The following is a 72,089-nucleotide window of genomic DNA, read 5'->3' on the forward strand; positions in this document are numbered from 1 at the left end:
TAAGTTGTTAATCGCAAATTCACTATTTGTCAGTTTAAACGATTCATTTAAACTTGTATACACAACTTAGCTTTTTCACCATAAGATGACGCTTGTTATTCGTTATACTCGAAGAAAAGAACTGAGCACAAATTCAAATAGAACAACATGCAAAAAAATTTCAAAATTACTATAAGTTAGGAAAAAAGTTATTTCACTAAATAATTAAGCTGTGTGAAGTCTTAAATTACAAAAGAAAGTATTTTTGTTCTGAGAATGACAGTTTATTCGTCAAGAAAGTGGAAACATCCCAGTACAGATGGACAGCTCTGGATGAAAAACCTACGAAGAAAGTTTAAAGTTGTATCAACACAGTAAACTAAAAAAACAGAAACATTAGTCATAATATTACTCATATTCTAAAGACATTTTAACTTTCAACTCTTAATGTTTGTTTAATTAGAATTTCTGATACTATCCTCGTTAAAATGATTACATTGCACTGGTTATAAAAGAGCTATTAACGCCGAAATACCACTTTTTTATGAAACTGCACACGCAATATTTTATAAAGGGTTCTCAGACGTATACACACTTTTACATATTTTCTTAATTTCGAAAGAGAATTCGAGTTTCTCAGCACATTTAACACTCAAGGTTTCTTCGAGCCTTCGTGGGTTAAATTGTGATATACATTGGGTAGCAAAATTTACACCATGATCACTTGAGAACTGACAGTTTGGAATAAATCAGATATTATCAAGTTAAAACAACCTGTTACCAAGTGAATCTTTATATAACTTAAGATTTGAAAGATTTTTGCATTTAGAAAGATAGTTTAAAGTTTTTAACACTTGAGGTTTCAATAACTTGGTGAACACTTCACTGTTTGAAATTAGTTTTCATCTGGTTATAGGATGGTTTTTGGTATCAAATTTCAACTTATATCTCTCGGAATCATGAGCAGGAGCAGCCTCTTCATTACTCTACACAAGCTAAAACATACGTGCACTTCTATGGTAGTTTTCCATTGAACACAAAGATCAAATTTTCATTCACCACGATTCGAGTTAAAGTGGATAGGATGCTCGACATTTTTATAGAATTGATTCAACTCAAAAATGAAACAAAGTCAACAAACTTATAATCATTTAGTAAGTATACTTCCCTGATGTCGATTCAAGATAAAACTTCGGAAGCTAATATTATCATTTTTGTTGGGTAAAATTAAGTTCCATACAATACACCACCAGTGGAAATGCATTATTCTCGAAGAAAGTGCACGTGCACTGAGAGCCACCTAAACTATATTTAGAAAAATTCAGATGAAACTCTGTATTATGCAAATGATGAATTAACATCAATAGTCATTTATATTCAGATATTAATGCGCTCTTAATGTATACATACACACACTGAGGACAATAAAAGGGTCGACTCTTTTCCATAAATCGTTCAACATCAGTGTAACACATTTTGCAATTACAGGGGTATCTGTGAATAACAAATGAGCCATTTTTATCGTTTCACTTTACCCTTATACTTTTTGGAGCCATTCTTCACTTTAACTTATTTCTCTGCTTTTGATTAGTTCTTGCATGTGTTTTTTTTTTCTTGGGAGCCTGTAAGTTGCACAGCGGTATGTCTGTGGATTTATAACGCTAGAAACCGAGTTTCGATACCCTTGTTGGGAAGATCACAGATAGCTATTTAGCTTTGTGCTTGATTACAAGCAAACAAATCTTCTTGGGAGAATTGGTTTGTTCTAACTCCAACTATCATTTGTTCTCTGAACCGATGTAATGGGAAAAATATACAGTCTCACGCTTTTAGTAACATATTTTGACCTTTGAACATTAATTAAACTGTTTAGCTGTGGAATTCGGATGGAACATAGAAACAAAGTTACCAAGTTAATTATAAATATAATTATCTCTAGTCTACCTCAACTGACACCAACTTCTATTAAAATGATAAGAGCTAGACGCATAAAACGGTCGGTAAATTGTCGGAGTGTAAATCAGAGGATACGCGGTTTGCATGTCGTTGGGACAGTGGGTTCATTATAACTGATGAGAAAATCACACTATTCGATTAGAGTTACTAGTAGGTGCTGTTTAACCAGGTTCTTTCAGTTCAGAATCAGATAATCGCTTAGATAGTTTCATGGATTATTTATTATTTATCATTGCATGGGGAAGGCTTACCTTTAGGCTAAACTTGATTTACTGTAAGTACTTGTAGATCTTGAAGGAATGATTTCCCGAATCTGACACCACTACGCAACCGTCTGACGTTACAGCTAACCCTTGTGGGCCGTACAAAGGATCTCCATAAGTATTGACGAAAGACAAAAACGACCCACAACTGTCAAAAATCTGTGAAAAAATGTAAAGTTAATAATTTGGTGTGACATATTGCTTCTGTTATTTGTAACTTTCCATTTCATTTTCAGATAAAAGCGTAATTTATTTAATAAAACACATATTTATCACCTCAAGTCATAATTATTTAAATCATAAGCTGGTAGAACCTCTTAATTATTAATAGTTTTCATAAATCGCAGGCACCCTTGTATTCGTGGGTCAAGGTCATCTTGTCAGTAAACTGGCGAAACAACTTGGCTGTCATTATTTTTCACAAATAGTTTTTACCAAATCTAAAATTGTTTAAAATATGAAAAACCTTTCAGGTGTTTTCTAAGTGCGATTCTTGAATATTTTGTGTCACATATTACAAATAGTGTTTGTTTTCTACCTCTAGAGCAGTGTTTCTTAACCTTTTCATCGTCTTACCCCCTGAGACTCTCCAGGGTATTACCGTGACCCCTATAATAATTTTTGTAATGGTGAACTTTGCGTAAAGGTAGAATAAAACAAAACTATATAAACATCCTAATTTATTGAAAATAAATGACCTTGAGAAATGCTACAAGTGCTAAACAAATGTAAAATCCATGGAATTACTGAACATCATACAAAACCTACATATTCACTCAGTGTGAGGGTTGATATAATATATATATATATATAATGAGAAAATATACTAAATACGATGGAAACTTTGATATTTAAGTTTTAAGTTTGATGTATTAATATTATATAGTTAAAAAATTTAGGTAATTCAAAACGTTGTAATATATGAAAATTTTTACTCAAAATTAGACAGGTGGTTGCACAACAAGCATCTCGACGTGGTTCAACTGCCGAACTTCAGCGTGTTTCTCATTGGTGAGCAGCTACAGGCACTTGCCACAAAACTGCAAACTGCTCCGTGATTTCCCCAATAATTCCCAAACTTTCCGTGAACCTCCGAGAAACTTCGAACGATCCCCCATGGGGTCACGACCCTCAGGTTAAGAACAACACGTTAAAAGCTTCCTGTTATTATAGTCCTTTCTTTGTTTTATCATTGTATTACAATATTTTTATGTCAGATAAGACTGCAAGCAAAAATATTTATAAACCATGAAAGCCAGACTTTGTTTATTCAGGACCTGTTTAATGTGCTTTAACACTCTCATCCCCAGTGTGGTATAAAGATATAATACAGTGAAATGTTTGTGAATAAACAAATGACAAAACGACTCTAACTTTTTAAATTAAGTCATCAATATCTAACATACCTGAATTCGATTATTTCCCCAATCAGCTACCAAGATGTTGTCTTGTCTGTCGACAGCAATACCTGTTGGGGCATTAAACTGTCCGTTTCCTTCTCCATTAGATCCAAACATACAGACAAATTCACCATCAGAGTCAAATATTTTGATACAGTGATTGTGAAAATCTGATACAATGATGTGGTTTTTACTGTTTATAGCTGCATAATGTGGTCCAGCAAACTTATTTGTACCACTCCCCCTAGTGCCAAATTTATTTAAAAGTTTTCCGTTTTCCTGAAATATCAATAAACAACTTGCTCTGTTGTCTACAGCAATGATGTGGCCATTTTTATCAATAGCTACTCCTTTTGGGCCTAAAAGTTTACCGACACCCATACGGCTTACATACTTCCCGTTAGGATCAAAAATACTTAGACATTTATTTTCATAATCTGCTATGATGTAATTGCCGTTAGTTGTGACTGCGACACCTGTTGGTCTTTGAATCTGGCCGGGACTCCGACCTCTGATCCCGAAACGCATCTTACAGTCACCTGCCGTGGTGAAAATTTGAACGCACTGGTTGTTACTATCTGCAATCACAATTAGGTTGTCTGGTGTACAACAAACGCCCTGAGGGTTTGTGAATTCTCCTTTGCCACGCCCTCTATTACCCACTCTCATTACCAAATCATCGTCAAAAAGATTATTTTTGCAATAGGATTCGCTGGATACATTAGTGGATGAACGTTTGGAGCTGCGCTGTCTGACACCAGTGGTTCTAGGTATCTTGGAACTCGTAGGCCGGTCACTAGATGATCCTTCTTCTTCGACAAATGCTTTCACCTCAAAAGGACTACCTTTAATGTGTTTTCCAAACAGTTTAATTGTAAATTTGTATGCTCCCTCCTTAGAAATAATGTATATAATGTCATAACTACCATTCTCCTGATCAAATATGTCCGGAATTAAGGTTACAGAAAGTTCTGAAGAGCTAATATCTGTCTCAAACACCATATTCCCGTCTTTTACAATCTCTCCAAACCTGTCTTTAGGTACAACATTGACAAGAGTTTGTTTGCCAACAATACATTGTTTTAATCCTTCTCCTGAAGCTGTAGTTTCATAAGCCACAGCATTGTTGGTCTGTATATTTCCCAGAGTGTTCAATGTTTTCTTAATGACTGCCAGGTCAGCACCGTTAAAGGCTATGTAATCATTCTCTTCCGGCATGTTCTGGACAGACATCTCCGAGAATTCAGAAATCTTCTCGGCCATCTGTTTGTTAACAAGAAAAATCTCGGTGTCACTACCATAATTTAAAGTATTTTCAATAAAATCACAGCTGTTTGTAAGGTCTTTTAAGCACAATTCCAAGTAGTCCTTCTGTTCCTGCAGAACTTGTTGTTTTCGTTTGTGGCACTCATCAAGCTCTTTCAACAAGAAGGCCTTTTTCAACCGGACAAGTTCCATGACAGAGTCTAAGGTAAAACAAATGTCTTTAGATATCTTAGAGTGTTTGTTAGAAAGGTCATACGACGAGGCAGTGATGGAGTCCAAAGCTTCTCTGAAATCTGGAATCTGAGAGTAAGCTTTTTCCACAAGGTTTTTTAAGGTTCCTTTCTGGTCTTCCACTACCTCTTGCATACGTGAAGTAGAATGTCCATCATGTTCAATGTCTGTACACGTCACGCAAATAGGTGTTTCGCATTCGTTGCAATAAAATTTCAGAGTTTGGCTCTGATGTTTCGGACACGTTATTGAAAAGTTATTCTTTGATTTTCCATCTTCCTTAAACAGGGCTGTTTCGCTCAGGGAAAGAACTTGATGTCCACTGGTAGACATTTCTTTCTGATGCAACCTGGTGCATGAATCACACAGAAACTGGTTACAAATAATGCACTTAAACGTTCCCGGAACTCTGCATTTACAGCCGTGACAAGCTGTGGGCTTGTCTAAGATTTCCATCATTTTCAAGATGAAAAAGTTATTCTGGAGTCCACGTATTCCTTGTTCTGGAAGTATGGACTGTTGTCGACAGACAGGACAAGTTAGTGTTAAGCTCTCTGCTGGAATATAATTTAAAAGACAGGCCTCGCAAAAGGTATGTAGGCAAGGGAGAACCTAAAAGTAATATTACCATTTATTAAAATACGGAGATAATAATTTGATCATTTGACAAACGAAACCTTAAAAACCGCCATTTATGGAACACAAAAAGTTATAATTATTTGAACAAAAAAACCTCCTTTAAATAAAATTTCAAACATACGTGAAGTATATTTGCCTTAAAAACACAGAAAGTAAATTAGAACAGTTAAGGATTTTTCTAAGCTAATGTGTTTTGTAAAAAACTTGGACAATTACATTTATTCGGTCTCTGTTTTTTACCATTTATAAATACGTTACTAAATATTTGACAATTACAATATATATTTACGAATGTTATTGGGTTAGTGATTAGTTTCTGATTTTTTTTTCAATTGAAACATCTTCATATTCGTTTCATACAGAAGAGCTACTATCTTAGAATAATGCTGACAGACTATAAACCACAGAGGAAACAATAACATTCGTTCACGACAATAAAACTATATGGATAAGATCAGGTCTTTAAAAATAAGGATATTAAAAGCAAAATATGTGGATAGACACTAAATAGCCCCCCAGTGGCTCAGCGGTATATCTGTGAACTTACAACGCTAAAATCCAAATTTCGATACCCGTGGTGGGCGGAGCACAGATAGCCCTTTATGTAGCTTTGTGCTTAATTCAAACCAATAACAACGACACTAAATATTTCAATGAAATTAATGGCATCTACGCGGATGTTTTTCTTTTCAATCGTTTAGTTTTTGTTATTACGCGTTAATTGGCCTTTTCTAACTCTATAGTTCGATAACTATCGAAACAGAGAGCCATGTTATTTGGTAGCGTAATTAATGGAACTATAAGAAAGCAATTCCAATATCAAATTTTACTACCACTAGAGGGCAATGATTACAACATTCGTATAGCCAGTGTGCTAACACTATTTAATGTGACCACCAGTCATGCCCAATATTGCTTTTACTTTGGCACTGTCCGTCTTTGAGTCTTATGGTATATTTCAAGATAACTGGTATGTCAAAACTTGAGACAGTTTCACAGTCATATATCTATAAGAACGAGAAGCGAAGATTGCGTTGGTGTTGTGTAGACAACATCTTATTATCATGAGCCCTTAAAGCATGTCTCAGCAGTTTGTGTAATTTTAGTTGGAGCTCACATGTGACATCTAAGACAACAAGAGGGAAATTTCACGAGGTACTTCAAACGAAGAACATATTTTTCTGTAGTATTTTTATCAGAGGGTTTGTTTGTTTATTTGGAACCAAGCACAAAGTTAAACAATTAGTTATCTGTGTTCTGCCCGCCATGAGTATCGAAACCCGGTTTCTGGAAGTGTGAGTCTGGAGACAAACCTGTGTGCCATTAGGGGCTACATGGCGTCACCAATGAATGCCCATTATGAACGAACGTAGTTGTTGGAGCATCAGTTTGGATGTGTGATAACATTTCTTAACTAATAGTAGATAAAAACTGATCAAAGGCTCAAGTGGCTAGGAAAATTTAATTCGAATTTTAATCACCACTTTTATCGGACTAGAATGTTCGACAAATATTCATACAAAAAGAGCGCTGTCTATGAAACAGTAGTATTTTGAAAAACAGTATTACCTTTTAAGTCCTATCTACATCTATGTTTGAAAAGATTCGTGTGAGAAAATTATACGATTCTCTTGTAATTAAACACTTACGAACTCACAACTATTCAGCATTAGGCATATAAAATCGTCTAACAAATACCAAACAAAGTCTTCGAAAGACCACCCAGTTCTGAGAGACTAAACATAGATTCAGTTTTATTCTTTGCCATAACGTTTCACAACAAGCAAGTATAACATGGGAATTCACTGGGACACGAGAGATAACACAATCTTCTACACTGAGGACTGAGAAATAATACAGTCTTCTACAGTGAGGACTGAGAGATAATACAATCTTCTACAGTGAGAACTGGTTTAATTAACTTACTCTAAAAAGCATTACTGACGATGGAAAAATTAGTTTCACTAAAAGTTTAACTGGTTCTTAAAGCTGATAAAGAATAGAGTACATTTTTGTTCTTTCAAACGTTTTCCAATGAATCTGAATTGTCATGAATCCTGTAAAAAGAGTTCTCTGCGAAACGTTAGTCAAAGAAAAAGGAACAGTATTGAACATGGTGACGAAATATTTGTTTCCTTGTTTTGAATTTCGCGCAAAGCTACACGAGGACTCTCAGCGCTAGCCGTCCATAATTTAGTAATATAAGACTAGAGGGATGGCAGCTAGTCATCAACACCCACCGCTAACTCTTGGACTACTCTTTTATCAACGACTAGTGCGATTGACTGTTAAATTATAATACCTCCAAAGCTGAAAGGGCGAGTATGTTTGGTGGGACATGGATTCGAATCCGCGCCTCTTAGATTTTGAGTCGAGTGCCCTAACTACTCGGCCATGCCATGTGGTAAAATCTCTTTGCAAACTATAACTGTTATTAAACTAATTTTAAGGTAGCTTTTCTTTAATTCATGCATCTTACCTTAAAACTTTAAAAATATAGAAACTGGAATAATATGATTAATTTATGTGGAATAACTTTGGATGTGTATGTTTGTTCAGTGCCTATAGAAACCTGAATTAAAATACTTGTCTACATAACATACCTGTATAAAAAGTTCAGTTCACATAAAAAATACACAACAGAATAGGATGATAGCCTTAGAATTAATACCTTCGGATTTGTGTACTTGTTAAGGCAAATTCCGCACTTCAAGAACTGAGAATCAATCTGACGCACCATTTTAAATGGTTCAATGTTCGCTCCAGAAGACATATTTGACCAGGCTTCGGTTTCTAAATGGGGTTCCTCGTACAAAGGACTGAAACTTTCGTGATACTAAATAATAAATAAAAATATGTATTATATATAATGATATACTTATTTGAATAAGTCAAAGATAATTCCATAAATTACAACGTTAAAAGAAATTAAGTTATACAAAAAATCACAAAAACAACTAATCTACTTATTTTGATGACTTCTGGAAAAGAATTGAAATAAATTTTATAAAATTATTGATTTACGATACATTTTCCTCTTGTCATTATGACTTTGGTGTAACTTGACCTATGACACATTTTTTGAGGTCGTCATACGATTTTAGACCAGTGTCCTGCAAAAGAAGCCGTCTCTAGAAGTATCTCCGATTAGGTTTGGTTTGGTTTGTTTTGAATTTCACGCAAAGCTACACGAGGGCTATCTCCTATAGCCGTCCCTAATTTAACAATGTAAGACTAGAGGGAATGCAGCTAGTCATCACCACCCACCGCCAACTCTTGGGCTACTCTTTTACCACCGAATAGTGGGATTGACCGTAACATTGTAACGCTCCCACGGCTGAAAGGGCAAAAATGTTTGGTGTGACGGGAATTCGAATCCGTGATCTTCGGATTAGGCGTCGTGTGCCTAATCTCCGATTAGTACAATTCTTTTTGTCTTATCTTTATCTCTCCAAATATCAGTTTCAAAGTTTGTGTATCTAAAAACTACAAGAGTCTGAAGTCACGTGCTAAAATACAGTTCAAATGATATGGACACAAATATATTTTTTTTCCACAGGAATTTAATCAGAATTCAATTTACATTATTTCCATAAATGCAATACAATATCATATTACATAATATTTGGGGAAACAAGATACATTCGATTTAAATCAAACACCATTGGAAGATATTCTAACACACATCTTTGCTCGCTGTACCATTTAAATGGGAACAATATATAATTTAAAACGCTCATTTTATTTAGTAAAACAGTTCATGGCCAGTGTACGACAAAGCTACATATATCATAACTACAAGTTACTTTATCACTCATTTGAAAGCACTGTCAATATTGCATTTATGTGATTAAAAACAGCAAAAATATTATATTAAATATTTAATAAAAATAAAATATCATAAGAAAATTATAAATATCATGAACAATTCAGAAGTCAATGAATCTCTTAAAATGGTCCTACTTCTTAACTTTACATAGTTAATAAATATATAGGTCATAAACTTGCTACTTTTCACTCCACGAAGACGATGTGATTACATAATAATGAAAACAGTTTTATTACAAAAGGGATAGCAACACACTGTCCTGTTGTTACTTCACAACAGACAATGAACTCTCGTGCCACTTGCCAGCTTCAGCCTTTCAGTTTAGTTGTGTTTAGTATTGGCACAGAATTATCAAAGCAAAAACTAGGTTATTTTTTTTGCATGATTTTTTCATTGTAATTTAGTATCATCTTAAACCACAAACATATGTAAGAATAATATAATAACTTCTAGCTCAGTTTATGTATTTATTTGTTTCAGTGAAAAGTTCATCCAGTAAACTATTTTAGCTCTGGTCACTGTGGGGAATCGAGCCGTAGATTTTAGCGTTGTAAGTCACTAATATTACCGGGGGACTATGTATTGGAAAATGTTTACATTGCATAATTTTCACAGTATAAAGAGCTGAAATTAATATATCTATTTATGTTTATACAAATACTGTTAGCATTTCAAAGAAGCCTTTACACCTACATTGGTGTTTAGCTTTCAAGGCACCAAAGTGCGTTGTGTTAAGCCTTACCATCACAGTGTTAATAAACATCCGATCTATGAGTACGTGAAATGAAAAAATAGAGATTAATGCGTATTTCACAACAGAGGAAGGGTAACTGTCAGGTGTAAAGATGCATGTCATCCATCGGTAATTTTATTAATTTTTGTTTAAAACAAATATTTGATTAGAGAAACATCCAAAGATTCTGATGTTTCTGATGTTATATTTATTTTCTTTGTTGTAATTGGTTCAAGACAAAATAAAAAGTTTATACGCTAAAAACTGGGGCTTGATACTCATGTTGAACATAAGGCCAGATAACCTTGTCGGTAACCTTGCTCTAAAACACATACACACAAGAACACCACCAACACAAGATTTCAAATGACAGACTCACTATTTAGGCTTAGTGCTCAGCGTTATCTTTTAAGCAAAGAAATGCATTGTGGAGTTTAGTATAAAACTGTAAAAAGCATAAAAAGAATGAGATGCTTTATTAACATAAATTGTACTTGCCTGTCAAATTTTAAACATAAAATTAATATAGCGTTATAAGAAAGACTTCCTTTGACGTAAGTATTCTTCTAACCACGAAAAACTTCCTTCTTTATGCAAGCTAGCCCTAATCTTATGGTGCTGTTAATATTATATATATGTATTTCGAGTGAGATAAGTTTTGATTTTTCACTTGAATTAACAGGCAAAAAAATAGAATTAAGAAATTGAAAATATATGCAATTTTATTTTTGGTTAATATTTATATATCGATTAGTGTTGTTTTTTTAAACTATTAGCATACGTTGCTAACTTCTGTCAAATGCATTCATAAATAATTTACGAAATTAGATCATAATAATATTTCCTTTCGGTGTTCTCCATTAAAAGTTAAGGCTCGAAGGTTCGAATCCCCGTCACACCAAACATGCTCACCTTTTCAGCCGTGGCGACGTTATAATGATACGGTTAATCCCACTATTCGTTGGTAAAGGAGTAGACCAAGATTTGGCGGTGGGTGGTGATGACTAGCTGCTTTCCTTCCCTCTAGTCTTACAATGCTAAATTAGAGACGACTGCTGCAGATAGCCCTTGTGTAGCTTTGCGTGAAATTCAAAAACAAACCTGAACAAATCCATTATAATTTCTCTTTTAAGTACTAAGTGTTTTTTGTGTGTTGGTTATTTTTCAATGGGCAGATATATAAATTGTGTACAAATGTTTTGACAAATACAAAAGTTTGTTTGTTTGTTTTGGAATTTCGCACAAAGCTACTCGAGGGCTATCTGTGCTAGCCGTCCCTAATTTAACAGTGTAAGACTAGAGGGAAGGCAGCTAGTCATCACCACCCACCGCCAACTCTTGGGCTACTCTTTTACCAACGAAAAGTGGGATTGACCGTCACGTTATAACGCCCCCACGGCTGGGAGGGCGAACATGTTTGGCGCGACTCGGGCGCGAACGCGCGACCCTCAAAGTACGAAGCGCACGCCTTAACGCGCTAGGCCATGCCAGGCCTAATACAAAAGTAAAAGTAAAAATAAATGTAAATGTACAAAAGTACATATTCATAGACTACTTTATATTATTGTCTTTGTTAACCTTATTTATGTTGAAAAGCGAAAACAGGCACTGTACTGCTTTGTGAAATAAAAGGTAACATTTTACCCCATTTGTCTTTTTTGTAAATATATATCTTTTACAACTACTCTCATATGAAATTACTCGAACTTAAATATTTTCTATTATTTTCATGCTTGCTCATTTAGAACAGTATTAGTGCTCCAGGTGATTCCAGCCATCGATTTAATACTTTCTCTTTGAAGTGAGGTGAGATGAATATTTTAATATATACATATTTGTAAGTACTTCTATACCGGTTTTTCCCTCTGTCGATTATACTTGTCATTATTTTCCTTTACGCTATTTTTAAACACGATAGAAGAAAATTATCAAAAATCGAACTTATGAAAGTATGAAACGAAACATTGTACGTAAAAATGTTTTTGTTAAGTATGTAGTAAGCCAACATAAAAAGAGTAAGAGAAAGAGAGAGCAAGAACAGATATTCCTTCCATGACTATGAATTGTGTTTCTATTATCAGTTACTAGATAGCACTTAATTTTTATTCTCTTGCAAATTTTGTAGTTCATACTGGATGGGGGTTTACATATTTTGATGAAAAGTTGGGAAGAAACGACCTTTACACTCCAAATATATATATATATATTTTGTGCCGTTTCCTCGGGGTTAATATAGACAGTGACACTCCAACAATAGAGCAAAAAAAAGGTCTGGCATAGCCCGGTGGTTAAGACGCTCGACTCATAATCCGAAAGTCGCGAATTCGAATTACGTCACACCAAACATGCTCGCCCTCTCAGCTGTGAGGGGTGTTATAACGTGACGTCCAATCCCACTATTCATTGGTAAAAGAGTATCCCAACAGTTGGTGGTGGGTGGCGACGACTAGCTGCTTCCCCTCTAGACTTACACTGTTAAATTAGGGACAGCTAGTGCAGATAGCTCTTGTGTAGCTTTGCACGAAGTTCAAAAACAAACCTAATCTATCATTACAAATTCTTCTATTATTAAAAGAAGCAAACAAACAAAATATGATTGTGTGAGAATGAAACGGCTTATTACAAATTTCAGAACTTTTTTTTTTCATAAATTGACGTATTTAATGTATTAAGTAGGTCTTAATGAGAAATAGACTGAAATAATAAATACACTTTGAGCAGATCAAGCCAGTGGTTCGAACATAATGCGCAACAAGAAATGTTGTATAATTTCTAAATTTGTTTACTGTTTAGGTGGGTTTTTTCCGAAATTTTCGTGCAAAGCTACACAAATGACTATCTACACAAAGTAGTTTCAAATTTTGAACTGATGAACTTGAGCCAAGAAGCTCAACTAAATGAAATTGAACAAGCAATCAAAAATTCATAAAACAAAGCACCGGGAAATGATGGAATACAAACAATTCTTCTCAAAAAAGGCACTCCAAAATTATTTGACCACATACTAGCCATATTTAATTTATCTCTATACTCTGGTTGTGTAGGTAAAATTCTTGAAAGAATAATAAGCAATAGACTTTCCACATTTTTGGAGATTAATTTAAAATTACCAGAAGATCAAATCGGATTTAGAAAATATAGACAAACAACAGATAATTTAATTAGATAAACTAAAACAATAATAAACAGCTTTAATATACAAGAATGCACTGTCGCCTGCTTCCTCGATATCGAGAAAACATTCGACACTGTATGGCACAATGGTCTTCGGTTCTGTATGTATGAAATGGGACTACCGCGAGAAGTTATTTGCTGGTTATCTAGCTTTTTGGAAAACAGAAAATGTAGAATAAACATAGAGGGAACTTTCTCGCAGCTCTTCACTCCAGAAGCTGACGTCCCTCAAGGAGGGGTGGTTAGTCCTATTCTCTTCATCATGTATGTAAATGATATGCCACTCAAAAACCCAAACCATGGGTACGCATCACAGTTCGCTGATGATGTAGTAATTTGGAAAAGTGCCCCTACACCAGAAATAGCAGCCACTAACTTACAACCACAACTAAACATATTATGTGAATACTGCCAAAAATATAGAATTAAAATAAACACAGTGAAGACACAATTAGTAATATTTTCAAAATCAACGAAACATAAAAATGTTCAACCCCAGATCTACATGAACGGAGAGCTTCTCCAAACTGCTAAATCTGCAAAATTCTTAGGGTTAACATATGATTCTAAACTTACCTGGATAAAACATGTAAATAATATAAAAACTAAAATTTGGCGAAGAATAAACTATGCTAGGAGTCTAATTGGTAAAAACTACGGAACAACACCAGAAAACATCATTAAAATATACAAGACATATATTAGACCAGTAATAGACTATGCAGCTCCTGCATGGATCAATGTAAGTGAAAAACAAATGCAAACCAAACTCCAAACATTACAGAATACACTAATTACATCAGCATACAGAGTACCTAAAACCACTTCCTCAAAGTTCATGCATAATTACTCAAATACGCAATAAATACCAGATAGACTTATACATAGTACAATAAAATATTCTGATAAAAATTGGCGAAAAAATGAGTTGTTATGCGAACTAGACAGATATTGCATATATGATGAAAAAAGACCTAAACACCTCTCCCCGTTAAATTTGTACATCAGATCTTTAAGGTAAAATCAAATTTAAAATAATAATAATAAAATAGTGCTAGAATAAAACAGGCTATCTACGTTCTAGACTTATTTAAAAAAATAAAAATTAAGTAATATAGTGACAATAATTAACATGGGAAAATGATATGTACAGTATATACACATGTAGGTTATAGAGAGTGTGGGGATTTGTGCAGAAACCTCGAATGTAGTAGGTAGGGTGCAAAAAATTTTGCGCACAACTGGAATAGAGGCTCGCCAGCTACTTAAAAGCACCCATCGCCAACTTTAAGGCTAGCTACTTCTAATCGACATTACGTTCGACTCTCGTTATGACAGATACTTTGTGTTGTTGTTTTTAAAGGCAGAATTTTGTTTGTTTGTTTTTAAATTTCGCGCAAAGCTACACGAGGGCTATCTGCGCTAGCCATCCCTAATTTACCAGTGTAAAACAAAAGGGAAGGCATTTAGTCATCACTACCCACCGCCAGCTCTTGGGCTACTCTTTTACCAACGAATAGTAGGATTGACCGTAACATTATAACGCCCTTACGGCTGAAAAGGCGAGTATGTTTGATGTCACGGGGATTCGAACCTGCCATTTTCGGATTGCGAGTCGAGTGCCTTATTCAATTTTTTGCACGTAGGAAAACTGGAAGATCGCAAAACACTTTTTACCCAGTTTTATGCAGATTTAAATGTTTGTTTCAACAACAACATACTTCTCAGTGTAGCAACATAGGGCAACACTTACACTGACGTTTCTACTGTGTTTCAAATGATGTTCTTTTGACTTAAAAAATTGCACAATTTTTCGCAAATGAAAATTACAAAAATTGATTGTTGTAAAATATACCGACAAATGGCATCTTACTGAAAAACAATTCTCAGTTTATTACTAAGTAACGCATGGGCCCGACATGGCCAAGAGTGTTAAGACGTGCGACTCGTAATCTGAGGGTCGCGAGTTCGCATCCCCGTCGCGCCAAACATGCTCGCTTTTTCAGCCGTGGGGGTGTTATAATGTGACGGTCAATCCCACTATTTGTTGGTAAAAGAGTAACCCAGGAGTAGGTGGTGATGATTAGCTGCCTTCGCACTAGTCTTACACTGCTAAATTAGGAACGGGTAGCGCAGATAGCCTTCCAGTAGCTTCGTGCAAAATTCAAAAAACAAGTAATGGTGATGATTAGCTGCCTTCCCTCTAGTCTCACACTGCTAAATTAGGGACGGGTAGCGCAGATAGCCTTCCAGTAGCTTCGTGCAAAATTCAAAAAACAAGTAATGCACTTTGTATTTAAAAAATCCACTATTTTTGCACACACGTTTTCGTCTGGAGTGTCAATACGAACACCTAAGAAACAATATAAAGAAAGAAAGAGGTAACTGACCGGAAGATTCCTTTGTGAACCTGACGATGACCGAAGAAGGTCGAAACGTTGTTCGCTCCTCTACGTAAAACATTTTCTCAACCCAAACGAGCCGTTTTTACATATATATTTTTCTCTACAAGTGGGTTTTCTCGACATCACAAACTAAGAAACAAGACGTGGCGATGACCCGGTATACAGAGTGAAAGAACCTGAGGAACAATCTATTTCTAAGAGGAAACGAAAAAACAATGTTTTCTTCCTGACCCTTAATGGCGAGCTACTGATCAGATGGATGACAGTCAGCTTTGTCCGAATATTGGAATTAATTATGATTTTCTTAATGCACCCATAGCTAAAATTTCGGACCGTGTCCCAGCAATATCGAGTCTAGAACTCTGACCCCTTTGAAATCCAAAAGGACACATGAATCTTATAACCATTACCGGTCCGGCTCTCTGTTATATAGAAACATAATTATCGGGTTTAAGTAAGTTTTATTAATATTTATTATCATGTTCTGAGAGATCTTTTGAAATCATTTTAAAGATATTTTAAATAAGTTGACTACATCTGTTGGTGTAAATTATATTAAACTCAAAAATGACGGTGGACTATCTGTGCTGTGCCCACCATGAGGTATCGAAACCCGGAGCTTAGAGTTGTAAGCCTTCAGACTTAATGACAACCGTTACTACATTCTTTGGTTTGTTTTCAACATCACTGCAAGTCACGTTCACTTCTTCAATTATTCTTTTGAAAGTAAAAGCAAATAACAAATTTATTTGACGAAACAAAACATTTCTGTAAAATATTATCATGGTTCTTATAAAGATTTCGAGAACTAGGAACGAATTATTATCTTCTATGTACGTATTCGACACATAGTAAAGTCAGCATTGTAAGTTTTTTTTTTAATTTCGCGCGAAACAAAGACCCTAATTTAGCAGTGTAAGACAAGAGGCAAGGCAGCTAGTCATCACAAACCACTGATACCTTTGGGGCTACTCTTTTACCAACAAATAGTGGATTGACTGTCCATTATAACCACTTCACGGCCGAAAGGGCTAGCATTTCTGGTGTGACGGGAATTCGAACCCGTGCCACTCAGATTGCGAGTCGAGCTTTCTGGCCATGCTGGTCCCAAAGTCAACATAGCAACTGACTTTTTCTAACCATCTAGGTGTAAATTTTTTCACGTATTGCTAAAATATTTTAACATCTATTCACAATATTTCGTGTGCAATCTAAATGGTTTATCAGTGTATATTTATTTTATGCGATAACAAACAGGGGATATTCAAATGAAAACGTAACACGCGGTACTTTCAAAGTTTGCTAATAACATGTAATGTAAATAAAATTAAACAGATCAAATGGAAAAAACAGATATCTTAATACTCTCCAAATAGTTCTATGAATGCCCACCAGATAACACTTGTAAAGCAAATGACGTAACAATTTTTTCCCTATTTTCTTTGTAACTCATGCGAGAGCAACAACTTGGATGACTGTAATTACTGGAAGAGTAATCTAATTGCTCATGTCTTTTGTCATTAATTTTCAGAGACAGTTCAAGGTCTTCTAGCACGTGTGTTGTGTAAAAAAAAAAACAGTAACAACAGTTTCGTCACTTTTTTAAACAAGACGGTAAAAAGAACGCGTGGTCTACAACGTGGGTTTGAGTCGCACAGTTGAATGTCTGGTGTATGTGATAAAAAGACAAAACATCTCCTATACAGGACAGCTTAGAAGTTTAATGAATAGAAATAAGTTGTTTTCTGAAGCCTTTTATTTTTATTTGGAAATACAGAGAAGGATTGTTTAAAAAACTGGTTTCGCATTCTTACACCTACAAACAATTTTTTTACATTATACTTATTTTATGATTAATTTCTTTATTACAATTATCAAAATGTATTGTTTCATTAAGTGAGTCTCCCTATGGGACGTAGATAAGTTTTAGGGGGGAGTTACAACGCTCAAATCCTAGGTTTGATCCTAACTGCAAACACAACAGCCCCCCGCTAGTACAGCGGTGTGTCTACGGATTTACAACGCTAAAATCAGGGGTTCAATTCCCCTTGGTGGGCTCAGCAGATAACCCCAAGTGGCTTTGCTACAAGAAAACAACCAACCTATATCAAGTAATAACCTAACATCGAACTGCAATGCCCCCTACAATCTCATACCTGTTTACACTTTCGTTTCTAAGCCATGCGCCCGGCAACAGTCAGTTGCAAACTCTATTTGTTAACCCGAAGATGACCTAAGAAAGTAGAAATGTTGTTCTGTACTTTATTTTAATTAAAGTTTTAATACTCATACCAGTATTTTGTAGAACAGATTTTTACTTCAAGTAGGTTTCTCGTCATCAGGAATAGTTTCTTAACTGACTAACTGTTAATCTATAACCAAACTTAGATTAAATAAACATATTTTGTTAATATAAAGCCAAACATAGATTAAATAAAGATATTTTGTTAATATAAAGCCAAACATAGATTAAATAAACATATTTTGTTAATCTAGGGCCAAACTTAGATTAAATAAACATGATTTATTAACTTCTCCTTACACAACAAGTTACTACCAGATAATTAATTAGTTACATAGAACGGCCGAATAAACACTAATTAACGAATACGCATAGATAAGTAAGTTGTTGTTTAATAGGTACTGAAAGCTTAAACATACGAATATTTATAAGGTTTAGTAAGCTGCAATCAAACACACAACAAATTGTTTCGCAAGATATTATACATGTAAGTAAGGAATTGTTTGTTGTTTGTAAGAAATCTGTGAAACTATGGTGACCAAGCCACCAATAAATGCGTTCCTTGTAAGTACATACACGTACTAAAATTAAGGTGAGGGTAAACCCGAATTAAACAATCGTTGTTAAATATAGAGTAAAAACTAAAGTGTGTGTTTTTCATATAGCAAAGCCACATCGGGCTATCTGCTGAGCCCACCGAAGGGAATCGAACCGCTAATTTTAGCGATGTAAATCCGTAGACTTACCGCTGTACTGGCGGGGGACAAAACTAAAGTGACAACCAATTCTGTTTTTCGTTTAAGAGTGGTCATGTAGGCGGTGGGTGCTAGTGAATGGCTTCTCTCTCTCTGGTCAGTAGTTTCAAAGAATCGCCATGCTTTAACTAAGAAAGTTTTGTTTTGGCTATCTGATTGGTCCACGTAAGGTATATATGATATCGTGTAGGTGTATAAGAAAACTAAACTGACTAAAACACACATATAAGTAAGTTTGATATAATCCCTTGGTAGCATTGTTCTAGATCAAAGTCACACTTAGTTATCTGCTGTGTCCACCACGGAAAAATAAGACACGGGTTAATTGTTGCTGATTTGTAGAATTACTGGTATTCGACCGGTGTGCGGCATGTCCAAGTGGTTGAGGCACTCGACTTGTAATCTGAAGTTCACGGGTTCAAATCCCCGTCATACCAAACATGCTCGTCCTTTCAGCCGTGGGGGCGTTATAATGTTACGATCAATCCCACTATTCGTTGGTAAAAGAGTAGCCCAAAAATTGGTAGTGGGTGGTGATCACTAGCTGTCTTCCCTCTAGTCTTACACTGCTAAATTAGGGACAACTAGCGCAGATAGCCCTTGTGTAGCTTTACGGGAAATTCAAACCAAACCAATCTACCGGGGAAGGGTCTTGGGGATCAGTAGTAAGTTTTCGAGCTTACAGTACTGAAATCCGGGGCTCAGTTCCCCACGATGAACAAAACAATCAAGTGTACAGTTTTACATTTCAACACAAACAAACAGTTGAATATTTGCTACATTCATAAAACAATGAAAATTAAACTGACGAGAAAAATCAAATAAGTTGGTGGTGTGATTGAAAAGTTAAATTGACGAAAACAGACATATATATAATCTGGTTGTAATTAAGTTCGTAAAAAACCTCAAATGATGAGAAAACACACAGATAACTTGACAGAACGTAAACTGTAAACGTTATTAATTAAAAATTAATGTAAAGATACGTTCGAAATATACTTTAATCTTATGACAGTAAATAAATAATTCATTTCCAAATGAACTATCCCTCTGGTAGTTCAGTAGTACGTTTATAAACTTACAACAATAAAATTCAGGGTTCAGAGTGCACATGTCCTAACGTCTACCCTTTGCACTAAAACAAAGTAAACTTTGCTCCACAACGATATTCGGACAATAGGATCTCTTCTATTGACAACAATGCATTAATAACTGGTTCTTAAGTAAACCGTAACTGACAAAATAGTAAATTAATCAAAAGTTTCCAAGTAAACCGTAACTGTTGACAGGAGATATATAAAAAGTATCCCAAAAAAAATTTAACTAAAGGTACTAAACAGATAAAAAATTAAGAAGGTAAGTTTAATTTGATATTAAGTTAGCGTGTAGATTCTTACCTGGCGAAAATACATCGATAACATCATGATGACGAATGATAAGATAAAAAAAGTTCAGGAACAGCAAAACGTAGACGAAATTACAGTTTCTATTATTTACACTAAACCAGCAGAATATTGTAGGTTATCTTATGAGGTTACTATGAAACTACGTTATCTATGAACGGCATCAGCTGACTTTTAGCTTTCGTCGAATATTTCGGAGATTGTCGAAATTTGCTTAGTGTATTGCTTGCTCAAACGAAGCGTCAAATGGGTGGGGGAAATACCGTCTAGCAGCTTGACACTTTGTCGACATAGGTAATCACCACCCAAAGTGGGTAGACGGACTTGCACTTTCGTCTGATCTCACTTTTCTTGGTAAGACCGACTTATGGACTTTCCGATGAAAGAACTTCGGTGCTGTAGAGAAATCTTTAGGTGTTTGATGCCTGTCGTCCTTTTGAATGGTATATATTTAAAAAAAAAGTGGAACATCGTTATTGCTAAAGGGTTAAAGTTGAGTAAACCACGTGACTGGGCCTGGAATTATTGCCTCCCTGAGGCAAGGCATGTTCCACGCCTGTTTCTTTACGTGGGCTTCATCCAGAACTGGCGGTTTGTCATTAAAAGATAACGTATTGTGCCTAAGGCTATTTATTGAGCCAATGAAGTTTGCACATAAAATAATGTGACAGCTTTTTGTCATTAACTGCATGTTCTGTGACTATCAAAGCAAGCTGCCTGAGTTATGCAAACCCTAAAGCTTCAGTACTTACCACGTGTACTTACCCTTATAGAAAAATGTTTTAACTTGTTTTTTTTGTCAACAATTCCCAGGTCAAATGAGAAGGTATAATATATCTGAATATTGTTTTTTTCTTTCAGCATCGCACGAGAAATACCTCTAGTATAACCTATTCAATTCAACTCAAGTGTTATCAAATCATAAATAAGTTTGAAAGTAAATGAGTGGTTAAATTTTTCTTTAAGCGATAATCTATCAATTACTTACACATAAAGTCACCATGTCTAACAGTAACCAGTTTTAGAAGAAAAAAACGCTTTATATATATATATTTTTATAATTGATAGCAAAATGACGCCATTTTCAGAAATGACCAACTTTAGAAGCACGTACTTTTAGGGGATAAATGTTGTCTTAAAGCCATTATGTTTGACGGAGACGCAACCTTTTTTAAAAGAACTTATTTTGTTTTTGGATGAGCGTCAACATTATGTTGTGAGGTTCGAAAACAGCCAGTTTACAAAACACCTATTTTTATGTGTATATGTTAACGAGAAGCCATCATATTCATTAGCCATCAATTTGAGAAGAACCTATCATTTGAATAACACCTATTCATCAAGTTCAACAACAAAAGATTTTAAGAATACCTATTTTTATAGGTAGGTGTTACCATGAAAACACAGAGTTCAACAGTAACCAACTTTAGAAGAAGCTATTGTTGGGAATACAAGTTAACGTGAAGATACTGAGTCAAATTGGCCAATATTAGGTGCATCTATTCTTACGAATAGGTGTTATAAATATTTTGTATTCAACAATTTTGGAAGAATAGCTTCTTTTTTATTTTTTGATAGATGTCAACATGAAGACGTGAAGTTAACAGTAACCAGTATCTATTTTCAGGAATAGAAGTAATCACGTGGTACTTTTTTGCAGATTAATGACATATTATTGCACAGATCTTGTTATTCTATACCTTAACCTATTAATTTTAATTTGAAGGTGTTGTCAATAAGGGGAAGTGACCTATTGCCAGCTTCTTCCTTTTAAAATTAATTTTCTAGTTTTTATGATTCGTTTAGATTTCATAATATGTAAACTGTGTGTTGTTTTTGTTTGTTCCTCAATTGACTGGGTGTGGTCAACAACAGGTACAAGGTTCGAGGTTCGACACGCCATATGATGCTGAAGAGGCGTTGTACTTTCAGCTTTTTTTTTTTTTTTTGGGGGGATTATTGCTGTGACAGTCAACCCATTACTACGTGAGGAGCAAATGTGAAAGTTGCTGACTGGCCACCCTCTTTGTGGTCAGTAGTTTTAAATTAGGGACAGCTATGTCTTAACTGTGGGTGTCTAACCTAGCTGTTTAGTCATACGCTTCACAAAGTGCACACAAGGTTGAAAACGAAACTAAACGAACACATATTATTTATGATACAAAAATCAAATTGTCTGTCGACAGTTGAAAAGGAGAAGTCTTAAGCACAAACTATAGATAAAAGTACACACACACTGGACTTAGCGGTTATTATTTTGAAGGAATCAAACGAAACGTACGTTGTAACACAGGGTACAGCCCAAGGCAGTGGAGAGTTGTTTATGACTCCATACCGGTTATGTTTTCATAAATAGCCTTCTCAGGTAAGGTTTAAAAGGAGAAACTAGTTTTTTGTGTAAAGAAATAAGACTGCTTATTGGACCACTTTGATCTCAATCCGACTATGGAAAGAAGTCCTAAGGCAAGACAAAAAAATATTTATTATAATGAAAGAATTAGATCTGTCAGACTAAACTTTAAGTTATAGCATTACTACGTACCATTTCACGTGAACCATATCTGTATAAGCACATATTAAAACACAGGTTTTTAAAATGAAGTTCTTAGTAATGGCGAGAGCTTATTCTTGGTACTTCTAAAGAATTCTTTCTATAAACTTTAACCCTGAGACTTTTAATATAGCATGTGTGTCAGTTTTACGAAATATAAGGAGGAAAGTAATAAGACAGTCCACTGAAAATCTCACTTTTTCGTATCATATTACCAATAATCCTGGACCCGGCATGGCCAAGCGCGTTAAGGCATGCGACTCGTAATCTGAGGGTCGCGGATTCGCATCCGCGTCGCGCCAAACATGCTTGCCCTCCCAGCCGTGAGGGCGTTATAATATTACGGTCAATCCCACTATTCGTTGGTAAAAGAGTAGCCCAAGAGTTGACGGTGGGTGGTGATGACTAGCTACCTTCCCTCTAGTCTTACACTGCTAAATTAGGGACGGCTAGCACAGATAGCCCTCGAGTAGCTTTGTGCGAAATTCCATAAAACAAACAAACCAATAATTCTACATGTGGTAAAAGTCTCACTACAAAAGAAGACATAATTTTAGCTTTTAGCCTGGGAATGCTCCACAGCATCTCATTACAGGTCTGAGTGCTTTGCGCTCAACAGCAAACAAAATATTAGGTAATGGTCATGATAAGCCAAGTGCTACTTATGCAAAAAATAGCTCTACACTCGGATTAGGTTTAAGCTTGTAAAAAACAACAACAAATAGAAAACAAACAACAATAAAATCACCATTTTTTTTTCCATTTTAAGTTAGTGCGGAAAAACTTTTAATGGTCAACAACATAAAAAGTAAATCTTTTGCAGCAGATCCTGAGTTCAGAAAGAGTTACATTGCTGTAATACTAGTAGTCAGAGCTATTTAATTAGATTGAAAACTAATTGTTATTATAAGACCGAAATAATTAGCCCATTGAATGTTGGTCTAAAGTTTTGCGGTAATTGAAGTTTACACTCTAACTGATTCTGTAAGATATCTGATAGTTTCAACCTGAACGGCGCTAACCTACATATGATAAGAGTCGTAAGCTCTAATCTCACAACAAAGAAGACATAATTCTTGCTTTAAACCTGGGTTATGTTCCACAGCATCTCAGTGCAAGTCTGAGTGTTTTGCGCTCGACAACAAACAAAATATCAGGTTGATTCTACAACACATGGACTAAGCGAACAGGTCAAAAACCCTCCAGTTCAGATATAGTCATCCACAGTTTATTACCGTTGACCAAAGAGAGGGCAAACAAGCAATCATATTCGTCGCTCACGCGGCTTTTCGTACGCAAATAACGGATCTTACTGTTACTTTTATTACGTGCTCACACCTGAAGTGGTTAACGTGCTCAATGAACATGTCGCTACTTGAGCCATGGGTTTACCGATGCACAGCCAACTAGGCTAATAATTGAACCACAGTCTGTTAATTTCTGCAAGATTTAGTTTCTTTTGTGGTAAATTTGCACATCTTCTTGTCTTAAATCTTCTAAATACAGCAGCGCAATAAGTCTCAGATAATCTTTTTGCTCGGAAAGAACGCATACCGAAAAGGAAATTCGCAAAGCTGTTCGTAAAGACAGAGAGGGCCCAGCATAGCCAGATGATTAGGGGGCATGAATCGTAATCTGAGGGTTGCGGGTTCGAATTCCCGTCACACCAAACATGCCCACATTTCATCCGTGGAAACGTTGTAATGTGACAGTCAATCTCACTATTCGTTGGTAAAATAGTAGCCCAAGAACTGGGGATGGGTAGCGATGACTAGCTCTGCCTTTCCTCTAGTCTTACACTGCTAAATTAGGGACGGCTAGCTCAGATAGCCCTTGTGTAGCTTGCGCGAAATTAAAAAAACACAAACAAACAAAAAAAGACAGCGGGCAACGTTGTCGAATATTTTCTTCAGTCTCAGGTCGAAAGTTTCTTGTCGCACGTGTTCGTATAATGAGGACAATGAACAACACTGATAGAAACAAAGTAATAAATTACACCAACATTTTTGTTCCGGTTAATTTTGAGCTCTTCCAGATCTGATAAAAAAAATTCGTAGGTATACTTTACTATAAGTATTGACTATATAAACACGTTATAAGTTGCGTCACTTGGTTTACCTGCATTTGTTTGGGTCGGAAAATGGGTCAGTGGATGCTTACACGTGCAGTGTCAAACTTGTGACACATTTTTTTAATCATCGTAATTGTTAATAACCAATAAAACATTACTGTTAAGGTATGAGTTTACATGGCATATTTAAGGTTGTATATATCCGTGAAGCGGTGATACTGTTTTACTAATGTGAGCGTTACGACGTCAGTGTCTTTTTTTTAGCGAAAACGTCTATCTTCGCTCTGTCCGCCTCAAGAATCGAACCAGTTTCTATCGTTATCAGCATACTGTTGATCGCTGATCCGTCATAAGACGTGAATGTCAGCTGTATAATGTTGCACTCACACGAAAGCTTTTCTTTTCTTCTCTTTCTCTCTTGTTTCAGTTAAATACAATGGTTCCTCTTCTGACTCAGAGGCAAGCCGAATACTTATAATGCTCAAACTCATGAATCTGTATCCACAGGGAACAAGAAATTCGTAGTGTGGAGTTGTGCTTCACATCAAACAATTAAACACAATACTGAAATAAGTACAGAAATAACAAAATGACAAAGAAATGTACGTCATACATTCTTGTTACAACATTCCTGGTTTCAAAGTAGAAAAAAAAAAAACATTCTTTCTTTTTATGATAAGTCATTTCAACTCAGAATATTTCTGAAAGTTTTGGTAATGATGTACTTGGTGTAAAGGAATATATTGTTTTTAAAATTAAGAGAAACGTGCATGGATTACCATCATTAAAAGCTTTACTTCATATCAACCACAAACAATACGGTTATTGTCAATTCTTCATTAACCATGTTATTAGCAAATAACGGTTTTGAGATTTTTTAATAATATAAAAAAACAACACAAAACGGCCATATGAAATGTAGTATTGACGTCCAACTATTCGAGCTGTATGTACATGTGAAAAGGTTATATTCATGTGACATACTGAGTTTTCTTTTTCTAAGCCTCTTCAACATAAAATAGTAATGGGAAAACTGGTGTACTAAGTGATTGGGGGTGGCCACTTTTCGACGTGAACCAAAAATTGCGATATAATTTGTTTTTGCGCCTCCACCATCTCGATCGTAGCAACCTTAGTTAACTGTATTATGTGTCGTTTCAGGTAAAATCCGATAGGAAACGCTCTTATTTTTGTCAGCTTTTTCTTAAGATAGGTTCAGAGTTATGAAGTTGTGTGGTCGTAAAAAGCTAACCTAACTATTTGTCAGCACTTCGTAAGACATTTAGCCTAACAGACTTATTCGTAAATAATTTAAAACTCATTGCTCATTTACATAAGAAATATTTTTTAGTCTTTTCCATTTAACCCTGAGGCGGACAGATAAAACTAGATCTTCTATTAATTAGAATTTCTAACAAGCACAGCTGCACAAAATCACATGATTCTTAAAAGGTGGTGTCACGTAAGCAATGAACCTTCAGGGTAAATGGATCTCTCCACTATCAAAGTTCGTTTGTTTACAGCTTGAAGCTTACCCTTGCAAGGTGTCTTTAAACCTAATCCTTCTTATAATGCTGGAGGCTCGAAACTTACCGTATGTTTTAAAGCATCAAATGTATTTGTTCTGTTTGTGTGTTTGTTCGTTTGTAGCCAAACTTAAAGCTACACAAAGGGGAATCTGTGATCTTCCCACTAGGGGTATTAAATACTCCATCTCCAGAGTTCTTCGTCCGTCGACATTTCAAAGAGACACCAGGGGGCAATAAATATTTGTTTGTTTTAAGCGCAAAGCCACAAAATGGACTGTCTGTGCCCTGTACACTCAAGGCAATCGAATCCCGGATTTTATCTTTATAGATCCATGATTTTCTGGCTGACCCGCTGAGGATAATAATATACTAAGAAGTCTAAAGCAAACCAAGTTATCAAAAGCGGGTAAAATGTTTTTCCCTTAACAAATACAGAGTAACATGTAAATATCTAAATATTACAACAGATGCATGTGCTTTCCAGATAACAAGAAGTGTTGTCAAAAATTGAGTAACACTTTCAAATCCAATAAAGTTCACCTACGCCCTTGTGCAAATTAATTGAAACAAGACGGAAAATTTCGATTTTTTCAATTTTTTGCGTTTTATTTCTGAGAATCCAAAAAGTACTCACAAATTAATACATGATACGACCGCCTCAATTTTTCAGAAGATCATTAATCCGCTTTGGCATCGAGTCCACGAGTTGACTGCAATCTTTACTAATTTTTGGATCGCGGCACCACACCTCAACTATGGTCTCAATTAGCTTATCTTTCGTAGTACAGTCTTTTCCCTGAAGTCTTTCTTTACAAATCGCCCAAAGATTTTCAATAGGATTTAAGTCCGGAGAGTTCCCAGGCCAGTCCAGCACCTTTATTCGAGTTGTAGTCATAAAATTATTCACAAGTTTCGATGTGTGGCACGGAGCCAGATCTTGCTGAAAAATGCCAGATGCATCTGGAAATCTCTTTTTCAATTTTGGAACGGCTCTTCTCTGCAAAACTTCGATTACTGTGGTCCACGCATCATACCTTCTACGATATTTAAGCCTCCGAAGCCATAGTAGCTGAAAAAGTTCCAAAACATCTTCTTCAAGGATTGTTTTACAAACTGATTGATGTGAGATTCTCGAAGTTTCTCACCTGTAGATCTGCGAACAGGCAGACTTCTTTGACCCTGTACGAAGAAATGAGTCTCGTCAAGGAGTAACACCTTCCTCCATTGTTCTTGCGTCCATTTCTTGTATTTCAGACACCATTGATACCGTTTTTTCTTCATTGAGTTGGTAAGAATTTGTTTTTTGACTGGTCTCCTTGCCCTTCTAACGCAATTTCGAATGACGTAATATTCCTCATAATTTCATAATATATCCCAAAAATAGATCGACCGTACTGCAAAATACAGCTAATGACGTTGTCTGTGTGAAAAAAATGACTATTAAAGGAAATCAGCGGGTCCAGCGAGCCTACACCGGCCGCCATACTGAAAATATTGTAAAATGACCATTTGTTTCAATTAATTTGCACAAAGGTGTAAGTGATAGGAGAACAATAAATGTAATGTGTTACCAATACGTTTATATTCTGTTCCTTGCTTTCATGTGTTTTCTCATTTTACGCTACCCTTGTGTGAACGTAAGTGTGACAGTCCTAGTTTACAATTAATTAATTAAAATGCCGATAAAGATAAAAGAAGATACTACGAAAGAAAACTGTAAGGCTTTCGTAGCTTGGAATGGGATATGCAACAACAGAACGCTTTTGCAGACATTTGTTAAATGGGCACACTAGAAACCTCTGAGGCTCAGATATATCAATAATTAATTCTGAAATACTGCCCAAAGGGAAGACAGACAGTCATCAGGCTTTTGTTTTTAACCGAATAATGAGATTGACTCCCATTCTTATAACGCAGAACGTGTTCTGCGACGCAAACAATTGATCGATCTTCTGACATTACCGTGTAGCGATCATTCAGGCATTTTCTATGATAAGTTTTGTAAGTTCTGTCGACAACCTAGTTATTTTATTTTGAAAGTCAAAGGACCAGAGTATGAATCCGTAAAATGTGGACCGCACTTTAGGACGGGGATACGTTGTAAGAGTGACGGTCAAATTCCCTTTATTCGATCCGACGAGAATAGCCCAAGTGTTGGCGTTAGGTGTCATTGAAAAGCTTCTTTCCCTATAGTCTACCAGTTCAATATTAGGACCGCTTATGCGCACGTTAATCGTTTGTGTATTTTTGTGCAAAAATCCTAAAACAAACAATAAACACACAACAATTTTAAACGTTATCTCATAACTCCCGTAGCCGTTCAGTAGTGGAATACAGTGGAGCGCCGTTAAGGCGCGGTATTTGGGGGGTCAACCTGCCTAACCGCGGCTTAAGTGGTCCGCGGCTTAAACCTTTGTGACTGAAAAGCCGAAGTCGCCAACAGCTCCGCCGAGGAGCCTCATCCGGGGCATTGCGTGATCATTATATCGGATTATCGAATTAAAAATAATACTTTAATTATTGATCACTTTTTTCACGGATTTACCGCGGATTAACTTTAATGTATGGAGAGGTGTGATTCGGTAACTATGGCGGCCTCCATAAAGCTGACATAGAGAGCGGATAAGGTAGATTAACGGTCGATTTCTATTGTAATATATTTTATTTATTTCCCAAATTAAAGCAAATCCTTTTTAAATATCCCCTTGAAGTTATAAAGCCAGGATTAAATTCATAAGCCGCGTTTTTACACGTTCTTAAATTAGCGGTGAGCCGCGATAATCCTCGCTCACATCGCTCACAAGACTTGCTGCAGAGGCTTAAGCGATTTCGCGGTTTACTGGTCCGCGGCTTAATGGCGCTCCACTGTAATAACCATATTTAGCAACAAAGTACAGAACTGAAAATTTATTGTAACTTGTTCCTTTTTGTGAGCCCCATATGGGGTAATTAGGTCATTAATTTAAAACCAAAGATCATACGGTGACCATCCATCATATGGTACTACAATAAGAAGTAAAGTAGATAAACTCGGCTAGGTCATTTAATGAAAATTGTACATGGCCTAATATAAGCTTGTACTAGATAACAAATATAAACACTTACCACACTGTAGCAATTCGCCTGGTTACGTATTGAATTCCGAAACGGAACAAACTTTCAAAACTAGGAACAGAAGTGAAGATTTGCTGGCCACTTTTAAGTTTTATAAAACAATGACCGAAACGATGATTTTCAACACCTATACGTTTTGATAAATAAGAAAGTTTACTTTATAATAAAGAGAGATAACATAAAATCAGTAGTTTTGTGTACGTGATTAAGGTATTAATAAATAATATATATACGTATAACTGTTCAATCATAATTGAGTTTAATTTATACCATTTTTGTCTGTTAACATTCTACTACACTGTATAGCTGTGCTATTGTTTATGGAAGATATAAATGCCATCCCTACCGTCTTGTTTGCCTTGTTTTTGAAGGACTGATATTAACCATCACTACATTTACTTCTTGTTTAGAAATGTTTTTTTCTTTACTTGTTGATTTATGTGCTGTTAAGTGAAGCACGATCTGTTTCTGAAGTGTGTTACATGCATAGTTGAATTTAATGTAAGCTTACCCTGACTATAAAAAATGTTTTATAAGAGGTACAAATCCGATTAACTTTAAATATAATACACGACACAGTACAAAATCTGTGCATGAATAGTACAAACGTAACGTTCCGTGATATATTTAATGCACATAACTAGCAAAGAAGTGTTGTGATACATCTGGTGCATATAACTAGCACAGAAGAGTTGTGATATACCTAATGCACGTAACTAGCACAGAATAGTGCTAAATGGGTTTTGAGGCACAGCTGTTTCGAAGGTGATGTCAAATACATGACATATCATACACACATATAAAGCACAAATGTCCTATGTTTTAGTTTCTGGTGACACAGGTACGAGGAACTAAATGAACCAATTTTGATTTCATTTCATTCCAGTGAACCACATGTAATCAATCTTTAGAACGGGTCATCTTTAACTGACAGTTCAATTTTAACGCCTTAATGCCGAGAGTGAAGAGTCAACTAAGCTAGGACATTATTATGAAAATATGTAAAGTCGACGCCAAACGGAAGTGACGTTTGATACCGCACCTATCACTCGAACCTTTGGATTTTGACGAAATGTTTATGTGATACGGCTTGAAGTAGTGGAAGATGGCGGCGTATGTCTCATCTATATACATAGCATTACGTTTTAGGCCCGGCATTGCCAAGTACCTTTGCTATTAATACATATAAAATATTATTACAGCACATGTGATGTTTACAAAAATAAAATAAAAATAAACAACACTTTGCGTATTTTCAGATGAGTAAACTAAATAATTTAAGATTATTTTTTTATCCAATGAAAAATTTCGTGCTAAGACTGAAAATATCAAATACGTTGTTAAAAATATTTCAAATAGTCTGTTCTTGGATGACGTTTCCTGGGAGGATAATGGTAAGTCGATGGAGTTACAACATTAAAATCCAGGGTTCGATTTCCCGCTGTGGATAAAGCCCAATGTGGTTTCGCTCTAAAACAAACAAACAAACTCAGATATGAGCTAGTGGGCTTAATTCTAAAATTCAGGGTTTCATCCTTCTGGCGAACACTCTACAGAAATCCCACCGAGTGAAATTTCTTTACAACAAGGATAAAAATTGTTTGTTTGTTATACTCTGCACGTGCGACATACTTAGCCACTCACAAGCTTTATTGAGGAGTTCTTATTTACCACGTATTCATAAACTTTTTGTCTATTTCAGTTTTTTGATGGGGGCGGTAAAATGAAAATTCTAGAACACGGCCGTGCCCTAGCAACAATGAGGGCACTACGAACCCTACTCATTCTGGGTTAACTAAGGTATTTAACTGCAAAATAAACAAGCGTTGGCTATATCTGCCTCCACAAAACAGCTTATTTTTTGAAAGATCTGATAAACTCAGCTGTGACTTTCTTATAAATAAATCAAAAACAAATTTTATGTACAATAATTATCTATAAATGGACTATGCATTCAAGTATTACATTTATAAACTAGCTGCGACCTGCAAAACATTTTTGTGCTCTTCGTTTGAAGTTTCCTTATTCTATGATTTTCACGCACCATTTAAGCTACGCTTTCTTGCAAGCATTATGTGTTAGATTAATAAATCCTAATGTATTTGAAAAACATTTACGCGTTTAGACCAACAAATTCACGAATACTTAACTTTATTTAACGAAACTACAAGTAAATTAAACAACAAAGTAATGGTATTTGTAACAGTATACAGGGTATGAAACAGTTAATTACGAGTGTTCAGAGTATGACAGTTTTACGAATTGAAACAAATAAATTTACGAAAACAAAGAATGAAAGCCGAATTAAAAAAAAACGTAGTTAAAACGTGTTTAAAGTAGTCTGTGAAACGAACCGAAGCTAAATAGTTACAAAGTAAATTAAGTGTAAAGTTGTGATGAGTACAATCTTGGTTTTGAATTTCGCACAAAGCTACTGAGGGCTATCTGCGCTCGCTGTCCCTAATTTTGCAGTGTAAGACTAGAGGGCAGGCAGCTAGTTATCACCACCCACTGCCAGCCTAGGGCTACTCTTTTATCAACGAAGAGTGGGATTGACCGTCAAATTACAACGCCCCCACGGCTGAAAGAGCGAGCATGTTTGGTGCAACGGGGATTCAAACCCACGACTCTCAGATTATGAGTCGAAAGCCTTAACCCACCTGATCATGATGGGCCAGTACAATCTTAGCTGACTATGCAGAAACGATTTAATGCGTGCTTACAAAGTCATGTTTATGGTTTTTAACAAACCATGCATGTGTGTTTTAAACCTGAATAAGTCGAGAAAACCCGTAGAAATTGTATATATTGTAATGTTCATTTTTAAGGGAATTATACGCAGGTTAAGCCTTCTTTATGTGAAATGCTTTGCAAATAAAAAACGTAAATTGTTCAGTGCTTGTCGCATTGAAAAGTTTGACTGAACAGGAATTTAGGTAGTGATTATGAATTGAAAAGCCAATAAACAATCCGAGCCCATCAGACAAAACCGATTCTATCGACGAGATTTGTAACGTTTTATGAAAAAAAAGGTTGGAAAAAAACAACCCCAATAAATGCTGTATTAACTACACTTCATTTTTATTTATAATTATATATTAGTTTACAATTAATGGACGAAAGCTTGTAAAGTGGCTTTGTTGTAAAGATATAAAATATTGAATTATGTTAATAATGCATACATATAATGCAACACAGAGTACTTCTACATCGTTAAATCCAGTTGATGTTAACGTCAGGCGTAAATTCAATACTTTTACGCTGTAGCATTCAGCTGATTTTGTAACCAAGTTTACTTTTAACTGTTAATTGCGTTAACTTTGAAACCACTGCCAACTCTTGAGTTCACTTCTAATCTAGCTGAGGGATTCAGCCATCACTCTTATAACGCAACAATTGTCCAAAAGAACAAAATGAAGTTTTGCGGCAATAGAATTTTAACAGCAAAACTAGGGTTCACATTCCAGCAAGGTAATCACTAGGTCACACTCTGTCAAAATGTGTATAATTATGACCTTTTCAACCATTTTTTTTTTTTTTAGTTTATGGTTAAACAAGGTGTTTCAGTACAATAGTTTAACGTACATAAATATTAAAGTGAATAAACACCCTATGTAGGTCATTTGTTACAGCTTTAGCCTGATAAACAACAATGTTTATCAATGTTCAAATTAAACAGTGTTTATACACGAGTTACAAAATAAACAGAATGAAAGCAAAATTGGTAATAAAAAGGCGTCAAGACAAAACTGGAAGATGGCCAAGACATTGATTATTGGGCAGAGACAGATCATGTAGCTTGGAGGTAGAAAGAATGTGGGTCACAGCTCGAGAAGTTCCAGTTGGGCCTAATAAATTTAAGAATAAAATTTATTTTAGTTTCTGAAGAAAAATGTTTGGTTTGAATCTCTCGTAAGGCTTTTAAAGGGCTATCAGCACTAGCCTTCCATAATTTAGCAATGATAGGCAGCTAGTCAACACCACCCCTTACTATCTCTTGGGTTGCTGTTTTACAAACGATTTGTGGATTGACTGCATCATTTTAACGCACTGAAGTTTGAAAGAACGTGCATGTTCAGCAATTAAGATTTAAACCCCTGACCCGGAGATTTTTAATCGAGTGCCCCAGATACTGAAGCGCAACAACCTCGAAACAAATGCGGTGTGAGAGCATGAAAAGTTATATTAAAAGAAAGGACATGAGAATATTTTATAAAAACTTTGAGAGCGTGTTTATTTTAAACTTCAAATGTCATAACTTAAGGTTTTCATTAGAAAAGTGCTACATTTCATGTTTCTATCTGAACGATCTAATGTGAAGAAATTGTATAAACAACTAAAAACACACCAACAGTAACATTATTTCCATACACAGCGTATATTTGGGAATCTGGAGGCTGGAAAATAATGATTAGATCGTTTAGTGTGTTCTTAAGAGAACTGGAGAGGAAGGGACGAGATCAGTTACGTCTCAAATATTAAAGCGACAGTCATGGTTACTGGACAGGGCGCGGCTTTGTGGTTAGTGTGCCATACTGCGAATCTGAGGGTTCACAATTCATGTCCCGCAATTATAAAATAATTTTCTAGTCGTGAGTGCGTTATAAGAGAGATGTTAAAATATAACTCTTCGATTAGAGTATATTAACAGTTGACGGTGAGTCTTTTGACTCGCTGCCTTCCCTTAAAATTATTAATTGAAAATTAGGGACGCCTAGTGCAGCTAACCCCTTGTGTAGCTTTGTATTAATTACTGGAACGAACAAGTCATCGTCGCCTACAGTCGACTTCAAAACCATGTTAAAATAATACAGTACAGAGATGTCTAATTGGGCGAAATGACACCCTAGTGATCACGATCGAACTAATTACCGTGCACTCAATGACCCAAATTATAGCATTTATATTTTCACTTTTAAAAGATAGGGCCCGGCATGGCCAGGTGCATAAGGCACTCGACTCATAATCTGGGGATCGCGGGCTCGAATCCCAGTCACACCAAACATGCTCGCCCTTTCAGCCATGGGGGTATTATAATATGCGGTCAAACCCACTATTCGTTGGTAAAAGAGTAGCCCAAAGTTGGCGGTGGATGGTGATGCCTAGTTGTCTTCCTTCTAGTCTTAAACTGCAAAATTAGAAACGGCTAGAGTAGATAGTCTTCGTGTGGGTTTGCGGGAAATTCCAAACAAACCAAACCTTAAAAAATAGATATCTACATATAACAACTTTCTAAGATTCATAGTGTTAGTGCTGGCCTCAGTTATTATGTAATACTTATTGCATGACACCTCAAGGACTTGGAGATCATCTTTGACCACACATTTTGAAGTATTTTTGTACAAATTCTCCTTTGAACGTAAGCATGGATTTCCAAGACTACAATTAAACAAATCAAAAACATAGAAGTGCATTGGATTCAGGCGCTGAATTGTTTGTTTGTTTTTTGAATTTCGTGCAAAGTAACACGAGTGCTATCTGCTCTAATTTAGTAATGTACGACTAGAGGGAAGGCAGTTAGTTATTAATATCCATCGCCAACTCTTCGGTTACTCTTTCACCAACGAATTGTAGGATTTACCTTTACCTTATAATGCCCCACAGTTGAAAGGACGAGCAAGTTTGGTGTGATGAGGATTTGAACCCGCGACCCTCAGATTACAAATCGATCGCACTAAACACCTGGCCGGGCCCGGCATGGCCAGGTGGGTTAAGGCGTGCGACTCGTAATCTGAGGGTCGCGGGTTCGCATCCTCGTCTCGCCAAACATGCTTACCCTTTTAGCCGTGGGGACGTTGTAATTTGACGGTCAATCCCACTATTCGTTGGTAAAAGAGTAGCTCAAAAGTTGGTGGTGTATGGTGATGACTAGCTGCCTTCATTCTAGTCTTACACTGCTGAGTTAGGGACGACTAGAGCAGATAGCCCTCGAGTAGCTTTGCGCGAAATTCAAAATTCAAAAACAACAAAACAAAACACCTGGCCATGCCGGGCCTGCAGACGCTGAAAGCAAAATTACAATACTGCAGCAGGGAACGACGATAAACTGTCACCAGAGTGTAAAAAGGCTTTTTTTATTATTACTGTTCTACGTGCGGCTATTAGTGTGTAAATTCTACGTGGAGGAATTTGGCAAAAACTTAATTCTTTTTATATCGCACAAAGTATTTCATTTTATTATTATTTATGAGTTTAAATACAATGATTTGTTTTTACTGATAGAAATTACAAATTATTCTATAAATGTAATACTTCTGTAAGTGTAGTGTTTTCAACTGTGTTGTTACAAGTGGCAATAGACACGTCAAAAATAGACAACTGTATGGCACAAAATTTTAAGCCTCAAGCAGCAGATTATTTCCGAACACAGAAAATATATCTAGGTAAGGGTATGATTTTTGTTATGTACTTGGCTATGAGTGTGATACATGGATTTCAGTTTACGTAATTTTTAGGTCTAATTTAGTTCATAGCCGTGCATATAATATTTAACCTACACTGAGCGCACTCAATACACAAGTTAGCAAGGACAAACCGAAGCGCCATCGTTTGGCTTAGAAACTAGCCTAAAAGTGGAAGTAGTTGATCGTAATTGATGGAGCATAACGGCTTTATGTAACTACAACAAGAACAAATATGTAAAAAGATGTTTTAGAAAACTAAGTCCCATAATTCCTACCGCTTCCGGTACTATTGGAATTGGGCCCGGCATGGCCTAGCGCGTTAAGGCGTGCGCTTCGTAATCTGAGGGTCGCGGGTTCGCGCCCGAGTCTCGCCAAACATGCTCGCCCTCCTAGCCGTGGCGGCGTTATAATGTGACGGTCAATCCCACTATTCGTTGGTAAAAGAGTAGCCCAAGAGTTGGCGGTGGGTGGTGATGACTAGCTGCCTTCCCTCTAGTCTTACACTGCTAAATTAGGGACGGCTAGCACAGATAGCCCTCGAGTAGCTTTGTGCGAAATTCCAAAAACAACAATTATTGGAATTGCATCTGTGAAGTTGACAGAAAGAATCCGTTAAATGTAAAAAGTGGTGCTTCTTCTATCGAAGTGTGGTTGGAAATGTATTAGCCTTAGTTAATTTCAAACTTTTGTTTATGATCTTGTAACGGTAGCAGGAGATATACAAAGTTTCACCGAGATGGGATTTTGGATCACAGGTTTGTTTTCTCCGGTAGCCTTACACTTTTCACTTATGGGATGAAAAAGTTCTTCCAGAATGGGTTTGGATTATGGTTATCAAAGCTTTGCTGTACGAAGTTTTCTGTTTCTAAAGCTTCCCTTCTTTGCTGTGAGGGCTATTTAAAAAGTTACTTAACGCTATGAGAGATGAAAGATATCTGCATTACTATGTGTTACAGGAGGTAAGGGGTTATTATAAACATTGTTATGTTACACCAAAAGCATGTGGGGTCTGCAGAAACACCTTAATTACAATGTAGTATATTTCGATTTGAATTTAAAACATCTTTATACTTGAAGGGCCCGAGTTAAAAAGAAGTAATACATTAGGGATGTTACGACCTGTGATAGACAGTGTTTCTTGGGGTAGGATGTTAGTAGTTAGTTATCACCATTAGATTCCATCAAGGAACATAGAGCCGCAATCGCTTGCGGATTCTTCAACAGGTATTTAAGTGAGTAGGTTGTTAACCCACTGCACCGAGCCGTCCCTAATTTAGTAGTGTAAGACTAGAGGGAAGGCAGCTAGTCATCACCACCCACCGCCATCTCTTGGGCTACTCTTGTACCAACGAATAGTGGGATTGACCGTAACTTTATAACGCCCCCACGGCTGGGAGGGCGAGCATGTTTAGCGCGACGCGGGCGCGAACCCGCGACCCTCGGATTACGAGTCGCGCGCCTTACGCGCTCGGCCATGCCAGGCCTTAGGATGTTAGTAAAGGAGAGAAAAACACATTATGTAATTTCTGAAAGATCCCTAATCACACCCCATTCAATTCAGGGTAACGCCCAATTGTCTGGAAGAGAGATTTTTGTATTTTCTATGGAAAAATATAGAAACTCACATAACAGAGCAATTACTAACCATAGTTGCGAAATCACATCGAGCTCAGTCTGTTATGAAGATCTATAGGCAGCAATGTTCTGCTACGCTTGCTCCTGCTTCTGTGGAGCGTACTGAAGTTTTCCTTCTTGGCTACGCATTGTTTAGTAATCTCTGCACGAGTGTCTTTTTTTTTTTTTGTATAGAGTTGTTAGGTCAGGGATACAGCATGAACCAAATATATTTAGTTCTTAAACATCTCGCCCGTGGCGCTACGAGTCGCATCTGTAGGAGGGCGTCACTGCATTAGCATGTACATTCGTCATTTTAAAATATGATTAACCCTCTGTATTTTCGCAAGTCCGTTTAAAATTCAATATATATATAGCACCAATATATTTAAGAAATACGTAACTAATTCGTCGTAAAAATGTTGTTTTATGTGTATTTTAATTTTTGCATAGTTTATATCAGAGTATGGCCTTTATGTGATTACATTGTATTATACACACGTTGTTTCTTTCACATCCTTATATTTACTGTAATCTTTAAAAATGAAAGAACGATATGACCACAGCTTACAAATAACAAATTAATACCAATTTGTTATTTAGCAGTTTCTTATATTCGTTGGATGTCGAGCACGCGAGTTACACAGACGTTAGCGGTACCTATAGGAATAATTAGGAATTAAAACTCTTAAGAGTGAGTTTAGAATGGATGAAACAGAGGTGGATTGCTAGAATCAGAACAAGAAAATTAGAGACATTCTCTTGGATATGTAAAACAACTGTTTATCCTTCGGGCTTATTGGAAAAATAACAACCAACAACAACAAGAGGATTCAAGCTTTCCTTACCCTTACACTGGCACACTCAGGGCAACGTAAGAAAGAGGAAAATTATTTTCTACGTCGTTCTAGGATTTATGTTTCACCGTCTTCTGGGAGATTAGAAAGTTCAAACGTTTGTATTATGTTTCTGCTGAGACTATCCATGTTACCAGGTGGATGCTTTTTGTTTTCCTGTCTGTCGCAGCAGAAATAGACTCAAAACTTACCAGAAGAGCAACGCAGTGGTTTATGCGCTTGCGTTGACACGTATACGAGACGTTATGTTTACGACAAGGGTTAGCAGACAAAATCAATACGACAGATAGTTTTATGTTGGGTGGGGTTTAATCCCACGAGATGCTGGAACTTGTATGGGGATAAGTAGGTAATGAATATCCCATCTTCTATTAAATTACACGGTTACTTTAAAGGCTTCAGAAGCCATTTGATTATAACTATTAGATATATTTCCCTGTCTTATTTGTAGATGTTAGTTTATTACAATGATTATTGTCTCGAACCATCATCACTTGGTTTTCAAACACAAACTATACTATATCTCAGTTATTACCAATCATATTTGATTAAAATCAATAAATATAGTTCAAATTACACAGACAAAAACGTCATTATCTTGTAGTCGATATAAGTCAGTGTCGCTCATTTCAGCAAAATATTAGGGAGTGGGGGCAAAGTTGAATCCAAGTTTCTACAAAATACATGAACGTTTCGTAGTTCATACATCAACTGTACTGAGCCAGCAGGAGGATTTGAGGAACAATAAAAATATGGAAAACCCTGCACTTTGCATGAATAAATATTAGTAATTTCCCCATAAACACAGCCAAGTAAATAGGCGTTTTACTTTCTGCTCCCCAAACGTTAAGGTAGGGAGACTTCCCCAAAATCATTGTTTGGTCAATTTCAACAGGTATCTTCTAAACCACGGACATACGATACTACATCAATATACCGTCGGTTTATTTTGATCTAAGTAAAAACATCAACTTTAAACCCAACAGAGCACCACCTCACTATATTACCAGTTCAAAATATGTGAATACCATCTCAGTATGTTGTTAGTTGATACTGATCTAAACCAATATCTAAACCCTTTACATCAAAAGCAATTATATTTTAGTATAATACCAATTATTGTTGGTCTAAACCAACAGTTATATTTAACATCAGACGCAGTTGAATTTCAATATGTTGTCAGATTTTGGTGGTCTAAACCAATAGTTATATTTTATATCAACGCAGTTTTATTTGAATATGTTGTCAGGTATTGGTGGTCTAAACCAATGGTTTTATTTTACCTCATGCATCGTTTTGTATAGCACTTGTTTTTCGTTCAAACTGACAGTTAGCTATATGAAAACATGTATAGATTATCAACCATTTCAAATTAGATGCTCTTTTACAAGCCTATATTATCAGTATTTAATTAATGAGGAATACCAAGTATTATATTCTAAATCTCATTTAGCCAACGTACCAATAACTGTACAAACAGAAATTACAGCTATCTTTCAAATTAGACGTAATTTCACCAACTGTATTATCAGTGTTTAATGGGGAATACCAAATGTTACTGGTTCATTGATTTATTTGGCATACACTAAAGTTGCTGGTTTATTGGTTGAATATTCATGTACATTTCTTAATAAAACCAACATTGCTCTTCATGATGTTGATGAAGGTGATGCTTCATAACATCCCTATCGTGTGAATCCAATCAAGGCTGATAAAATGTGTAAAGAAATATGTTATACGCTGTAGAATGGAGTGGCATAACCCAGTGAAAGTGATTGGTGTTCTTTCTGTGTACTGGTTCCTAAATGTGATAGTTCAGTTTGATTCTGTACGGACTGTCGCAAAGTAAATGCTTTGAAAAAGACAGATTCATATCCCATTCCATGAATGGCGGACTGTATCTAAGAAATTGGAAAAAAAAACAGATATATCACAGAATGTGACCTACTGAGGAGATATTTGGCTGTTTCTCTAATTAGGCCTGGCATGGCCAAGCGCGTAAGGCGTGCGATTCGTAATCCGAGGGTCGCGGGTTCGCGCCCGCGTCGCGCTAAACATGCTCGCCCTCCCAGCCGTGGGGGCGTTATAATGTTACGGTCAATCCCCTATTCGTTGGTACAAGAGTAGCCCAAGAGTTGGCGGTGAGTGGTGATGATTAGCTGCCTTCCCTCTAGTCTTACACTGCTAAATTAGGGACGGCTAGCGCACAGGTAGCCCTCGAGTAGCTTTGTGCGAAATTCCGAAAACAAACAAACAAACAAACAAGTTTCTCTAATTAACAGGGCAAAAGAAATCTCTCCTTTTATTACTCCTGATGGATTATACCAGTACGTTGCAATGCCGTTTGAGATGCAAAATTATCAGTAATTACTGTAATTTATAGTAACATCTGGAAAAACACATGTATATTACGTGGTGTTTTTGAGAGGCTTTGGCAAAAAGTGACTTTTGTGAAGCCAAAGTTGTCTACTTAGGTCACGTATTAGACCAAGGTCAAGTTTTTCCAATTCAAGCTGTTGAATGAATTGCATTATGAATTATCTAACTTCCACAAACAAAAAATGTTTGGTGAGATGTGTTGGAATACCTGGTTATAGAAAATTTTTCACAAAATTTTCTGACATTACTGTACTATTAACCAACTTATAGAAGACAAATTAAAAGTTCAAGTGATGTGAAACATGTCAATCTGCTTTTGAAAGGTCAAATATTTATTGTTCACTTATCCTGTATTGATGGCGCCTGACTTTGAGGAGCCTTTCGCATTAGCTGTTGATGACAGGGTTTGTGGTGCTGGTACTATTCTATTACAATCAGACAACAAAGGTATTGAACATCCTGTTTGTTATTTTGCTAAAAAAAAGTTGTAAAATAATTATTCTACTTTGGAAAAGAAAGATTGGCTTTCATGTTAGCTTTTGAACATTTCAATGTGCATGTATCTGCGTCTCCACAACCTATTGTCATTTACACTAATCATAACCTGTTGACGTATTTGAACCAAATTAAGGGCAAAAACAGAAGATTGTTAAATTGGAGTTTAATACTACAAGAGTATGATTTGAATATAATCTATGTAAAAGGGGTTAGTAAAGTCTGCGCTAATGTAACTTTATGAAAATTAGATTATTTGTTTTGATTGTGTTATATATTGTCATGATTTTTGAAATTATATAATTCCTTGACAATGTACTGTATTTAATGTATTATTATTAATGTGGACATATATATATAATATCTTAGTTAAAAATTGTTTAACGCAAATTTTTAATTCTCTAAGGAGGAACGTGTAACGGATTTACTGTTCTACATTTGTTTTGATATCTACGTTTGTTTCAGTTTACTACATATAGCTTATACTATTAAATGTTTATTGTACAAGTCTCGCATATTCTCTAAATTTGTAGAAGATTCTAGAGTGTAAGGAGCAACAGTTCATGTTTTACGAAAGCACTAGTTTGTTGTTGAGTAAAGTTTTGATAATCTCGCCTAATGAGTGTAAAAGAAAGTTTTCGCAAGACTCGAGGACAGTACTAGAATATTGTTGGTCGGTTACTGTCAGTATATTATAAGCCTCAGAAGCTATAATTGTAATTAACACTTATTATTAGAAAACTATAGAATTTGACCCAGGAAAGTTTATAGATTTCGTTTACTGCAAACCGTTTGACTTCAGTGAATTAACTTTAATATCTTCGTCGGTAAAAGGTCAGCTTCTAAGCGGCGTAAGGCCAGCCAAGCTCGCTAGCTTGAGCGAAGTGTGACAATATCAACTCGAAATTAATTTGCTCGCTGTGTACCTGGACCGTCGATAAAATATTCAGTTCTAGATCAGACAGAAGACTCAGTATAGTTCGTAAGTTTATAAAACCTCTGTAAATTACTATTTGTGATGTCTGTTATTTATTATAAATTGTATAGTTTTTTTGTATAATAAAATATATTTGTATTAGGAAAGAAAATTATGTGTATCAATCTCGTTGGCAAATATTATAAATTTAACAAATATTAACATCCAATTAACTTTTAAATTCAAATTCAAATTTCCGGCTATTTGAAATCGTAATATGTAACATAATAAATCGGAGATTCGTCCGAGATGGCCAGAAAGTGGCACATCGGTATGACTGCGAACTTAAAACGCGAGAATCTGGGTTTTGGTATCCATGGTAAGCAGAGTACAGCAAGTTCATTGTGTTGCTTTTGCTTAACTATAAATAAACAAACAAAACTGTCTGAGATAAAGACTAATGTAAGACTAATAGGCCTATGATTACTGAAACAATTTTTACTATCTCCCTTGGAATTAGAAGTAACATGAGCTAGTTTTCAAATTTTCGGTACTTTTCCACTAGTCAAGAACTTACAAAAATTGTTGCAAGTGGCTGACCCAGTTTTTAACCTTCTTCAAACCTGTGTCACCAGTCTGGCTATATTTAACTTATATTAATGATATAGATGAAGAAATGGTCAATAAATTGCTTAAATTTGCTGATGATATTAAAGTGTTTGGTATTACTAGCTGTGAAAAGAAAGCTGCTGCTTCACAAAAGGATATAGATAATTTAGTGAATTATGCTCGGAGAAATATTATCAGGCCCAGTTATGAGTTTCAAAACCCATCCAAGCAGTGTGCTGTTGCTGTTGGTAAGGATTTTAGGTTTATTTTATAGAAATGTTGAATAAAATTCTAAAAAAGTTAAATTTTCTTTGTACAGGTTCATGGTTAGTCTACGTTTAAGATATTGTTTTCAGTCTTTAATTCCTTATCTTAGGAAAGACACTGAATTGTTGGAAAGGGTTCAGTTTGTTTGTTTTTTTTGAACTTCGCACAAAGTTACTCGAGGGCTAACTGCTAGCCGACCCTAATTTAGCAGTGTAAGACTAGAGGGAAGGCAGCTAATCATCACCACCCACCGTCAACTCTTGGGCTACTCTTTTACTAATAAATTGACCGTCACATTATAATGCCCCCACAGCTGAAGGGCGAGCATGTTTGGCGCGACGGGGATGCGAAACCGCGACCCTCAGATTACGAGTCGCACGCCTCAACACGCTTGGCCATGCCGGGCCATTAGGAAAGGGTTCAGAAGAGGGTTACTGGGATGGAAGGGTTGTTATATGAGGATGGGTTAAGATCTTGATAATTGTTTTCTCTTGAAAAGAGAATAGTCAGAGAGGATCTGATTGAAGTGTTCAAGATTACAAATGGAATTGATAATGTTGATGCACCAAAATTTTTCATAATTAACAGCGAAACTTATAGAACTATTAAATACAAATGTAGATATAGGCAAGGTAGAAGCCGTCCTCAGCTAAGACAATTTTGTTAAGATCTTGATAATTGTTTTCTCTTGAAAAGAGAATAGTCAGAGAGGATCTGATTGAAGTGTTTAAGATTACAAATGGAATTGATAATGTTGATGCACCAAAATTTTTCATAATTAACAGCGAAAATTATAGAACTATTAAATACAAATGTAGATATAGGCAAGGTAGAAGGCGTCCTCAGCTAAGACAATTTTGTTTTCAAATATGGTGGTTGGCATATGGAGTGGGTTTCTTTCAAATGTTATGGAGGAAATAAATTTGAATGAATTTAAAAGAAAGCTTTATATATATATGAATGATAATGCCTGGCTTTAACTGTTTTTATTATTCAATAATTTTAGTTTAGCTCAAAGGATGGGATAGCAGAGATGGACTACTTAGGTATCTTTTTGTTCCTAAACATTATGTTATGATTATAAAGATATTATTTGAATATTAATTTACGCTTTGTAAATTTGTTGTGTTGTTTTTCGTTTATATAGGCAATTTTTTTAAGTTCAGTCTCTATTACTAGATGGCAGCACAATAAAGTATAATAATATATAACTTCATTGTAGCCTCAGGTACAACAATCCACTTTAGAAAGGTTGTTGTTGTTTTTGAATCAAGCACAAAGCTACACATTGGGCTATCTGTGCTCTGCCCACCACGGGTATAGAAACCCGATTTTTAGCGTTGTAAGTCCGCAGACATACCGCTGAGTCGCTGGGGGGCCTTTTGAAAGGCATTAATAAGAATAGCGGTACATATTTCTACGAACCAATAAATAAGAACCCATAAGATTTTATAAACGCATGTCAACTATAGCCGATACTGATAAATCCTTTTGCTCTTATAACAGTATTATTAGCAATCGACTGTTATATGACTCAGTTGTGGTCTAATCGCTATTATTAATATTGTAATGGTGCTTACTATAATAAGTAAGTGAAAAGTAATTATCACTTACTCTCTCTAAATTATTTAAAGCAAAGTTACGATAAGAACAAATACTAGAATATTACGTATATATTTTATTTTTAACGCTAATTATTTATTATTATTACTTTAATTAAATTTGCTGTCATTCAAAAGAAGTAGCGAAACAGTACGAGCACTGAATTTCAAATGATCGTCTGCTTTTTCGTGCTTTCAAATAATCGTCTGCTTCTTTTTGTCAAAGTCCACACAGAAGGGCTCAATTAGTTTAGAACATCCTTTGACGAGACAAATTATTCTCCTTATCTCTTTCAAACTGTTAATTTTACTCGAATATATCAACCATTAGGCCTTTCACTCCTACCACGGTTAACTTTACGTTTTCTAACTTTTCTTAATTGAACTTTTCTTTCTCGCGACTTTACTCTTACTCTTTTTTCCGTTCGTCTAGTCGCAGCTATTTATACATTTATTACTTAGGTCTACTATAAATCTCCATAGCCTTGACATCAATGAATTTCAAACGAAATAAATAAATTAATATTACTACACTAAACAGTCTTTTATATGGGACACAAGCCATGTTAATCTTTAGTGCGTATTTTACTGCTTTTACTTCCTTTATGATAAATTCAATTTACATTTGTAGTCTGTGTCTTAGCTGCCACTTTTAATGCGTTGAACTGCAAAAACGTTATTTTAGAAAGTATTGACAGTGATGAACATTCACAAACTCAACTTTTTTTGTACCATCTTGCTCCCAGATTGTTTGGTCACCCTATTAGAACTGTTTTTGAAATGTTAATGTTCATATGGAAGTGACGAAGAAAGAAGCCTTCGGAGCTAGGTTCCAGCCTTTCTTTTTTTAGTTAGCAATTTATTATACGTCACCTTGAAAGAAAACAAAAGCACTGATAGTAATCTGCTTTAAATGAGGAGATAAATTTCGTATGTTACGTCACAGAGGTTGCACAAACAGTTAACTACAATACTTAATTGAAGATCAAATTTTGATTTACGTGTTGCAAAAGCAAATAAGAATTAAAGTAGATGCAGTTTAAAAGTGACACTAGAAAATAGGACTTAAGCATTTAGTAGAAAATAAAAGGCAAGTAAACGCTAAGATGAATGATACGAAGAATAATTTGTTTTTTTTTGCTTCTTTATAGTTAAGTGCAAAGCAATACAATGGCCTATTTTTGCTGTGCTCAATCACATGTATCGAAACCCGATTCTTAGCGCACTAGCTATCTCTTTTCTTTCGTCTACCACTTACAAATTAAAGACGAATAGCGCGAACAACTTTTGTGTAATTTTGCTCAAAATTCAAAACAGTCAAATTTATTTATTTTTAATGTTTGTAACATGTGCGAGCGTTCTTCGATACGAGATGGTAAATCACCAAGGAAACGTTTTCCTCTGATTGAGCATGAGAGAGCTGTGTATCTGGATACCACAAGCAGCATCCGATTCGTGCACAAAATTGTTGTTTCACTCATTTGCAGCATGAGACTCGATGTTTCCTGGCTCTTGACGCTTGCAGTAGCACGTGGTCAACGATGACGTAAATTCTTGGAAGCCTGTGTTAACAGTTCTTTCATGAGTTCTTCAGGCGGAGACACGGGCGTATTGGTACAGTGATAATTTGTCTATAGATATATTGCTTTGTAGATTCCTAGCTAACACAAAAAAGCACCAGACTCAAGCAAGTTTCGGTATTGATTCAAAAGTTACTTTAGCATTTGAGATTTACAATATAAGAAAAAAATAAACTAGTATACTCGGGAGACCAAAAAAATTCTTGTGTGGTACTACTTGTCGAATTTTGTTCCATTTCTTTCCCTGAACATCCCCAAGGCCCTTAATCATACCTTTAAAGTTGAGGATACGAGTCCAATTTTCAATAATCATAAAATGGACAACTCTGAAAATTGATTTACTTTCTGTCACCATATTGGTAATTTGACTTCTGTCAAGAGTTAAAAAACAATAAAAGTGTTCCATTTTCTCAGTTCTAAGAAGGTTCGTTTTCAGTAGCTTCGTGGTGCCTGACAAAAGAAAGTTAGAGAGAATGTATGTGAATTGATTATTTACCGAATCCTTTTCGAATTTCACTAAATGTTCTCTTTTCACCTCCAGAAGCAAAGATAAAACAAAATTGGAAAAATCACCCGTTCTGAGATGCTGGAAAGTGAAAATCAGGAAATTGTATTTGAAAGTTTCCTATTTATTTAACACTTGAGTCAATTTCATTGGACTATAGGTCAAAGACATCTAGTGTCCGGTAATTCTGTTACTTGTGAAAATCAACTCATTTGAAATAACAATTGTATTAATAAAACTTGTTTTGCCGCTAGGGGTCTATAAACAAACATGCTACCAAATTTTTCTTTACAATCCACTAAACGTTTAATGTTATTACTGATATACAAAGATTTTTTAAGTATATTAACAGAAAAAAAATGCATTTTGAAATTTTATTCCCAATACAAGAAAGTTCGCACACAGTTTGAACGTAAGAAGAATAAATACGAACTTACAATTTTGTTTCATTAACAGGTTAATTATTATATTTGCTACCACAGTAAAGAACAGTAAGTATTCCAAAACTCATGTTTTTTACACTACATTAAAGTATCCCCAAAACTCACGTTTCTTTAGATTATATTAGAGTATTCCAATTGTTTGAAGGAATAAAATATACCAGGTACGATGTTAATAAAAACTATAATAACTTTAAGTTCAAACCAAGACTCGAACCTATACCCCTCTTCTGGCGCACATACAGAGAACTTTCCAGTACGACTTAGAACAGCAAAAGATGTAACAAACGTCGTTTTATATGTAACAGCACAATATTGATAAATCAGTAGTTAGCAGATAAGGCTTGAAACGCTGTGTGAAGTCAGTTTTACTACTTTTATAATAAATATTAAGAATACGGTAATAGCAAAAACTATGTTAAAATACGGACGTTTCGGAACTGCTTGTCAGCTTTAAAATATTAGAATATTGGTAATATTCCAACTAAAAAAAATAAGTTTTTTTTTTTCAATATGGCAAAGTATGATTACAATTAGTTATTCTTGTTTTAGTACATTACATTAGGTCTATTATATTTTTCGACTGTTTTTTTATTTTGAATATTGCGATACGCGTCCCTAATTTAGAAGTGAAAAACTATAGGAAGGAACCATGCCGCTTTTTAGGCTACTCTTTTACCAACGAATAGTGGCATTGATTGTCACATAATAACGCTCCATGTCTGAAAAAGCGAGCATGGTTGGTGAACATAGATTCGAACCAACCACCTTCAGATTGCGATTCAGGTGCTTCTAACCATCTGACGGTTGCATTCTTTACGTGACATTGCTGTTAAAGTTATTACAGACCTGATTTAATGTCTTATGACAAAAATAACTATTTATTTCTACCTGTTTAACACCTAACACTATATAATTGATATTTATGGCGAAGATATATTAACCTTTTCGAGAAATGTAAATACTATGAATAATACTTTAAAATGCTATAACAGTGTTAACAGCTAATCTTTAAGTTATGGTTTTGATCTAAATTTCTTATAAAGCTTTATTTAGGTTAGTGGTGGCACTGTAAACGGATAGTTTCGAAATACAAAAATAAATGTTTTTATCACTAAAGTTTGCTAGTGTAACTTGCACTGATGACACTCTAAGGCTTGCTTAAGAATCCCAGAATGATAAGGAACACAATATGTTAAAGATAAATTTATTGCCTCGTATATTCAGCAAAACTTTCAAATAAGTCGAACCTCTTACACTGAACAAACAATGGCGAGATATGTAATTCTAAATGTTCAATTATATTAACTACTATAAACTTTAAAACAATCAAAATCTGTAAGTATAATCTGAAGTTTCTTTATTTTAGAAAAAAAAATCCGCACTGAGCTATCTCCTAAATGTACCACGAGAAATCGAATCTTGGACTTTAATACTGTTTCGTAGAGAGCCTTGACGTCCAGTTTGTTTGATTTTTTGAATTTCGCGCAAAGCTACTCGAGGGTTATCCGGGCTAGTTGTCTCTAATTTTGTAGTGTAAGATTAAATTAAAGGCAGCCAGTCATCACCACCTTCCGCCAACTCTTGGGATACTCTTTTACCAACAAATAGTGGGATTCACCGTCACTTTTTAACGTCCCCATGGCTGAAAGGGCGAGCATGTTTGGTGTAACAAGGATTCTAACCCGCGACCCTCGGATTACGAGTCGAGTGCCGGGCCTTTGTGGTATACATATAAGAAGCTCTTCCTTCTTAGAATTTTTAACAAATCGTCACTTTCAGCCTGCAACTGAGAGAAACTTATATTGCTCAATCACTTCAACGATACAATAACAGCAACTTTTACAGTAAGCAAGCTCTGGTTTTAATAATTACAACATTTTGACCCGCAGTATGGAGTCGAAATTATGGGTGGATAAACGTTGTAGTGACTAAAATTAGAATTTGCTTACCGTAAAAGTTGCTATCATTTTAATTTTTAATTAATTATTAATGTATTTTCATGACGGCTGGTATGGGTATTAGCACTTTAATTAAAATAAAGTACAGGTCATCTAAGATGACCAAAGAAGGTCAAAACGTTGTTCTATACTTGATTTTAATTAAAGTGCTAATCAGCCGTCTTGAGAATACGTTTTTCTTCAAGTGGGTTTCTCGTCATCACAAATTAGTTATACAGTTCAGTAACTATTAAAGATCGCATAATCTCAGGAATTGAATGACAAGTATTTTCAATTCCAGAGGCGAAAATTCTCACGCGTCTCACTTTTTAACAGAAAGGTCACTGCAAATAAAAGTTCTAAATTTTTAATAATTAAGTCACGAAAATATTCAAACGTGGTGCAAGATTTTGAAATCACTACACTGCAACTTTACAACGCTAAAATCAGGAGTTCGATTTCCCTCGTGTGGGCTCAGCACATAGCTCGACGTGGTTTTGCTATGAGAAAAACAAGCCACTGCAACTTGAAGAGCAGTAAAACGATAGTTATATTAAGTTTCCAATATTACTCTTGTAGAACACAAATGTATTTGTTTTTATCAGAGTGAAGTGAATCACCAATTAATTATTTGCCAGGTTGATAATAAGCGAGTATTTGGGGTCCTAAACAATTTCCATACAATCAACATGTAAACAAATGTAAAATTGATGAAGCTACGAGAACATTTTTCTATATAATTAAAAACTTGACTGATTTTCTTTCATTATATTCACATACTTACCTTGACTCAACTGACACACGCATCAACACTAATCTGTTGGTTTCTCTTTCTGGCGGGGGGTAGGCGGGCGTTTATTTAGTTTCCAATCGGGCTATAGAGCCAACATCTACACTGACGTCTGACCTCTTTAGTAATCCCGCGTATAGGGTCACTTCTTGAGGGTTCCCATCGTTATTCGTAATCCACAAGTCAAACATTGTCATTGTTATTTATATATTTTTCTATAGCCACAAGTCAGGCATTATCCTTGTTATTTGCATCTTTATCTATAGTCTGTGTATGCCAAAATCCTTCAGAGGGTTTGGTTTGAATTTCGCGTAAAGCTACACGAGGGCTATCTGCGCTATCCGTCCCTAATTTTGCAGTGTAAGGCAAGAGGGAAGGCAGCTAGTCATCACCACCCACCGCCAACTCTTGGGCTACTCTTTTATCAACGAATAGTGGGAATGACCGTCGCTTTATAACGCCTACACGGCTGAAAGGGCGAGCATGTTTGTTGTGAGAAATATTCGAACCTGTAACCCTCTGATTATGAGTCGAGTGCCTTAATCACCTGGCCATGCCGGGCTCCTTCAGAAGGAATTTTGAAATTCTATATAACATTTCATTCACAACGGACAAGGCATCACGTCAAGAGAACATTGATCTCGTCTGCTCTGTAAGAGTGTATAAATATGTGTTCAAAATACGAGGTCTACAAACATTACCAGCACCCCTGTCGGGGAAAAGACAATTCAAAGATGATTTTTTTTAAATTTAAAACGTGATTTCGCTCTGCCTCATTAATTTGGCAACAGAATCCGTGTTCACATATAAAATAAAGAAAAAATACTGTTAGGACTGTAAACAGTGCAACGTTTAATTGTGCTGTGAAAGTACTAGTAAAAACTACCACACTGGTTGTTCATCAGATATGCTCTGGTAATAAACAGAGAAGTAAAAAAATTAATTTATTTATAGCTTTACCTCACTGAACGTTAATCCTGTGTATAATGTTCATATAAATATTTTATATGGCGTATGAATAAGAGAAAGTTAAAGCACCAGAAAAAAGTTGTTTGTTATAGAGTGGGCCTTTGCTGTTTGATACCATTTTGTGGGTTTATTTAACACTCACATTCAATTAACACTTTTTTCATTCATTGTGAATTGCTGGTTTTATTGATACAACTCTGTTTATACGAGATATTGAAGGTTTAGTTACTAAAACTTTGATTTTTACAGGTGGCTGCTACCACCCTGATTTTGGACAGATTGAAAACAGAGGTGTGGTGTATAACGACGAGAAATGTGAGATTCTCGTCTGTGATGCAGATGGAGTTGAAGCTGTTATTAATGGAGCAGGGTGTGCGAACTGTCTTAATTTAAAGCTTAAAATACTGTTTTATAAACTTACCGTTCAAGAAGTCTAAGTCTATACAACAGATGTAGTTTAACTTGTAATACATTAGAAGTAGAATGTTACCTTCGTAATAACGTGGATTGGACTAACTTATAATTAATAGTATATTTAGTATTAACGAATGGAAGTATCATAAAAATAGCGTATCCTAATTCTTCACTGATTTTCCTTTTTATCGTTACAAGGGGAGATGACAGTGTTCTATTGGGCTGGAGTACATCATGGTGTCATTTTATTTAATAACAATATCTTTGCATTTGTATTTGTAGCACATTTATTAGGACTGTCTAAGTTTAACTACTGACCAGTGGAAGGCAGCTAGTAAGCAACATTTTACCATAAACCATCCATGCTAAAAAGACTGATTGCGCTCACATTTTAAGATGCGAAGGATATTTCGTGGTAACACATGAATTCAAATCTGGCTCTACAGTTCCGAAAGCTAGAACCAATCATAGGTCAGTAACGGATTCAAGGTTGTGTTGATAAGGCATTCTAGAGTTATGCGACACGACCGATTTGTACCCCATGAAGACAAAACTTGGGAATAATGCCCTTTTCTTGTCAAACAGTTCTAGTTGGTGTCAGGCGTAAATAGTTGTCATATTAATATTATTATTGTCCTATTATTATCTAGAGAATATTTTTGGGGTATACGTGTAACACTGTTGCGTATTTAAAATTTACGTTTTTGCGTTTATATGTTTTCTTATAGCAAAGCCACATCGGGCTATCTGCTGAACCCACCGAGGGGAATCGAACCCCTGATTTTAGCGTTATAAATCTGTAGAATTACCGCTCAACTAGCGGGGGGCATTTACGTTTTTATGGGCATAATATTTGCCCGTTAAATAAGTAAATTCCATAGTCGGTCTGTCGAAAGAATAGGAAATGCAGGCCTGTTTTATAACATCATGATATGACATATGAAATGATACCTAGCCCGGTGTGTGTGTGTGTTTGTGTGTTTTTCATATAGCAAAGCCACAAAGGGCTATCTGCTCAGCCCACCGAGGGGAATCGATCCCCTGATTTTAGCGTTGTACATCCGGAGACATACCGCTGTACTAGCGGGGGGCAAGCCCGGTGTAGATAGAGAGACGGACAAATAAAAATTGTTATATTTTACGAAATGCTTCTAATACAAAGTAAATAAATTTTCTGTTTTAATAGTTATCTCGTAATTTGTTTTATTATTTTACGTAAGATAGCTTAATTTATAGCGTCCGTAAATTGTAACATCGTATAAAATGAAATTACTCATAATGTGTTTCTTTCATGATTTTAATTAAGCTCTTTTATCTGTTTTGTTAAGTCAGAAATATTCGTCTAATAAAAATATTGTTTTATTAATTTTATCTAATTAGTTTACCTTTTATTTAAGTACGGGAAAAATAAACCTAAAACCGCAATTAGATGAAACTAAACCTAAAACGTAATTAAGTGAAACTAAACTTTAAACCGTAATTAGTTGAAACTAACCCTAAACCGTAATTAGGTGAAACTAAACCTAAAACCGTAATTAGGTGAAACTAAACTTAACACCGTAATTTGATAAAACTAATTTTTATTCTGATACGAAATAATTTTATGGAGAGAGGCGAGCGTGGAGAATACATGGAAATAAAGAACAACCTACAATAGCTCTCAGTGACTCAGCTTATAAACCCAAGATCCAGCCTTCGATACTATCCGCAGTGGACACAGCACATATTGCCGTATTACAATTAAGCTTTGTGCTTAAAAATAAAAGTACAAGAGAAAAGGAATGATATTACCTTTTATTTCCTAGGTTTTATTGTAGCAGACTATCCAAACTACAAGTTGGTGCTTGGAGATGGACATCACCCGACCTGTTTCTCTGTTCCAATATGCACGAAGTTGGATAAAAAATAAATAATGGCGACTGAAATTTTTCATAGCTCAGTGTTAAGTTTGGCGTCTGATGACACAAAACAAATGTTTCGATGCTTGTGATAGTCATTGCACAGATAACCATTTGTGTAGCTTTGTATACCTCACAAAAAATTCACTGATTCATACCAAAATCAAAACTTGTCAGTGTTTTTAGTTCTAAAACATGATTACAATAATATATTTATCAAATCCTCTCAAGCTAAACATTATTTAATTTTTGTCAGGCTTTTATAGCTCGGATTCTTTACAGTAGGTGTCTGTGATTTGTTGGCGATATAGAATGAAAAATTAAAATCTTTTTAACTGTGACATATTCTTGAGCACGTATTCCCTGTTTTATTGTTTGAACGAGATAAAAAATATTCTATTTGTTACTGAGAATAAGAAAATTAAAAACACACAGCTCACTTTTCTATTCATAGGTCAACATACTAACCAATAGACTACAAACGGTCTCATCTCAGGAACAAAGAATAACGTTTTAACTAGTTTTATTCAAGTAATCGATAATACAGCAAAACATGGAAAATATTTTAATTGCCACCGTTTGTTCCTGTGATCTATATGAACAAGGATCTCAGAGTTGCTCAAGTGTCGCAAAATATAGTTTGTTTTGTTAGTAATTAAGCACAGAGCTACACAATAGGATATATATTCACCGCCCACCACAGGTATCGAAAGCAAGTTTCTGGCGAGATAAATCCACAAACATACCACTGTGCTACTGGAGGACACCCAAAATATAGAGAATTATTATACAAAAAATAGCTTAAAAAGTATTACTGGTTACAGTAAAAAGTTCACTCATCTATTGTTCTGTATTTTAGTAAAATCTACATCTAATTTGTTTTTCACAATAATAATATTGATTTTTTAATACTAAACAAACTATACATTCATCCAGAATAATTCTAAATAGAAGAAGAATATATGAATGGTTAAGAGGCTACTGACTAGCGCAGAGTTTTTTATAAATGACATTTAAATCAGTTCTTCCATGCACGTGGCTTCCTTTCTTTCAGATTTGTGAATAAATCTTTACTTTCAGAGCAAACCTGAGAAGAGCAAATATTGCTTCATCTCCAAAATCTAAAAAAAAAACACAAATATTTTCATTGTGTATTCCAGAGTCAAAGTTGATCATGTTTTTTTCAGTTTTTAAGAGTGAAATAACAATAAACCAAAATATCTAGTTTAATATACATAAGTTTATTTTAAATTTCTTGCAAAGCTACTCGAGGGCTATCTGCGCTAGCCGTCTAATCTAGTGGGAAGGAAGCTAGTCATCACCACTCACCGCCAACTCTTGGGATACTCTTTCACCAACGAATAGTGGGATCGACAGTAACATTATAACTCCCCCATACCTCAAAAGGCGAGCATGTTTGGTACGACGGGGATGCGAATCCGCGAACCTCAGATTAGGAGTCGCACGCCTTAACCCACTTGCCCTTGCCCGGCCTTAATATACATACGAAACTATTCAATAATGAACCTACAATCACGCTTGTTTGTTTTTCTGGCATTTTACTGAGCAACATTTCGACAGCACCACATCCAATATAACTAGAACAATAGAAAACTGCTGATAATTTCTTTCTAAAATTGCAAACTTGTAGTAACTTAACGGACGGTTTTTATTGTATGAACAATATGAATTTAAAATATGTGAAAGCAACTATTATGATTTCGTTGTGATACAGGTTATGTAAAGCACGCATTTACTTTCTTTATTAGAATCAACAAACTTAATAGATTCCATTTAATTAGTTGAATTGTGTGAAGCTCTCTTATTTTGACAGACTCACACAACATACCTATGTCTTCGTCCTTGGATTATATGAATGTTAAGATACAAATTCTGGGGGCGTGTAATTAGTTCACAGACTCGTTGGATAGCCAACATTACTTAGTAATGCAAAGGACGTCTACAATGTTCTCTTTAGTATAGTGTAATTTTCTGAAGGTTTCTGGCAATCCACCAATCATAGTTCTAGTTATTTATGTACTTAACTATATAACCCTTTGGTGGAAATCTTGAACTTTAATATTGTTTGACAGGTTTGTTCTCATTTTGAAATGCAAACTTTCTATTAATAGTATGAATGCGTGACATCAAGGGTATCATTGGTCACGTGGAATCTGTGAGAACGTATAAATTCTTGTAGGTTTTGGAAAACTTTAACATGTCCCTTTGAAGAAGAAAGAGAAATGAAGGTTTTAATTATGAATTCTCTGACATTAACACTGATTTCGCTCTGTTTCGTTAATTTTTCAGAAGCATATAAGTTCAGAGAAATAATGGAGAAGAAACATGGTAAGGGACACTAGGAAGAAAAATTGCTTTTTAAATATTTTATTGTTCCATGTTAAGAAGTATACACGTTATCACACTGACTTATTGAACATACTCTTGTAAGAAGCAGAGACTAGTTCATACTGGTAGTGTATTAACCACTTTCTGCTAATAATGAAATACATTATTCGCAGTTTTAGTCCACTCATAACTTAAAGCTTACAGTAACTTTGTAAAAGGAATTTAAGTTGCGTATGTATATAAGAAAATGAGTAAAGACAACTCTGTTATAAAGTGGGCCTTTGCTGTTTGATACCATTTTGTGGGTTTATTTAACACTCACATTCAATTAACACTTTTTTTCATTCATTGTGAATTGCTGGTTTTATTGATACAACTCTGTTTATACGAGATATTGAAGGTTTAGTTACTAAAACTTTGATTTTTACAGGTGGCTGCTACCACCCTGATTTTGGACAGATTGAAAACAGAGGTGTGGTGTATAACGACGAGAAATGTGAGATTCTCGTCTGTGATGCAGATGGAGTTGAAGCTGTTATTAATGGAGCAGGGTGTGCGAACTGTCTTAATTTAAAGTTTAAAATACTGTTTTATAAACTTACCGTTCAAGAAGTCTAAGTTTATACAACAGATGTAGTTTAACTTGTAAGACATTAGAAGTAGAATGTTACCTTCGTAATAACGTGGATTGGACTAACTTATAATTAATAGTATATTTAGTATTAACGAATGGAAGTATCATAAAAATAGCGTATTCTAATTCTTCACTGATTTTCCTTTTTATCGTCACGAGGGAAGACGACAGTGTTCTATTGGGCTGGAGTACATCATGGTGTCATTTTATTTAATAACAATATCTTTGCATTTGTATTTATAGCACATTTATTAGGACTGTCTAAGTTTAACTACTGACCAGTGGAAGGCAGCTAGTAAGTAACATTTTACCATAAACCAACCATGCTAAATGACTAATTGTTACTCTTATAACGCACTCATATCTTAAGGTGCGGGAAATATTTCGTGGTAGCGCACCGATTGAAACCCGCCTCGAAATCCAGAGCCAAACCAGGATTAGAAGTGGACTCAAGGTTGTTTTGTTTGTCAGGTCTACCACACGACCAGCTTGTGTCCAATAAAGATAAATAAATAATTTTCAGAATTAGCCCGTCAAAAGAATAACGAATTTAGGCTTACTTTATGCTTTATAATAGCTTAATATAATAATTTCAATAATTTTATGCCCGGTGTAAATATTTGTTTAGAGATAAATAGAAGGGTAATTAGGCTTTATGTGTGTTTTGAAATGCTTGTAAAAAATATTTTCTGTTGTTTTTTTTTAATTTCGCGCCAAACTACACGAGAATTATCTCTTCTAGCCTTTCCTAGTTTAGTAGTAAAAGACTAAGGGGTTTGTTTGTTTTGTGAATTTGCGCAAAGCCGTCCCTAATTTAGCAGTGTAATACTAGAGGGAAGGCAACTAGTCACCACTGCCCACCGTCAACTCTTGGGTTACTCTTTTACCAACGAATAGTGGGATTGACTGTTACATTATAAGGCCCCCACGACTAAGAGGAGGCAGCTAGTTACCATTACTTATCGCCACTCTTTTATCAATAAATAGGCAAACTAACCATACATTACAATGCCCCGAACGGATGAAAGGGTGAGTATGTTTACTGGGACAGGGATTCGAACACGCGATCCACAGAATGGGAGTCGAGTGCCCTAACCACGTGAACATGCCGGGCGGTTATTTTCTTTTTCGGTATTTGACCCTGAAAATGATTTTTTTTATTTTACGTAGAATGGTTCAACTGACATTGTCCGTAGGCTATAGAATTGTATAAAATAAAATTTATTCATACTATGTTACTATTATGATTTCTTTAATACATTTATCTACTAAAATATTGTTTTATTGATTTTGAGTTTTAAGTATGTAAGAAGTTGATAGAAGGTTTAATTATCAGAAGTTGAACTCTTGTTTTATCTTCAATTGTACCTTAACGTGAAATATATTTACAGAGAAAGGAAAGCGTGTGAGATTACAATGAAAAAAACAAAATCAAACGTTAACTTATAACAACCTATGAATAAACTTGAAAAACGGATTTATTTTATCTTCTTGCTTTTAGGTGTGGTGTTATTGAAATAGACGATCCAAACTGCAAGTTGGCGCCTGGAGATGGACATTATCCGTCCTGCTGTCCTGCTCCAGTATGCAAGACGCCGGATAAAGAATAAATAATAAAGGTTGTAATTTTTGTTTTCTCTATTCACTGATTTCCGGCGTGTCAGAGAAGACAGCAGAAGTGTGGTAACAACTTATAAATGTCTGAAATAACTGATTGTAATGGAGTACAAACTTACTGTTAATCAGATATAATTAAGAAAAAAGTGGTTCAGCGCTAAGCTCGATGGCTTATAACGCTAAAAACAGGGTTACGATACTCGCAGTGGCCACAGCTAATCAACTGTCTGGCTTTGTATTTAACTTCGAACAGTTGGAATCATTGGATTTATGGACAAAGAAAACACATGTTGGCTTTTGTAGTTCTGAGAAATGACTACAGTTTGTTAGTCAAATCCTTTAAAATTAAATACTGATTAAATTTTGTATAGTTTACTTACGTACATGTCTGAAAATAGTTGGTTGGCTGGTTGGACGTCCAATCAGATTTTTAATTATTGAAACTTTAAGTCTGAGTGGCGCTTATTAACATAAGTGGGCGTTTACTGTGTTGTTATCTATGTGTATATATCAATCTGTAGTAAACCGTTATGATATAGTAATAATTGTTTTATTTGTTTATATTAAATAACAAATTATCCATCCTGGATTACCTCACTAACATAAAACTGAATGAGACACGGTTTAAAAAAATAATAAAAGAAACAAGTTTGTTTTATTAAATACGTCTCATGAGTGTGCATGTTTTATCCACAATAAAGATATTCTGTTTAGATTGTTAGGCATCTAGGTTAAATTTATCATCGTTTATGGCGCATTAATATCTTATTACTGGTGTTGGAAGAGTCGTTATCAACTTTTTCTAAGAACACAGATATAATAGAAGTTTGATAAATGTCTTCTTTGACTGCAGTTGGATGAAATTAAAATTACTCAGATTAAGATGAAATAATTTTAGTATTTCTTGTATATTTCTCCTATTGTTACCGAGATTTATTTTTATATAATGTTTATCAGTAATACGCGTATGCATACAAAATAATATTACCCGTAAAATGTTATAACATGAATACATGTATTCCTTACAGTATCCCAAGTCTGGCGCATATAAATATATATAAATACGCAGAAGTATATCGACTGAGAGATAATGTAATAATGTTTTTATTAACATTCTATAAAATTACTTTTCGATATTCTGTTCACTTCATTTCTCCCACTTTATACAGTAGACTCTAACCAACAGTCTGTAAAAATGTATGTTAACCCTAACATTATTTAAATTAAAAGTACATATTGTGTTATTATCATACTATAACTACAAAGCTACAATATTATAATTATAAATTCTACTGTTTAACTGCACTACGACGCTAAAGGTACTTGTTACTAAAATATTGTTTTATTTGTTTTCCATTAATATAGGCCCAGAACGGCCAGGTGGGTTAAGGCGTTCGACTCGTGATCTGAGGGTCGTGGTTCGAATCCCCGTCGCACCAAACATACTCGCCTTTTCAGCCGCGGGGACGTTATAATGTAACGATCAATTCCACTATTCGTTGATAAAAGAATAGCCCAAGAGTTGGCGGTGGGTAGTGATGACCAGCTGTCTTCTCTCTAGTCTTACACTGATGAAATAGGGACGGCTTGCGCAGATAGCCCTGGTGTAGCTTTGCGCGAAATTCAAAAAACAAACAGAGAAACAATTATTTAATGTAAGCTGGTGATAAGTAGGTGATGAGTACTAATTAAATTAATATTCTGTCTTTAATTTTACGTTGTTGCAAAATTATCAGGGTTTTATAAAACTTCTCGGAATATTCAAGTATGAAACAAAATTCCTGATATTCGCCATAGAGTAATAAATCCTGGTAATAAAAACAATAAACTCATGGAATGAGATGAATCCGTAGTCATCGAAAAGGACCACCAGAGTGTGCTACATACTTCTTCTCCACGTGGTCACCACTCATGTCAACGACTGATTTTTTCTATGGCATAAAATGATAAACAGGTAGAGCAAGCTGTCAATTATTCAACGTGTTTAGCTGCTGTCTGATGTCTCACTGAATATTTGGTTATGCAGATGAAAAAGTTAGCCGTGTATTGTGGATGACAGATGTGATGGCTATCCGACTTCATATAGCGGTAATGTTCATTTCAACAGATTCCGTTTCATTAGCCTTGTTGGTAATTTATCCGCCAGGATTTATTGCTATATGACGAAAATTATTTATTTCCTTAATATTCGAATGCATCTAAAAACTGTAGTAATTTTACATTTATAGAGAAATAATAAGAGCGTAGAATATTATTATAATAAAAAAAGGAAAACTACCTTTACACTATGTTAATAAATTTGAAAACTTATGTAATATCACCTTCTTTCTCACGTATTTTATGTTTTAATTATTTTGATATCGAAGGCACATACTGCAAGGTTTTACCCGCAGATGGTTTGGTTTTAAATTTCGCGCAAAGCTACACGAGGGTTATCTGTGATACCCGTCCTTAATTTAGCAGTGTAAGACTAGAGGGAAGTCAGCTAATCATCACCACTCACTTCCAACTCTTGGGCTACTCTTTTACCAACGAATAGTGGGATTGAGCGTCACATTATAACGCTCCCACGGCTGAAAGAGCGAGCATGTTTAGTGTGACAAGGATTCGAACTCGCGACCCTCAGATTATGAGTCAAACACTTAACCCACCTGGCCATGCGAGGTTCTGTTCTTTTAGAAAATTTTAAAGACCATCAATTTTTTTTTAGTTTATTCATTTGAACGTTAAAGATGGAAGAGTAATAATATTACATTAACTGAATAACGACATCGCATGACAAGGGCTTCATCGCATTTGGACACTGTTAATTTCTAGAAATATAGAGTAACTGTGTTGTAATCTCTATTACGCAGTGAACATGACGTTATTATAATATCTAATGTAATTTATTCAGTATAGTTTTATTTTTATAACGCACTGTACAGCTCTGAGAAATAATAAAGAGGAGGCGTGGTTTAGTTTGAGCGTCACATGTGTGGTATTTACTTTTAAGAAAAAAACACGTACTTGAAATACAAAACAAATTTGTCTCCCGCTGGTACAGCGGTAGTTCTACGGGTTTACAACGCTAAAATCAAGGGTTCGATTCCATTCGGTGGACCAAGCAGATAGCCCCATGTGGCTTTGCTATAAGAAAACACACAAAAAAAAATGAATTTACTTACTCCGGTTTCGATAACTTCTTAATATTTCTAACTACTTTGGTAGTTTTTGTTGTTGTTGTTTTCAACAGGTAGTTATTATCGGTTTATTATTTCCTGGCATCTTTCCAAAATGATTAGCTATAGCGTTATTATGATACTTTCTATTTAAAAGAGGCCTGATATGACTTTGTTAACCTGAAGACAACCTAAGAAAGTCAAAACTTTGTTCTCTGCTTTATTAGTAAAAGTGTTAATACCCATACCAGCCGTTTGAGATACATTTTTGCTTCAAGTGGGTTTTTGGTCAACACGATCAGAAACTGGACTTGTTAACTGGAGCATTCGATTTGTTATTAGTAGATTGCGCGTTTAAGTCCCGTCAACGAATATGTTCCTTCTTTTAATTGCAGAGGCATTATAATGTGACGTTTAATCACACTATTCGTGACTGACGTTAATTAGTTGCTTTTCCTCCAATCTGTAACTTCAAAATTAGGAGCGGTTGGCACAGATAGACTTCGGGTAACCTTGTGAGAAAGAGTTTCATTTTCTGTAAAACATAAAGAACGTGTCACACTTTTCACAAAATTGAATTTCTCTATCTTTGCGTTTTGCTTCTGTAAGCGTTATTGTCCTCAGTATTATATTAGTAGAAACAAGTTTAAATATTGTTCCTGAATCGTAAGGAGCGAGTTCACAAAGATGGTGACAGATCTCCTTCATTAGACAACTCTTCTCACCTTACAGCTCACCCATTTTAAATTATATCTTTTTTTCTAACTTATGATTCCCACTGACAGGAAATTAAGCATAAAGCTAAACAATGGGCTGTCCGTGCTCTGCCCACCACGGATATCGAAATCCGGATTTTAGCAGAATGAACCTGCATACATACCACTATGCCATTGGGGAAGACGGGTCCAAACTCGTTATGTTGTTAAGGTCTTGTACTTCAATTTGGACTGCGATATTATTAGGGGTTGCAAAAAGCGGTTTTCAATGTGGTTGATTGTTACTCGTATGGTAGGTGGTTAAATTATAGTGTGACCACGAATATGCATCAGTGATTTTATCTACCTCTACATCAAACAGAATAGTGTCATTAACTTTACTCATGGTAAGAACCACATATACAACGCTTCGTGCTACCTTATGCTGTTAAAAATGGCACTGAGTTCAGTCTATTTGATAACAGCACTCGTCTCCGCCATGCTAAATCATTCAACAGACCCTTTGAGAAAGAAGAGATTGGACACTTCACATCTAATCTTTGGGATATTTTTGTATCACCTGACTGTATACACTAAACATGCTTTGAAAATAACTCTTTCATGGGTCCAATTGAGAATAAACTTGCTAAGCCTAACAGTCGAGATGTGTACCATGATGATTTTGAACTAATTTAAATAACACTTGTTATAACAGTGTTATAATTGAATAAGTCTTTTTTTTTGTGTAGCATTAAACCTCAGAGCTAAAAATAAAAATAAAACGTAAAATTCGTGTGATTATTTGAAATAAATCAAAACATTTTTATTCTGAGAAATATTAGATTGATTTTAATCATGCGACAATAATAACAGGTTGTTTTTGGTATATTCATAATCGTAAACACTAAATTAGGAAGTTATTTAGATAATTGAATAAAACGTCATGAACTCCAAAAATAGAAAACCACGTCTAAAAATTGTTTTGGTGCAAGGAATAAATAATGGTCTGTTGGTTATTAAGCACAAAGATACGCAATAGACTCTCGGTCGGTTTGCATTTAACGCATAGATCCAAGTGCTAGCCGTTCTAGGAACGGCTTAAAAGAAAAGTAATACTCTTTTACAAACATTGCAGCACTCCTAGGGCTGAAAGGGGCGAGTATATTCGGAGTGACGGAAAATCGAACTCGACACTTTGATAGTATGAGTTGGGCGCGATAACCATCAGGCAATATCAGGATTATCTGTAGTTTCCTCACCAAAGATATGGAAACTCAGTTGTTAGCGTTGTAAGCTCTCGCCTTTACTGTTGAGCTAGTAAAATCTTTATAAAGTTATTTAAATTTCAAATTCAAGGTAAGAAATGTATGTCGTTCAAACATATAAAGTTTAGTTTCGAAAAAAGGAATGTCAAAAACGTGTAGGATCATTATAAAAGTAATAAAATAGTATAATGATTAGAAATCTTCAATAACTGTGTGATATTATACTTCATAGGTTTAGAAACTGTAGCTGAAAAAACAACAATACAAAAACCACTGGCCATCCGACATTTTTCAAATTTTTCTCCACTGTAACATGTAGAGTTTTTGCTTTTAATTCTATACAATGAATTATTATGCATTTTTAAACGTTGATTTTTCACACTTATTTTGTAAAATATGTGCACAAGAACGGTTACAGAACGATCATAACCCCTTACATTTTTGTTCTTTTGTTTGTTTATTTGTTTTTTGAATTTCGTGCAAAGCTACGCGAGAGCTACCTGCGCTAGCCGTCCTTAATTTAACAGTGTAAGACTAGAGGGATTGCAACTAGTCATCACTACCCACCGCCAACTCTTGAGCTACTCTTTTACCAACAAATAGTGGAATTGATTGTCACAATATAACACCCCCATGGCTGAAAGGGTGAGTATGTTTGGTTCGAACCCGCGACACTCAGATTACGAATTGAACACTTTAAACCCACCTGGCCATGCCGGATCGTTTTGTTGTTTCTTTAAATGCCAGTAACTGTAGAAACAAATTTGCCTTCAGTATCCATTGATAAACCCTAATAGTTTGTATTCATTGTGTCCAAAATGAATATCGAAACCCATTTTTCAGTGTGATAAACTCTCAGACTTACCTCTGAGACTAGGCCCGGCATGGCCTAGCGCGTTAAGGCGTGCGCTTCGTAATCTGAAGGTCGCGGGTTCGCGCCCGAGTCGCGCCAAACATGCTCGCTCTTTCAGCCATGAGGGTTGTAATGATGTTACAGTCAATCCCACTATTCGTTGGTAAAAGAGTAGCCCAAGAGTTGGCGGTGGGTGGTGATGACTAGCTGCCTCCCCTCTAGTCTTACACTGCTAAATAGCTAGCCCTCGAGTAGCTTTGTGCGAAATTTAAAAAAACAAACAGATACCTCTGAGACTATAGGCGACTACTCTTATGGAATTGGCATTAATTGAAATTCATATAAGTAACAATATATTTTCAATGAATCGAATTTGCTGAAATATACAGTTTGTGATGGAGTTCTGATTTTATTCATAAAGTTAATTGTTCTTCCTTTCAAATTATTGAAAATTATCGGGTGAGAAATGTACAAGACTAAACGATTATCTGAACTGTTTAAGTTTAAATTAATTTAAAGAATTTGTTACATTGCCCCATTGTGGAAAGTTATTTTACATTGATAGATTCAAGTCCCACTAGACGATAGAGGGATGCGTTAATATATTTTTTTTCATTTTTTATTCTAGGAAGACAGGAATGACATACTACTACCAAACTCCACATCTTAAGAGCCCGTTTTCTTAGAAATTGTTTTAAAATAATGTTTTATCCGATCACATGATGCCGATGTTTAGCAACTGAAGTTCGACAAAAGACAAAATCATGTTGTTTTATGTTAAATACTATGGTTAAATTTTTTTTGCAGATATATTTTTAACTTAGGAATGTATGCGTTTTGTTGGTTTGCATTTGTTTGTTTGTTTTTGAATTTCGCGCATAGCTACTCGAGAGCTATCTGTGCTAGCCGTCCCTAATTTAGCAGTGTAAGACTAGAGGGAAGGCAGCTAGTCATTATCGCATACCGCGAACTCTTGGGCTAACTCTCACGACTTAATCCAACTGGCCATGCCGGGCCCGTTGGTTTGCAGCTGGAAAACTTGTGGGTGTATACTATTTTATGTAATTATATATCAAATCGGTCAAGAGATGGGATTAGAAACAAAAGTTTATACTTGAGAAAATAATCTCGACTTCATAGCGAAAAGTTAGTGTAGTGACTTCTCTCTGGTAGAAAAAACAAATAATTAAAATAACAAAAAAGAACATTTGCAATCAGGTTAATTGTAAGTTTTGGGGAAAATGTATATTGAGTTATTTGTGTGAGGAATACAAAATCGGACATTTTAATGATTCAGTCTTTATAGTATCGAACGATTCAACCTCGATTTCAATTTACTTCATTGATACAATTACTAAGAATATAAAATGTATACTAAAAGTAATTGAATATTTACAACAATATGTGCTTCTCAGGAACCTTTTCTGAACCTAAAACAACACAATATTGAAATATAACGAGAAGGAAATTGATAAAGTTAAAGTTAACCTATGTTTTGTGTTGCTCAGGTTACACCTATGTTTTGTGTTGCTCAGGTTACACCTATGTTTTGTGTTGCTCAGGTTACACCTATGTTTTGTGTTGCTCAAGTTACACCTATGTTTTGTGTTGCTCAAGTTACACCTATGTTTTGTGTTGCTCAAGTTACACCTATGTTTTATGTTGCTCAGGTTACAGGTTACATTTTTTAAACATAAGATATATTTTTAACCCGGTGAATGGCTGCACTTCCCTGTAAACCTCGACTATTGAGTTAAAACAAACCTTAATTTATTTTTTACCCGAATACCTTTGAATTTAACTTAAATACTAAGTATGTATGTAACTAGGCCCCATATTTACTGTTTAGTTATCTAAATGCAGATTTTAAAATTATTAGGTGTTATTTTGTGAACACCATATCTAGCAAGTCCTACAAATGTTACATTGTTTTCGGATAAATGCTTACGGCAATAAACACTGATCCATTTCTTGTGCTTCCCTTTAATGGTTTTGAGCCTTGGAAACGTTATGAGAAATACTTTTATTTCATATGATCTTCATAAAACGCTTCACATTGCCTCATTTTCGTTTGTCTGACCTAAGCTTCCAGGCTGAGCAACGTATTATGACAGAAACTCTAACCGGATGTAATTCTATGAAAATTTCGCATTAATTTTCGAGAAATAATTTTAACACACCTGCAAAGATGAGGTTGTAAAATCGTGATGTATTTACCAAAGAACCGGTTTAATTGACCTTCTAAACGGATTTCACAAGCTCTTGAATAAACACCGTATTTCACTTAACTGCTGTTGTTTCAAATATACCTAATACAAAGTCAAACATACCAAACAACGTTTTCGAACTTTCTATGTTACACTTATAGAACATATGAACAACTATTGTAAATGTGCGTTTGTATCTGTTTCTTCTGTTTCTACCACGTCTTTGCACTTACTGAATATATGAACAGCTATTGTAAATGTACGTTTCTATATGTACTCCTACCACGGCTTTATATTTACCGAACATATGAACAACTATTGTAAATGCACGTTTGTATCTGTGTTCTTACCACATCTTTACACTTACTGAGCTATTGTAATTGTGCTTATTAACCTATTAGCTCTTGCTCTGTTCTAACAGATAATAACACAACGATGAACCCTCTTCCCTCTTCACAGTAAGGATATATAACTTGTAAATAGCATTAATCAAGTTGTTGAAAAATGAATCGAGGAAACGTTATAACAAAGATAAGTTTCAATGTAACTTATTTGAGTATTTGTTGATTCACTTTGCTAAATTAAGTAAGTTATTAAACAAAAGCTCGGAATTTTTCATGATCTTAAGTTTGACTAGAACAATAGCTATCAGTTCACAAAGACAGAGATTCATGAATTTTCTAAGCACAATTGAATACAAAACGTTTGGTTTGTTTTGAATTTCGCTCAAAGCTACTCAAGGGCTATCTCCACTAACCGTCCTTAATTTAAGTGCTAGACTAGAGGGGATGTAGCTAGTCATCACCACCCACCGCCAACTCTTGGACTACTCTTTTACCAACAAATAGTGGGATTGACCGTCATCTTATAACGTCCCACAGCTGAAAGGGCGAGCATATTTGATATGACGGGATTTGAACTCGCGACCTTTAGATTTCGAGTCGAGCGCCTTAACCCACCTGGCCATGCCGGGCCGAATACAAAACGAAACAAAACGAAACGAAAGAATTGTTGATATTGTTATTCTTTGTTCAAGTAATGGGTACGAACACAGGTCTCGGGTTATCTTAAGAATATAAAAATGAACAGAGAATATAGAACTATTTTAAATGTTCTGTTGTTAACAGCAAAGTTTTTCTAAAAGCTCACAAAAGTATGAACGAAAGAATATTTTCAGGGTAGTTGAATGTCTTTCGATCAAAGATAGCTGAGTTAAAGTTTGTTTTGTAAAGAGTAATTCATCGTGAAAATTAAATAAAACACGAATTGAGTGCGAATGGTAACACTGCACAACAATTTTTTTGAAAAGTACAGCGGTATGTCTTCGGATTTACAACGCTAAACTCAGGGGTTCGATTCCCCTCGGTGGGCTGCGCAGATAGTCCTATGTGGCTTTGCTGTAAGAAACACACACATATAAATAAACTCGCAGAACATCCCACCCCTCAGGCTTTAACCATTCAGTCAAACGTATTGCTGAAGTTGAGAAACCGTTGTCTTTTGCAATCAAAATCTGCAGATGTGATTGATTGCCTTTCGTAATTTTAATTATGCAAAGTTCTTTATCTTGGTACAAGTGAGACAGTCTGACATATATGTTTGTTCTTCCAACTACCTGTTACTTTTAAAAAATATCTGTTACTTTCTTTTTTGCATAAAAAAATAAAAGGATAGCGGGAGCGTATACTAAGTTATCTAACTGGTTTGAGATCCAGCAGTGGAACAACTACTGTGACGTCTTTTGTTTTTCCAAATACAAAGTCACCTGCTTTAAGGCTTAGTTCTTTACCTCCAACGCCACAGAAGTTACATTTCTTGTTATTTATGCCTTCATCTATGTCTATAAACAAATATATCAAATATGTTTAGCTTAAAACTTTGAATCCTGAACTTTGTACTGTCACGTTATTTGATCGAATTTTGAACACTTATTGTTATCTACGAGAAGGCGTTACAAACATAGAACCCTGATCACGTGTCTTAAATGACAGGATATGAGCTAAGGCTAAAGATAGCAGACGTGAAAAAACCTTGTTTTCAATTTCTCTTTGAACCAGGAATAGAAACAACGATTTCGAAGATGAGATTTCTGACAGTGGTCCTCTTTACAGTATGTCTTATCAGTTTTGCTAAGGCATATGCATATGTCGAAAAAGTGGAAGAAAGAAATGGTGAGGCTCTTTTATACTGAAATTATAACTTATGTGTCGTTACAAAATAACTACTTATAGTTTTATAAACTTTACCACACTGGTAATTTATCAAGTATACTCTAGTAATAAGTAAGATATTTCTTCCATAGTCGTAGAGTATTAATTATATTGTAGTGACAAAAAGCAAAAACAATAAGTCAACCATAAACAATTAACTTAATTTTTTTACGTAAACTAAAAATGATTCAAACAGTCTAAGAATTTGAGAGAAAGTGTTTGTTTCATTTTCTATATTATTTTACACAGGTGGCTGTTACCATCCTGATATTGGACATATTGCCAACGGAGGTGTCGTATATAATGATAAAGAATGCGAGCAGAGAAAATGCACTTTGGGAGAGGCTGGACCTATTATTTCCACATATGGGTAAAAGAACCGTCACGATGTTTCTTTAAGTTACAATAATATTGTTTTTTAATAGCATACCTATACAGTGGAAGAAATAGTATAATTAAGAAAATAAAGCTACATGAGCTATCACACTATTGGTTAGATTGTAGTTGTTGTTAATTCCGAAGATGTACAGTGGACAATCTGAACTCTGTTCACCATGGATATCAAGAACTGAATTCAGCGTCGTGAACTTTCAGATTTTCCACCGATCTTCTAGGAGACATAGTATCTCCAAGTTTACCAATTCTGTTTTATGTTTTGGATTAGGTAGAAAGTAAAATCAGTATTGTGTATTTATACTCGTATTTCTTACTCATGTATGTATTCACAGTTCGCGCATATAAACATTAGCTACTCAAAGTATGATATAAACTTTGATACAGTGTAAGTCTACATAATGCGACTTTGTAAATACCATTGTTTTGAACAACAAAGACAGAAGTGTTTAAAAAATATCATTTTATAGGTTTTAATCCATATATTGTTGTTGTTTTTTTCATTTCGCACAAAGCTACTCGAGGGCTAGCTGTGCTAGCTGTCCCTAATTTAGCAGTGTAAGACTAGAGGGAAGACAGCTAGTCATCACCACCCACCGCTAATTCTTGGGCTACACTTTTACCAACGAATAGTAGGACTGACCGTCACATTATAACGCCCTCACGTCTTAAAGGGCGAGCATGTTTGGTGCGACCGGGATTCGAACCCGCAACCCTCGGATTACGAGTCGAACTCTTCATATATAGAACGGTTCTTAAAATATATTTATTAGAAGCTACTGTTTTTTTTTTTCTTTTGTAATATAAATAAATACACAGACGTACAAAGAGCTCCTTGTCCAGACGAGATGTAAATCTATAGACTTTTGCTAAAATCCAGGATTCGGTTTCCCGCCGTGGATGCAACATGTAGCTTTGTTCTAAACAAATACACACACACACAGAACAACAGAAAGTGAGGTAAATAAACAAATAGAAAACGAAAGACATGTAACAATATACTTACAACACTGAAAGTTACATGTAACAATATACTAACAACACTGAATGTTACATGTAACAATATACTAACAACACTGAATGTTACATGTAAAAATATACTAACAACACTGAAAGTTACATGTAAAATATACTAACAACACTGAAAGTTACATGTAACAATATACTAACAACACTAAAAGTTACATGTAACAATATACTTACAACACTGAAAGTTACATGTAACAATATACTAACAACACTAAAAGTTACATGTAACAATATACTAACAACACTGAATGTTACATGTAACAATATAATAACAACACTGAATGTTACATGTAAAAATATACTAACAACATTGAAAGTTACATGTAACAATATACTAACAACATTGAAAGTTACATGTAACAATATACTAACAACACTGAATGTTACATGTAACAATATACTAACAACACTGAAAGTTACATGTAACAATATACTAACAACACTGAATGTTACATGTAAAAATATACTAACAACACTGAATGTTACATGTAACAATATACTAACAACACTAAAAGTTATAATGCTCTAACCAACTTCTTTTTATTTAATAGTTGCGGTGTTATCAGTATCAAAGATCCAAACTGCAAACTGCTGCCCGGAGAAGGAAGTTATCCATCGTGCTGCCCTGCCCCAGTTTGCAAGAAACCGAATCAAGAATAAAAAGAGGATCCCCACCCCTACACCTTTTTTCTTTCATTTATTTAAGAAATGTCATAGAAAACTAACTGAACGTTTACGGTTAAAACTTTTATGACATCAGTTACGTACTGAACAAAAATGGTAATATAACTCGAAATAAACATTGTTCTTGTTACGAAAATAAATGGAACAGTTATTGTTTATATATTTCCTCACTTGCATACAAAGAAATGAGAGTTGAAGTCGGTGTATTTAATTAAATGCCAACAAAAATATATTTAATTGCAGATTTGGCCAATCATAAAATTTTCCCAGTTTACTAACATGAACATAAAACGCCAAATAAGAACAATGAAAGATTAAACAACGTTTCTGTTTTTGTGGAGCTCCACCAGGATTTTCTTCGTAAGTTTTAACTGTCTGAAATCGTTTCTTAACGTAAATGTGTAATAGTCGTGTAATGCATTTTGGAGCCACCCAGTAAGATATGTGGTGATTATTTTATTACTTGAAATTACTTATTCATATAACTTCAGACCTACATGTCGTGAATTAATTAAACAGTTTGGTATCATCTATATTTTAACAGCTTCATTGGCTTTTGGTAAACATAACGCAACATCCAGTGCACTAAACGATTACTCGTTAAATTTCATTTTATCAACGCTACAAACTCAAAAACGGCTGATTAACACACTCTAACTCAGTTATCGATCAAAAACAGTGTAACTAACTCGCTAAATAACAAACTCATAAAGTAACAAACTCACTAAGTAACAAACTCATTAATTAACTAACTCACTAAGTAATAAACTCACTAATTAGTCAACTCATTAATCAAGTAACTCACTAAGTAACAAACTCACTAATTAATTAACTAACAAACTCATTAATTAAGTAACTCAATAATTAACCAACTTACTAAGTAACAAACTTACTAATTAACTAACTCACCAATTTGTCCCAAAATAGAACGATATCTTTTCTGTTGGCTAATCAGGTAATGGTTTAAGCTTTTCCCACCCAACTTTTCAGTAAAATAAATGTAGATCACGGGCGGATGAACGTTTCGTGTGCAATCTTGACGTATAGTAGTTCATAATAGAGACTGCACAGGTATATGCTAAAACTGTAATAGAACATTCGAGCAAAAACCTCCTTGAAAAATAGTTATTTTTTCAAATCGAAACCTTAATTTTCAACAGCTAAGATCACACAAATATTGATAATAAGCAAACTAGATGCTTTCACATTTGAAGACAAAATTAAAAATTTGCTCATTTGTTTATATTATTATTGATTCATAAGTCTACAACAAACCATGGACAGATGTATTATACGAAACGGAACGCTGCGAATGCTCATATCGATTATGTTTCATCCAAAATTGATTTACGTGGTTATAACTATATAACGGTTACAATTAGGGCTGCGACGATTATGGACTTTTGTAACCGGTTAATCTTTGCCTCGTAACCGAACCGTAACCGGTTAATCTTTGCCTCGTAACCGAACCGTAACCGGTTAATCGTGTAATCGTCACAGCCCTAGGAATTTGCGCGTGACGGCCGCACCAAACGTTAACAAAAACTCTAAAGGCTTTCAACAACAACGAAAATTCACCAAACAAAAAGGCAAGCAGTTCGTAAAATCGCGATAGGCAAACATACCAATGTCAAGGTCAAATAATGGAATATTTACATGTCGATAATCGTATTGTTTTCCCTCGTTTATTTTTTCGAAAAAAAATCTTAGATTAACCGGTTAGGAAATCCGTAATCGGTTAAGAGCAGTAACCGAACCGTAACCGGTTAATCGT

General features: G+C 35.2%; 2 protein-coding genes across 5 annotated transcripts; one reads left to right on the forward strand and one right to left on the reverse strand.

Moving 5' to 3' along the window:
• Positions 1-241: 241 nt before the first annotated feature.
• LOC143242461 (tripartite motif-containing protein 2-like) lies at positions 242-38,664 on the reverse strand. 4 transcript variants are annotated; one of them, XM_076485877.1, is made up of 6 exons: positions 38,407-38,664; positions 29,532-29,591; positions 8,406-8,570; positions 3,605-5,707; positions 2,187-2,357; positions 242-321 (listed from the first exon to the last, which is right to left on the reverse strand). In XM_076485877.1, exons 3-5 carry the CDS (start codon positions 8,505-8,507, stop codon positions 2,205-2,207), a joined length of 2,358 nt encoding a protein of 785 aa, XP_076341992.1. In that variant the 5' UTR covers positions 8,508-8,570; positions 29,532-29,591; positions 38,407-38,664; the 3' UTR covers positions 242-321; positions 2,187-2,204. The 4 variants fall into 4 exon arrangements, with proteins under 4 accessions (XP_076341992.1, XP_076341988.1, XP_076341994.1 ...); XM_076485873.1 differs by having other exon boundaries at positions 29,532-29,667; XM_076485879.1 differs by lacking the exon at positions 29,532-29,591.
• A 28,934-nt stretch (positions 38,665-67,598) lies between these two features.
• LOC143242479 (uncharacterized) lies at positions 67,599-70,452 on the forward strand. Its single transcript, XM_076485900.1, has 3 exons — positions 67,599-68,170; positions 68,459-68,579; positions 70,183-70,452. Exons 1-3 carry the CDS (start codon positions 67,984-67,986, stop codon positions 70,289-70,291), a joined length of 417 nt encoding a protein of 138 aa, XP_076342015.1. The 5' UTR covers positions 67,599-67,983; the 3' UTR covers positions 70,292-70,452.
• Positions 70,453-72,089: the final 1,637 nt, after the last annotated feature.

Source organism: Tachypleus tridentatus, chromosome 2 (assembly GCF_004210375.1).
Source record: "Tachypleus tridentatus isolate NWPU-2018 chromosome 2, ASM421037v1, whole genome shotgun sequence".
Lineage (NCBI taxonomy): Eukaryota > Metazoa > Arthropoda > Merostomata > Xiphosura > Limulidae > Tachypleus > Tachypleus tridentatus.

Excerpts from the sequence above, each read along its gene's own strand:
- LOC143242461 (XM_076485863.1), bottom strand. The coding sequence starts at position 20,296 with ATGATGTTATCGATGTATTTTCGCCAG. Across the intron at positions 8,571-20,269 it reads TATCGATGTATTTTCGCCAG|TATCACGAAAGTTTCAGTCC; the intron begins GTAAGAATCTAC and ends TTTATTATTTAG. Across the intron at positions 5,708-8,405 it reads ACAAGTACACAAATCCGAAG|GTTCTCCCTTGCCTACATAC; the intron begins GTATTAATTCTA and ends TATTACTTTTAG.
- LOC143242479 (XM_076485900.1), top strand. The coding sequence starts at position 67,984 with ATGACAGGATATGAGCTAAGGCTAAAGATAGCAGACGTGAAAAAACCT. Across the intron at positions 68,171-68,458 it reads AAAAGTGGAAGAAAGAAATG|GTGGCTGTTACCATCCTGAT; the intron begins GTGAGGCTCTTT and ends TATTTTACACAG. Across the intron at positions 68,580-70,182 it reads CCTATTATTTCCACATATGG|TTGCGGTGTTATCAGTATCA; the intron begins GTAAAAGAACCG and ends TTTATTTAATAG.